The sequence below is a fragment of the Agelaius tricolor genome, unplaced genomic scaffold, assembly GCF_023055355.1.
Source record: "Agelaius tricolor isolate 1412-34295 unplaced genomic scaffold, bAgeTri1.0.p SCAF_6, whole genome shotgun sequence".
Lineage (NCBI taxonomy): Eukaryota > Metazoa > Chordata > Aves > Passeriformes > Icteridae > Agelaius > Agelaius tricolor.
In genome coordinates, this window is record NW_027269266.1 from 22,690,838 (window position 1) to 22,745,132 (window position 54,295).

At 39.9% G+C, this 54,295-nt stretch overlaps 1 protein-coding gene across 1 annotated transcript; it reads left to right on the forward strand.

The window, feature by feature from the left end:
• The first annotated feature begins 12,598 nt into the window (after positions 1-12,598).
• On the forward strand, positions 12,599-50,483 carry COL1A2 (collagen type I alpha 2 chain). Its single transcript, XM_071429017.1, has 52 exons — positions 12,599-12,799; positions 15,083-15,093; positions 15,713-15,730; positions 16,408-16,443; positions 18,061-18,144; positions 19,428-19,484; positions 21,586-21,630; positions 21,727-21,780; positions 22,074-22,127; positions 22,523-22,576; positions 23,109-23,162; positions 23,439-23,492; positions 25,186-25,230; positions 25,428-25,481; positions 25,587-25,631; positions 27,672-27,725; positions 28,858-28,956; positions 29,039-29,083; positions 29,191-29,289; positions 29,871-29,924; positions 30,024-30,131; positions 30,955-31,008; positions 31,112-31,210; positions 32,057-32,110; positions 32,487-32,585; positions 33,337-33,390; positions 34,031-34,084; positions 34,204-34,257; positions 34,357-34,410; positions 35,156-35,200; positions 36,911-37,009; positions 37,661-37,768; positions 38,220-38,273; positions 38,843-38,896; positions 39,475-39,528; positions 39,637-39,690; positions 39,792-39,899; positions 40,869-40,922; positions 41,016-41,069; positions 41,976-42,137; positions 42,833-42,940; positions 43,379-43,486; positions 44,416-44,469; positions 44,575-44,682; positions 44,878-44,931; positions 45,263-45,370; positions 46,035-46,088; positions 46,220-46,327; positions 46,724-46,970; positions 47,386-47,579; positions 49,234-49,476; positions 50,064-50,483. The coding sequence occupies exons 1-52, from the start codon at positions 12,730-12,732 to the stop codon at positions 50,208-50,210; spliced, it is 4,095 nt and encodes a 1,364-aa protein (XP_071285118.1). The 5' UTR covers positions 12,599-12,729; the 3' UTR covers positions 50,211-50,483.
• Positions 50,484-54,295: the final 3,812 nt, after the last annotated feature.

Sequence of the window (54,295 nt, forward strand, 5' to 3'; positions counted from 1 at the left end):
AAATGCAGTCCCATTACAAATGACCTGGAATTCATTGATAAGAAGTTTCCTTTGAAGTCTTTGATACAGAACTCTTCAGAGCCTGAAATGTTTGACATCAAAGTATATATTTTCTCCTATTTTTGAGACAGTGTTCCAACCTAAAATTAAAGGAGTGGAGAGCACACTTACATTTAAAGACCGAAATGTAACAGTGTAGGAGTGAATTTGCAACATGTTTTCTTCTTTACCAAATGAAACTCTAAAATATTAATATATCTCAGGCATTCCCTCTGTATTTTGAATTAGAATGGGAAAATCTAGCTGCTCAAATTGTCATGACAGCTCCTCCATGTTAGTTAGCAATATTTCCTGAAGCACTGCCCTCAAAGCAGTTGGAAAGCTGTTGCTGGAAGAAGTCAATCCAATCCATCAAGGCTGCAGAGACAGAGGCTTACAAGGAAAAATAATAATCAGACTTGTAGACCTGATTGCATTCCACCAGCAGATCATATATCTGATATGTGATGGTTTTGTTACCTATGTGTTAAATAAATTCTTTCTATAATTTAGCACCTCCCTTACAGTAGATGCAAAATATTGTTGTTCCATGTATGATCAGCAAACACTAATCAAAACCTACTTCCTAGAATAAAATAATCATACTTCTTTTAGCTAAATAAATTTTATTAAATAAATTTGAGGGTTTTTCTACTTGTGAGTTGTGTTCTGTTTCTGTTGAACTCTTTCCTTCAGTATTTCCTCAAATGATGATGAAAGGAACCTCTACACCATTCTTTAGGTTACCTGACTATTTTAAGTCAAATTTGTGAATCCAGAGAATTTCTCATAAGCCAAGCTAACCCTAAGAATATTAATCCTTTCTCATCAGGCAGAATAGTTCAGTTTTCATAGAGCTTTCCTGTTAATTTAGAACAGAAGAAAGCCACTGTTTCCCTATAGTTTTTTAAGGAAATCCTAAGATATGAGTTTCATGACAAAACTCACTGTTCAAATACAGTCTTCTGGGTTAATTCTGCATGAATATCAAGAATTTTATTCCTCTTGTCCCAAACTCATGTTTGTGCCTTAAAAAAGGGGACTGCAACCTTGTGTGTTGCTCTTCAGTTGAGCCCTTCCCTGCAATAGGGGCAGCAGTTACAGCAATTTGGAAAGAGCTGAGAAATATGAGAGTCTGGAAACAAAGTTCAGCTGGGCAACCCCAGTCAGAAACCATCTGGAATGTGGCAACACTGAGATGCAGGATAAATTATGAATTTGGAAGTAGCTAAAGAAAATGAAATTAACTCAGAGCAAAGAAAAAAGAGAACTCCTGTGCAAATCATGATGCACTTTCTCTGCTGCAGTTTTCTTTTTCCTTCATTACCACTCAGACACCTCTGATGATCAAGTACCTGTAGAGTGAGGTTGGAGTTTGCACAGGATGGACAAACAAATCTTGTCCTGAGCTGATGATGAACATACCTGAGGCTTGAATTTTGAACCATGCACCCACCTACCTACCTAAGTTAAATGCACTGATTTTCTCAAGTATTAGAGTTTAGAATATTAGAATTTGCAAAGCTGGATAAACTGATATGTCTGTATACACACAAAGATTGCAAGTGTCTTTGGAGTTTGGACATGGCTGATGCTGCTAATGCAGAGCAAGAGTTTGAGCACCAATGAGAGCACAAAGTGTCTCAACATCTAAAATTAAGAGAGAAAACTACTAGAAGTTACCACAGAAAATAATAAACTAAGGCTCAGGTAACCCTTTCACAGTCTGTGTTTGAATACAAGGAGGTTCAAGCAATAATTCCTAAAAGCATTTAAATGGAGGTGGAATTTATAGACCCATTCTGGAAGACACAAACACAGTTAGACTGTAATGCCAAGAGTACAGAAAAGCTGAAAGCTGCCTCATTTGAATGCCTTTCAGTCTCATGACAGGGATACAGAGGGAGGCACATTTCACTTGCAACAAAAAATGTTTACTTCATTTAATGAAAATAGTGTTATTTGATGGCTAAGAAAGAGTTTGGCTCCAGGTGACTGCATAATCTACAATCTAAGTCTGCTAGGGTCATACAATAAGAATGAGATAAGAATGGATACAATTATGTGCTCTCATGGGTGAAGGGTGATCTCATTTACAGTTTAGCCAAATGAAACACAAACACTCGTGTTTGAGGGGAGTATAGGAGGCATCACCCCCCATTTATTGTCTATAGCAGTTTCATAGCAAAAGGACACCATTCTCTGTGATTTGAAACCTTCCAGAGAAGCCTTCCAAAAGCCAAAGATCTTTAATATAGTATTTGCTTAATTAGCCAGTCTGGATTTTTTTAAAACACTTTAACCCTTTGTCAATTTGCTCATTTTCCATTCAAGTAGATTTTTTCAGTACAAATAACTTAAGAAAATATTTTTGTTGTCAATTTGGATAACCTGTGTGGTGATGGTAGCCTGTAGTTCCAGTTCTGTGACCACTTCGGGGGAGGCTGAGCAGCTGCTGAATCAAACCTCCTGAGGCTACACAGGCTACTTATGCTGCAGCCCTAAATTATCCTGCAAGGGCATTACCCTCTGGACTCTCCTCACAGCTCATGTCCTTGAGCTTCACAACACAGCATTTCCTTTTCATGTACACCAGCTGTGCTCAGCTCAGGGCAGAGCAGGCTGCTCCCTCAGGATGTACCCCCACTCTGCACCACTACCTTTCCTGCAGGGCAATTCCCTCATTCCCACTAAAGACAGTGCTAAACTCCCAGCACTGTTCCTGAGACAAAACCTGTTGGCTTCCTGTGGTGAATCCACTGAGACTGGATTCCACCACACTGCTTCAGAAGTGGGGCCTTCATGCACAGAGAAATTTCACCAAGGCATCCTTGTTCTTAATCGCTCTTTCTGTAATTTCTAAGATGATAAGAAGTGGAATAACCTAAAAATATAGTATCACTTGTAATAGAGCAGACATTTGTACATGCACTTTGCACATACTTGCACTGGGAGTTCTTCTGTCCAGATCTTATCCATACACCCTACTGAGCATCTTGTCACGGATAAAAAGCAATTTACAAATTCAAATATTCTCCACCATATCTGTTTAGCATCATCATGATGCTAAGCACAGACCATTTAACTATTCTCATGTACAGCTAATCAGTAATATAGATTCTGTAGACATTATCCTACCATTCTCAGAGTCCCATGGATATACCTGTCAAGATTTTTCCATTCAATTTTTCAGTAGCAGTCTAATGCATAATCTATTTTTCCAAAAAAGATCCAGGAGAAAAAAATAAATCTGCAAACTGTATAGGAAACAAAAATTATTTTAAATACACAGGTTCAGTACTGATATAATTTTTTTAAAATTAATGGTTTCTACTAACTTACCTGGTTTTATTCTGTGATTCTGTGATTCTTGGGGTTGTCCTGTGCAAGGCCAGGAGCTGAACTTTGATAATCCTTGTGGGGCACTTCCAGCTCAGGATATTCCATGATTCTGTGGCTCTATGTTTAAAGAACCCAGCTTTCTTACAAAATTGTGGGGGTTTTTGATTCATAAGTACTTTGGAACATACCAGATCAAGTCAAAGTGTGTCTAATGCAGTGTCTTGTCTCTGATGGTGACCAATAAAAGACACTTGAAAACAATAAATATAAGAGGTGATATTTTATTAAAATAGTCTCACTGCTTTTAGCTTCTTATGGTGCAGGAACTACAAGCGTCAACTCTAAATTGTGAATTTGCACTTTGAAGAGTTTCAAGGAGTCCACTGATTTATTGCCTAATATTTCAAATATCCTATTAAAGTTTGACATGTGAAAATATGATGCTATGAAAAAAAGTGGAGTACAGCATTACAACAGGCTGCTTATCATCTCACTAGACTATGGAGGAGTACACCAAGGCAAGGATGAGCATCCTTTTTCAAAGAGAGGAAAATGTTGTAGAAGAGTGAATGGAGAGCTGCCACTCTATTATTACTGGTATTTACTAACAAACAAAATTAATACTGAGAAGGTATTTTGTGCTGAAGAATGCCAACATTCAACAAAATAGATTTATGTCTGAAGCCCAGCAGATTTCAGTAAGGAGACACTTGCATCCTCTCTATTTGCCTGCCCACTGCATTCCCCCATAACCTTGTAGCCCACTTCAGCAGAACTGATGGAAGAATCCACACAGATTTAAAGATTCTGCAATTTTCATGAAACTGGCAGGTTAGCTAGAGGGAAAAGACTAAAATCAGCAACTCCAAGAAGAAAGGGCTTCAGTGTGACTTCAAAACAGCCTGGTTTGGTTTGCCAGCTGGCTAATCAGTACAAATACACTGGCCTGCTCAGGGTCAGCACTGGCATGGGCTGCTTTTTGCCCAGCTGATAGCTGCAGAACAGGAAGCTGATCCTAGTGAGAGGAGCAGGTATAGATGTGAGAGGGTAATCTAGGAGAAGGGAGAATTTGAGGTTTTTAGGATGTTTGCCACATCTATTCTTCTGAAGGTGTGTGAGACAGTACCCCACAGAATATTCTGAGCTGGAAGGAACCACAAGGACCATTGATTCCAGCTCTTAAGTGAACAACCCATGACCTTGGCTTGGTTATGAGCACCATGCTCTGACCAATCTGTTGCAAGGTCTGTGGGTTCCACCCCTCATGCAATCACCCTGGGCTTTTTTACAAAACCACATGCTGTTACAACGAACAACAGCCCATTCAACTGTACTAAATGCTTTTTAAAAAGCATAATCAACTTTAAAAATGTTTGTAGGGAGAAACAACACTGTGTTGCACATCATTCATTGATTCTACCACTTAAAAATGGGAATGTTGTGGTGCACAATTTTGAGGAACAGCAACATGATACACTCAGCTAAGCCTTACATGTGATCTCAGCTGTGGGGATTTCACATTTTCCTCTGTGTGACATAAAAATTTACCTTCAGTCCTTGTGTTCAGATGCTATACCATTTTTCCCTAGTCTGCAGCAGTAGATTTATTTATTTTTTCAGTGAATAGGAAACAGAAAGTTGTGAGAAGGCCATTCAAAACTAATCAACACATAAGATTTCCTGTGCATCGTCCTTCCAGAATGAGGGGTTCTAACTCCACATGAAGAATAGAGATCTGTCCACAGTTGCTGTAGGAGATGAAAGCATTTCAGGATGACAATTGGTGAAAAGTTTTAGTTATGGAAAAGCCTGGACTGGGCAATGTTGTTGCTGAATACAACTTAAATCTGTATGCTGCCTCATTTTTCAAAGTAGGATTTAAATGCAATTGAAAATTACCCCCACTGCCTGTGGGAATTTAGTTTCTTCAAAAGCTAATTTCAGTGATCAGCACTGTCTGAAACAAGCCTTTGCTTGCACTGCTGCTTATTTCTGACTGTCAGCATGCATACCAAGTGGTATCCATATAATGAAGAATCAGGTTAAAGGTGCTTCCTTTACTGATACAGATTTCTTTCCATTAAATTATGGGTTATATGTTCTTTGTTGCAGCTGAAAATTACCACTTGATATGGAAACCCACAATTTATTATTGTGCTAATTGAAACTCAGGACATGCAGAAAATGAAAAGACTGATTCTTTTCCTACCTGCTGTAAACTGTTACAGTTGAGGGTTCTTTTGATGGTTTCGTTTTGTTTTTTAAATTCTAATTGTGCAGCAAACTTTTTCAGTGGTTAATTTCAAAGCAAGGTGCCAATAATTTGGGAGTTTCCTCTAATATTGTCTGTCTGATTTTGATTGCAATAGTAATTATATCAAGCAATAATTGGAGCTTTATATGATACTGCCCACAACATTCCATACAAAGACATCTTCACACAGACTGAATGCAACCCATGATCATGTTTGCTTGCTTTCAATTACTCCACTTCTCTACCTTTTACATTTTGAAGTACATTCTTGATTCATGCACTTCTGAGTTCTTATCATTCCCAATCCTGTTGAGAATACAAAGGAATGGATCTGTAGTGATTCTCTACAAGTGATATTCATTGCATTTTTGTTTTATCTCCTACAGAAAATTCTGGAATTTCCCAGGAGCTGAGGCTCTGTAGATGTCAGTTCCATAAAGATGCAATGCAACCTTTTAATACTGTGATTTGATCCCCATTTCAGCAATACTCTAAATAGCAGTGGTACATGCATGGTATAACAGTCCTCATGCCCACATCACAAACTTATTTACAGTCTGTCTACAAACATCCATTAATATGTGTTCATACAGAGAAATTATTCTCACCAGTGCTATGTTAATTTGCTTTACTAGTATTTGCTCAGATTGATGAGCATCTCAAAGGATTACTTGCCTTTATTTCACCTTGCCTCCTGTTTTAATTGAGAATTTTGATTTCCTTGAGCCAAATTGTGAGGCTGGGAAATAAAACAGGGAAAAAACCCCAAAAACTAGATGTTTAAATTTTGTGATATGGGTTAAATACTTGTGAGATATACAACTATAGTGAATATTGGCCTGGCTCTGCTATTACTGAAGTCAGTGTGAGTTTCTGTTGTATTATCAGAGTGAGAACAGAGTCAGAGGCAGTGTGGAAGGATGTTTATAACAGACATGCAGGCTTATGGCTTTATTAAATGAATTAGAGGTGAAGACCAAATGATCTTAAAAAATTAAGTTTTCACATTAGCTTACAGATGTAAAGTATGTTAGAATATCAATAATTTCATTAATTTTTGGAGGACTTTCAGTGTCACAGAGCAATAGATTGAGTTGATAATGACATGAAAAGAGGTCAACGTGTCCTGAATTTATTTAAACATGATAAATTGGTTTTGCTTCAGTAACAACCAACAGAGCCTTCTATCAATAGGTGAACTAGGCCTTTGTTTTGACCTCCTCAATCCCTAATTGTGTAACCTTTGAGAAAAGAAAAGAAAAAAAAGAGAAAAGAGAAAAGAAAAGAAAAGAAAAGAAAAGAAAAGAAAAGAAAAGAAAAGAAAAGAAAATATAAAAAAGAAAAAAAAATTATATATACTTTGAATAACTTAAATGCCACCCAGAAAGCTCACTGACTGCTGCTGTGGAGGATTACCCCTTTTGAGAAGAATAAATAGACATCTCAGTTTTAATAAACCAGCCTTGAGTCATTCTCTTGTTTGCTTCTACTGAAGTATAATTGAGGAAAATTTTCCATTAAATTTGTCTACTGATCCCTCTAACAGCACCCCCACAAGGGCTGCCTATCAGTTGCTCCTTTTTGAAAATCCATGACCACTAATCCTGCTGAGGATAATGGATGATGATTTATTTCAGACACAAGACAGCCACTGGGGAACAGGTACTGAATGAAGCAGCAGCCATAGCTTTTCACGTAGAACCTGTTTATTTCCCATTAAAAGTCAGTTTGCTGGACTACTTCTCAAAAAGCACTTTGAATTATTCTAAAAGAACTGTCTTAAAATATCAAAGTATTAGAGGTCAATGACTATGAGCTGTTTGGACAATGTTCCTGCTTCCTTAATATTTACTGGCACCCCATGGCCTCCCTCTAAATTATGATCCCCGGAGCAGCCAAGTCATGACTCTGTGTACCTGTGCCATGCTCTTACATCTATGTGTACTTTTAGTGCTACATAGGAACAGGAGCACAGGCCATAGGAGCCTTAGCACACCCAGCCCTTCAACACTGGGTACAGAGGACTGCAGAAAGTTCCTTGTAGAATCTTGTCTCTCTGTAGGATTTTTCTGTAAGAGCATAGCACAACCTTTTTTTTTTTCTTCTTCTTTTTTACTTATTCTGTTTGTTTTTTCTTTTTTTTTTGGGGGGGGTAGGTTTGTTTTTTTTTTTAATTAAGCAGTCAAGAAAAAAGAGCAAGCATGACACAATGACTTGCAGTGAGGAAGATACATGGTATCACTTCCATATTTTCTCCACTGACAATGTACTAGTCTCCTTATTCATGCAAAATACTGACTAACCAAGCTAAGGTGTGAAGTCCAGAATCATAAACAATTCCATCAAAGATAGCTCTAGAGAAGGTGATATGGCTACACAACAGACATCAGGCAAAAACTACCCAAGGTTCAGCTTAGTGCTGCATGAAATCATGGAGACCCTCATATATCCATACAAAAGATATATAATCTACAAAAGGAAGGTTGAAGCCACACCATGTCACTGAACCAGCCCTGTACTCATCCCACTGGGAAACTGCTTCCCTCAGGCACCTTTGTTGCTCACCCACTGCTGCTGTGTGCTGGGGAATGCACCCATCATCTGAACAAATGTGTGAAAGTTTGTGTTGGAACAGATGAAAAGAAATGAATAACTTATTTGTGCCAACCACAAACACTGCTGCTCTCCCATTCACATCAGCTGGAGGAGAACTTGGATCTGGGAGCACACCAAATGCACTTATCCACCCCAGGGTATGAGGTTTGGGGACAGCCTAAAAGGACACAGATCTTTCTCCAAATTCTAGCATTATTCTGTGTTTTCTTGCAGTACAGTGCTGGCCAGACAGTATTAAACAGTTTGGTAGGGTAATTGTTTGGTGCTTCTACTCCACTCTCCTGAGATCCTACCCTGACTACTGTATCCAGCTGTGGGGTGCCCAGCACAGGAAGGACATCAACCTGCTGGAGTGAGTCCAGAGCAGGGATGCCAAGTTTATTAGAGAAATGGAGCACCTTTCCTATAGGGAAGATGAAGCAATTTGGGTTTGCTCAGCCTGTGAAAGAGAGGACTTTGGGGTGACCTAACTGTTGCCATCCACTATCTGAAGGGAGCCTACAAGAAAGATGGTGAATATTTACAAGGGCATGTAGTGACAGAACAAGGGGAAATAGTTTAAAACTGAAAGAGAGTAGTTTTATATTACATGCTCAGAAAAGATTCTTCACCATGAGATTGGTGGGGCACTGGAACAGGTCCAGAGAAGTTGTGGATGCCCCATCTTTGGAAGTGTACAAGACCAGGTTGGCCATGGTCTAATGAAAGATATTCCACAGCAAGTGGATTGGAACAAGATGGTCTTTAAGGTCCCTTCCAACCCAAACCATTCTATGATTCTATGATAAGGGCCCAGTGGTTGGCTGGTAAGTTTTGAAATAGCATGCAGGGAAAATGTTTCCCAGTGTATATATTAAAAAGTTACCATTTTCATAATTTTTTATCTGGATTTTAACGATTTTTTAAAATAATGAGAAATAAATCCAGGTTGACATCACCTGGAAACTCCTCTCTTTTAAAGTCTGCCCTAACAGCAAATCTTGCAGAGGATATTTTTTTGTTATCGTAAGAGTTTCAATTTTAATTGTGCCATAGGCATTACTGGCTTTAATGTGAAATAGTTCCTTTAAACACGTATGATCCAAAGGGAAAAAGAATTCTTAGATCCTTACTTGTTGAAGCTGGTTGATCAAATCAATTCTGGTATGCTAATGGCTCCAAAAGCTTTCATGTTACTTCTGTTACTTCAGCAATAGTTATACTAGTAATGATATTGCACACAAGCAACCATTTGCCATAATTGTATTTTATGGAAAAAGTATTACTGGATTCACACAATAGAATCAAAGTTACTAGGCACTACTTTAAAAAAATACTTCTTTTCTTTCCCCCAAGTTTCTAAGATTATTTTTGCATGCTTAGGTAGAGGAGATAAGCACTGTAGTCTGTCATCACAACAGAAACTGACAGTGCCTGTATGACACAGATACCTTGCAGGAAGATCAGCCTAACAGGCCTTTGTCACTTACCCTAAAATCATTTGGTGTGGCTTGAATAACTGCTGATGCGAGAGGGAGAAGAGATTCCTCTCTTTCCTTCCTCATCTTTCCTTGAAATATGAAGACAATGGATGGCTGAAAGTGAAAAAAATGGCGAAGGACTCCATCGGTTCCAAAGGTCAGGTATGAATCTGAGACTGTTGTGGCAAAGCTGTCGGTCCTAGAGAACTTCAGGCATCTTTTCAGCCATCCACCATGCTGAAAAATCCATAACTGTATGGCTGGAGGGATGGCTGAAAAGAGACTGACATGGGAAAAAAATCATATCAATGAATTATTCTTCTGCATCTCTTCTTTTCTATCCATATGCAGCAATCCTGAAATGGCTGGAGCATACCAAGAATTCATCTCTTTGGAAGCCTGAGGAGTTTCATACCATCTCAACTGATTTTTTCTGTTGCTGAGCTTCTGGCTCCACATCTCCTTCAGCCACTTGCGTTATGGGAGACATGGTGATTGAAAATCCATATCTTTGCAGGGTTTTCTCCTCTTTGGGTGGGAGCTTGTCCTCCCTGTGTGAAACTTCATGGGTAGGATACATGGGAATAGTGGCTTATTTTGATTTCGTCAGGATATACGTGCCTGCATCCTTGCACCTTCCACGTATTTCTTTAATAGAAAAGGGCTATTATTTATTGAAAATGTGCATAAAATAGGTTTACACACATGCAATTAGAACAGGTGTGTCTCAGAAGCCTCTAATTACTATTATAATCAGTCAATAACTATTCTGCTGATGCATCAGAGTCAAAACAAAGAAAAACTGGCTACAGAGTAAATGACTGATTTCAAGGAACAAGTTGGAAAAAAACCACAGTTCACTGAAAGTGATATCAGCAAATACTTGGACTTGAGCCACAGTGCTTTGGGTCTACAATAATATTGATAATGTATTTATTATTTTAACTTGTTTGAAGCTCACAGAGCTACTTTAGGTTTATGCTGGTATAAACTTTCAAGTAGTTACCTCCACTAAAATCCTTCTTGGTCTGAATTGATACCATTCACATGAAAGATAACCTGAAAGAATACTCATGTACCTTTTACACCATATACTTTCATTACAATGTTTCAATCACATCATTTGTTGCGCTACCATTTTGTGGTCAGACATACTTCGTTGGATCACCTTTTTCTAATGTTGTGGATTTTCCTATCCAAACTGCAGGCTTTTCCATTTCGTCGGCACTCTTGATAGCGAGGAACTGTCCTGTCCGCAGAAGCAGCTCCAGGCAGGCTGTCCAGCCTGGCACAGGAATGCCGCTTTCGGTGTGCGTGGCACAGGAATGCCGCTTTCGGTGCTGGCAGTGCCCCTGAGACACAGCGCCTGTGGGGTCTCCGCTCAGGTGCACATCCATGACCCATCCTTCCCATTCTTTGTGTACCCGTGCCCCCGACGGCAGCTGATAAACAGGGGCTGGATACGCCCCGGCACCTCCCCAAGACAGGCTGTGGGCGAGGGGACCCTCTCGGCGGCGGGGCGGTCAGGAGGCGGTGCCGAGCCGCTGCTGGAGCCCTCCCGGAGGCTGTCGCGGCTCGTCCCGGCTGCTGTGGCCGCTCGCCGCTGTGCCTGGGCAGGATCCGCCTGTTCCGCGACCCGCGGCTGGGGGAGGGAAGGGGGCCGAGGACGGGCGCCCGCCTCGCCTTTTCCGCCCCGGAGAGGAGCCCCCCAGCCTGAGGCGGGGCTCCTGTTTGCCTTCGCCGTCCCTTCTGCCCGGGACTCCCTTCGGCGAGCGGAGGAGGCCTGGGAGGGGGCGGCTGCCCGCCCTGGAGGAGCCCTGGGCGGGGAGGGGCTGGCCCCGGCTGCCGCTTGGCCTGGCCGGGGGCACCACGTCAGCTCCCGGCAGCCGCGGGGGCCGCGATGCGCGACCCCAAGTGACTGCAGGCCCCAGCCCGGTGCCGGGGCAGAGGAACGATGGGGCGGCCGGCCCTCGGGGGCGCAGCGCGGGCAGCTCCTCTCACGCCCACCTCGGCCCCCTCCCCCGCGAAGGGAGCAGCGGTCTGCCGAGCAGACGTGGCAAACAAGCCCGCCAGCTTTCCCTCAGCTGGGTGGGCGGGTGGCCGTCGCGAAGGAGAGCTGCCGGGAGTGCCCATCCTCCTCCCTGCGCCCGGGGAGTCCCTCTCAGCCGGCCGGCAGGCTGCGGGCACGCCGGGCTCCCCTCGCACACACACACTGCCCGAGCGGCCGCGCAGCCGGGAGGGGAGACGGGCAGGGCTCTGCCCGCGCCCGGGACGGAGATGCTTCCCCGGGGAGAGCAAACAGCCGGGACGCGAACGGGCTCCGCCGCGGCACCCGCTGTCCGCGGGGAAACGCCAGGGGCGCGGGACCGGAGTGACCATGCTAGAGGGGTCATGCTAGAGGGTCTGGGGATGGGGAGAGCGTCGCCTTTTGCCTTTGGTTGCAGTGGGACTGCGGAGAGGGGTTGGTTGAGTTGGGATCCAGCCTCCTCCCGGCTCCCCGGCCGCTTCCCTGCGGGGCGGGAGGTGCCGCAGGCCCTGGACAGCTCCCGCTTTGAACGCCGTCGGGGCGCTGCCAGCCGGCTGCCCGGCGAGGCTCCGGCCGCACTCCCAGAAAAGCGGGGCGAGAGGGGCGTGGGACGGCTGAGGGGAATAAAAAAAAAAAAAAAAAAGAAAGAAAAGGGAAAAAAAAAAAAAGAGACGACGAGTCAGATTTTCCTTCCGAAAGCCTCAGTGTCCACGTCCTCAAAGCATGGAACCAATTTAGCGTCGCCGCCCCCCCGGCGCTGCCAAGGCTGCTGTGGAGGGCTGGAGACACGGGGCACGTGATGGCCTGGGCGGCGCCGGGACCCTCCTGCGGTATAAGTAGGGCGGACCGGGGCTGGGTTAATTTAGCGTCCCTGGCAGCAGGTTTCTGCTAAGGTTGGAGTTACTCCTCGAGACTGTATGCCTGCGTCCCACAGGCGATAGCTAACCAACCGACTCGGCACCACAAGGAGTCTGCATGTCTTGCAACTAGACATGCTCAGCTTTGTGGATACACGGATTTGGTTGCTGCTCGCAGTAACTTCATACCTAGCAACAGGCCAACGTAAGTGCTTTCCGCTTGTTTGTGGCAGGGGTGGTGGCAGGGGTGGCTGTCCGGCTCTGCGCTCTGTGCTTTGTCCCGACGCCCACCCCACGCACGGCAGTCTGCGGGGAGTTGCTGCCTCCCAAACGATAGAGACCAGCTCAAAACTGCCACCTCCGTCCCAGATCAGACTCTAGATTCTTTCTTTCCCCTAGAAAAAGATGGCAAATGGCCAACGAGATCCCCCTCTACGGGGGAAAAAAAGGGAAAAAAAAAAAAAAGACAATAAAAGGGACCACCTCCTCCCCAGACGGGCTTGTACCTAGAGGAGGACACAAAGCCTCACCTCCGCCGCAGATGCTGCGAGGAGATACAGATGCAGGCTGGGAGGAGAGTGCTTGCGGCGAGCGGAAGCACCCAGGCTGCACTTTAGTGAGACTTGAGGCGCGCTTTCCGAAGCGGGGAGCGGGGGAGCGGCTGCTCATCTCTCCGTCCCTCCGTCCCTCCGTTCCTCCATCCCTCCGTCCATCCGTCGCTCCCCTCCCTCCGCGCGCGGGGCGCCCCCTGCGGGCCGCTCGGGGCAGCTGCCGCGGCCCCGGGGGCTCCGGGGAGGGAGCGCCGTGAGGGGCAGCGGGAGGGCGGCAGGGAAGGAACAGGGCTCCGCTCCAGAAGGGAGCGCGGCTCCCCGGGGGGGCAGGGCAGCTCTCCGCCTCTGGGTGGATGAGGATGTGGTGCCCCTCACACACACACACGCACACACAAACGCGCACTCACACACTCCCCGCACACTGAGATGGGAGGGAAACGCACCCCACCACTCGCGCGGGAGCGAAGCGGAGCCTTCCTGCAGGGCAGCGCCCTGTGAAGGGCCCCCCGAGCCCCTGGCCCCCTGGTTTGACCCGGGGTTTGGCCGCATTCCAGGGCGGAGGAGGGAGAGAGCAGCCGTGCGCTGCCCGCTCCTGGCGCTGGGAGCCCCCGGGATGGTGCCCCCCGGGATGGTGTCACCCGGGATGGTGTCCTCCGGGATGATGCCTCCCCGGGATGATGCCTCCCCGGGATGGTGTCCTCCGGGATGATGCCTCCCCGGGATGGTGTCCTCCGGGATGGTGTCCTCCGGGATGATGCCTCCCCGGGATGGTGTCCCCCGGGTCGCCCTCGCCGGGGCAGGGGGCAGCGGCGGGGCCGTTCTGGACGGGCATTCTGAGGACATTCCCCCAACCCCGGTGACGGGAGGCAGCTGCGCCTTCGCAAAGGAGACGGAGCGCTTCTTCTGGGGGGTTCTTGTGGGGGTCCCCGAACCGATCACCCCGCGCTTCCCGCAGGGAGTTTGGGCAGGCGCCGTTGTCGCCGTCACCTGCGGGCAGTACTGGCTTTAGTTCTGTGTTGAGTTAGCACAGGCTGGCTGTGTGTACTGCCGCGGAATTCCAGTGCTTTCAGCATTTCAGCACTGTTACCTTTTTCTGGAGTGCACGAATCATCCGAATTTGGTGTGGTCATGCACTGCCAAAGTGACACGTTGTGGAAAAACATCCAACAACCTGTTAGTTAGTGGTGATGTTAAATTGTAGGCATTCAAGTGTGATGTGAGACTCTATTTTAGTATGGCGAGTTTAGGTCAAAATAGATTTTTAATTCCTTGAAATTAAGAAACTCAGAAAATTTGTTTCTCCAGCTAATGAAAAAAGTGCATATTCACACTTAGCAGTGCATAACATACAGAGATAGTTATTTGCAATTTGGAGTTTAATAGCTTCAAACTGTTCCCTGTTACACAGTTTTACAGGAAAATGTGGAAATGGATGTTTGGCTAGAACCTTTCCCCATAAAAAGTGGGATTGAGCCATTTATCTGAAAATTTCAGATTACTCCTACAATTTAGCATCTTCACATGTTCCAGTCTGCCTGGGTTTATTAATCTCTTGCATGAACACATATGTGGAAATACACAGGGGGGCTTCCAATGGAGGTATGTTGAAACATATTTAGAGCAGGTTTATAGTTGATACCTGCCTTTTTTCTGTATCAGCCATATTAGTTGTTTTGATTTAATTAGCAAGTCCATTTTGCATTTGAAATACATGGCAATTTCACCCTTGGGTTATTCCAGTATAAGATAATCATCTTAATAGGAAGAAATTACATTAGGAAAATGTTTATTGCATTAAGGAAATCAACAAAATTGCATTTCAAAATAAAAGCAGCAAATTTAATTTTGAATTGAAAGCAAGTTTAAAATTTAAAACTTGTAATATATTTGAATCCCTGCTCTAATTTTTTTTTTTTTTCTTTCCCTTCTCTTTGCAGATGTGAATCAGGTCAGTATAAATTTTTTATCTAATATATAACACTCCAATTAACAGGCTAGGCTTCTCTTCTTGTGGCAGTATTATTTTCTTACATTCGTTCCCAAGATGGTAATGGAAAAGTGGTGATTAAATCCTGAAGGCGCTGCCTGGAAAGGTACCCACCCCAATTTCACAAGTGGGATGGGCTTTTTAAGAGACTGCCTTCATAGGTGTGGAGACCATGAGGAGAAAGTAACGGAGCAGTGCTCTTTGGACACTGTACCTGGCAGTTTGGATTGGAGATTACTCTACTTTAAAGCCAGTTTTACGGTCTAAATTTTATTGCACAGTAGGATTATGAAAGAACTCAGGTGTGACTCTTTTTTTAAATTCTAATAATTTAGGCTGTAATAGCTATAAGATTGTCAGTCTTCAACACAACAATTTAATATAGTTACATGCATCTTTGCTGTACATAACCTCCTAGCCTTCAAAGTAATTTTAAATTACAGGGTATAGTTAAATATACTGGATTGAGAAAAAGTATAATTATGTAAGAAAATGAGTCTAAGTTTATGCATTATTTTTGTTCAAATACTGGCAGAAATTGTAACTTCTTTTTTTAATTCTCTTCCTTATTTTTTTCCAGGCACCTGCAGGGCGCAAGGTAAGCATTTTTCTTTTTCTTGTGTGGAAATAAAGATGATATCAGGTAGTCTTCAGCAGATTAATATTTTGTTGAATATTGGATGAAAGGAAAATTGGCTACTCTGCTTATTTGCAGTGTTCTCTGAAAATAGCAGTAGTGCTGAGATGAATAGGTAGGAAAAAAGGGGGAAATTATCAATGCAGCATTTTAACACCAGGGTAAATTCAAGTATTGAATCAAAGGTGCTTCACCTGTGAGCAGAACTAAGCCTACCAAGACCTAAATGACATCAAAGTGTCATTCTTATTTAAACAGAGTTCCTTTGTAAAGATTTACGTGGATTGAATGGTATAGCAATATCCATAAAAAGCTAAATTGATTCGATATTATTTCTAAAAGTCACTACTGTTCAATTAGAACTAGTTATTCAGTAGAAACAAACCCCAATTTTGCAAGCATTTCTGCGGTCTGTGCAGTGACACTTCTAATTCACACAGCAGTGGCAGTGGCTAATCTATTTCCAGTAGATTATTGTGGACAAAAATACACTGTCTGTGGAAAATAGCTGTTGGACCTGAATTTACAGCCCTCTTTTCCTTTTTAATGTACAATAATTTTTCTTAATGTATCTGTTTCCCTGTATTGTCCTGGAAAATTTCCACAGTAACTCATTGAGTGTTATTTTCTTCCGGCAGGGCCCTAGAGGAGACAAAGGGCCACAGGGAGAAAGGGTAAGGAATTAGATTGACATTTACTTGTGATCTTTGAATGGTAGTTGTTGGAAGACCAGTAGAAAAAAACTAAGCATTCTGTGAGATCAAATCATTGTACCTGTAGAAGCTTGCACGTGCAATTTAATTTAAAAAAGAAACCAAGTTACATATGTACCAAATCCAGCCTAATTATGGTCATTGTGCCTGAGCAGATATGGTTGAGATCATAGGGCAGCCTAGCTCTTCAAGTGATGATTTGAAAAATGTTTTTCCAGCTGTTCACAGTGGAAATAGCACATAGAAATGCAGAGGGAAAAGTTGACATGTAATCTTTGAATAATATGGCATATGGGTAAGATCTCTGCATAAAACCTGAATAGATTAAGCCAGTTTTGAAGATAATCCATTACTTGTGCCTCCAATGATGTTTTGGAAAAGCTCTTTTCTTGGTAGCTAACCATTTGTTATCTACCTTCTGCTAGTAAAAGAGGACATTATACCGTAAAAGTAACCATTAATAAGGACACTTGAATAATTAAATTGTAATGTTCATTTATATTGCTCATATCTGCTTTTCTGGTTTGCTTCTGCATCATTGCTGCTTTTTGTAAAGTGGTGTTCTGAACTTCACATACTTATCTGGTTTGTGTGTAGTTATATGTATTTTTTTTCTATCATCTGAAAATGAAAATGCCATAGTACTGATGAGGGAGCTCTTGAAGATTTCTGAGATCATAGTGTGTTGACAAATGTAGTGGAAACTATTAGGAAGACTATATCAGTGTGATCAGCTGGATATTTGCTTTAGGCTGCCACTAACTAAATTTGTTTAATGAAAGGAGATGTTTTCTTTGTTCTGAAGGCAACAAGCCTTATTCTGCTCCTTTAGAAATCTATTTATTATTGATTTTATTAAGTACTGAACTGGGTTCAAAAAACTCAGCAAATTAAATACCTCACATCAATTGCCATGATGCCAAAACTTACCAGCTTTGTGTACTGAGGATGAAAGAATGTAAGAACAAATGTTACTGGACTGAACACTGGTAATTTTAACCTGTTGTAAAAGAAGTTCTGACAGTGGTAGCAGATGGATGGTATAAAAAATCTGTAGAAGAGTACTGCTAAACTTTAATTTGATTTGCAATTATACCAGTAAATTGTCTATACTGATGAGAAAACTGGCTTTGGACTTACTCTGGATCCTTGTTAACTCATATCAGTAGAGCTGACCTTTCTAATCCTCAGCTGGTCAAACTTTAGGCTCTCACTGACAGTGTCTGCCAGGCTGTGTGGGTCCACATGGGTCACTTGGGGTTCTAGGTCCAAAGTTTGTCACCTAAGATGGAACTTCCCAATTTGGATGTTATGCTTTGGTAGTGTAAATCCAATATTGCCACTGTAAATCTTTCAAATACAAAGCTCTGGTACGTATCCGATACAAGGTGTAGCAAGGTAACACAAAATCAGACTATATATATTTTCTCAAGTTAAGCATTTATTTAAACTATTTATTGAAATGTATAGCACTGCTGTAGGTGTGTTGTGAGTGCCTGGTTGTTAGTGAAGTTACCACATCAGAGATTTCTTCAGCCACTTCCAATTTTCACCGTATAATTCTCTTTTTAACTCTAGGGTCCGCCAGGTCCACCAGGCAGGGATGGTGAAGATGGTCTGCCAGGTCCTCCAGGGCCCCCTGGTCCTCCAGGTCTTGGCGGAGTAAGGCATCCAAACTTTCTATTACCAGAACTCCTAAGCTGTGCTTTGTAACCAAGATGGAATTTATATCTGCTGGAAAGCACTGTTGTTGAATTAAAGAGTGGAAGAAACATTCTCTTGCGAGCCATAAGAAATTGATGGCCCAGTTCCAATGAAACCCTCCTTGGAGTGTATATATTCTATGGAAAATTTGGATTCTGTATTCAACAGGGACTTAGGAAGAAGAGCAAATCAACCCTGTTATTTAGCATTAAACTTACACAGCAATAATGTCTATGGGTTAAGCATCAACTAAATGAAACCAGTGCTGTTAAGTAGAGGGGGAAAAGAAGCCTTTGGGGTTGGATTCAAGAGACAGCAAAGAAGACGACTCCTTAAGCTAAAAATCAATTAAAAGTGCTATAGAATTTTAGAGTATTTCCCTTTAGAAAGTTTTCTTTTTATCTGTATTCATACTGCAGACCTGTAAATGGGCTGTGCGTACACACTTTGTGCACTGGTCCATCATGTACTCTCTGCAGAATGCTGAATTTAACTCTTTGCTTGACATTAGCTACATAGGGAGCATGAAGACATAGGCAGTGTTGTACTGATCAAGTTTAGTAAGTCCTTTTGCATGGAAGAATACTCTTTTTTATTTCAATACTTTATTTTGCTAGTTGCAAATATCAAACTGCTTTCATTGTTTTGTTTTGTTTTTTTTAATTTAATATGTTAAAGAAACAAGCAAGAAAAGGGGATTTGATTGTGTTGTGGAGAATCTTTTTCTATTTTGATAAAATACCAAAAATCCATTGCAGTGTTTCTGAGGCTTCATGCTCCTCAGATATTTCTGAAACTCAAGGGCCCACCTCATGCAATAGCTACTCAGGGGTGGTACATTAATTTTACTTATGCATATTTTTTCACTGCTTTGCTTAACTTCCCTCATTGGAAATTAGGCAAAATAATTTGAGAGTTTCAAGAACGTTTTCAATTTTAAATGAACACTGAATTTATATTCCTAATTTGCAGTTCACACTGTTGAATGCCTCTCTATCACTTGTGCAGAGAAAATTAGTTTTGAAAGGGCCTTCCCAGTAAAATTGAGTTTTTTTGGAAACAAGTGAATGGAAATGTATTTATAATAAGGCTGTATTTACTGAGTTATATGTATGCTGCTTTAACCAACCTCATCGCAAAAACAACAAATCAGATCATATTTAGATATAGAATGTTGATTATAAATAGTTTTTAAAGTAAAATTTTTAATATTTTGATTTCAACCTTTTTATTATCTACAGAACTTCGCTGCCCAATATGATCCATCTAAAGCAGCAGATTTTGGCCCAGGACCTATGGTAGGTGTATGACATAGCACTTGATAACTCACATGAATAATGTGTTTGGGACTTCCCTTTAATTCAGCTGCATTAATGAAAAACATAGTGTTAAAATTAGTGGTTTTATCATAGATTGACTCAGACTGGAAACTGATCCTTTAATATAGGATGATGATAAGTGTTTTAAATAGTCTGAGGACTTGAAATATGGTCTTAGATCTGTATATTTAGTTTGAATATAGAACTTCTGGGTCTTGTGCTTTAACTCTGTTTGTTGACCACACTTTTATGAGTCAATGAATCTCATAATCTGGTGTTAGATAACACATGTCCTTTGAGGTAGTACTACTTTACCCATACTGAGACAGAAGATTGTGTTTTAACTGTAAAGCTGCTCTCTAAAGCAGGCACAGGCCTAAAAAGTAACTCAGCATCTTGGCTCCAGTTGGTGATGATTTTTCCTCCATGGCTGTAAACTCTTTTGATACCCTTGGATTGCACAGGTTTTTTAGGAAATTGGTCACCATATTTGGTTCTCAACATCTGAATGTTAGTACTTGGTACTGTAAGGCTGCTCTGAGGAGGATTCTTTATAGCTCACTGTATACTATATACAAATGGAATTTAAGGGGTCTATTGCACTCCATATGAATTTCTAACCCTTCCTTATGTTAGCAAATATTTTCAGTATACATAGGTAGCAGAATATGGGTTAAATTCACCACACACTCAGATGTCACAGACAGTGCATCTGATGGATGAGCAGCAGGCAGAAGGATGACCAGGATTATTCTGGGTCAAGTGCTTGCTTCTACTTCCAAAAACACTCTAATAATAAATGGACTTTGGAAAATACTTTGGCATCCATTTAGTTAAGAAATATAGAAAATAGGAGTACCTTTAATCAAGTTCTGCCCTCAGTGTCTGAGGATTAATCAGAAAACATAGATGAGGATTTATCTGAGGTGTCACCATTTCTATATTCCAATTTTTGAGTCGGTTAGGTTCATTTGATAGAAATAGCAGTAGAATCTACCTATTGTGAGGAAGTTCTAAGTTTCACATATTTATTTCATAAATAATATGTAAAATTCAGGAAGGAAAAGTAGTTACAGAATCTAATTTGAGAAGAAATTCACAGGGTTTATGCAGCACATATCATTCAGACTGTCTAAGAACCATTATTTTTCCTAGAATTACTGCATATTTTTGTATCCACAACATGGCTTTAACTTCCATGAGTAAATGCCTGTAATTAATGTGCATTTATTCCTCTTAATAAAAGGTTTTCAGTCTTATGGAAAAACTACATAAACCACTGAAAAGTTGGCATATAATTTTAATGTTGTAATGAGAAAATCTAAAATATTTTCTGAGAAAGATTTAAAACCAATTTAAAACATAATTATTTCTGTTGCAATGTCTCCTAAATAATTTGTTTGGACTATAGAAGTCCAAGTTAAAATTTCAATTTGCAAATTGTTTTCTTGCTTAATAAATCTTAAGATAACTGTTAAGAGAGTGCACCAATCTATGGAAATTTCCTTTTTAGAAGTGATTTATCTCACCCTGTGTTTTCAAGATGTATGTAAATTGTAAATAATGTCAAGGAGAGTGTATTAGTGACTTCTTTTGCAAGTGATATGAAAAGAATTTAATCAACACCAGAAAACAATGAAATACGTAAATAGAAGTAGATAATTATTGGAAATAAATGTATACACAATATGTATAAGGGCCTTTCATGATGTGTTACGACCCTCATCTTTAAACATTTCTGCACAGGAAGGGTAGAGGGAAGAATTCAAAAAAGAATGAACCAGTTCACTTTCTAACAAGCCAGAATAGATTAAAAAGAAGAATCATGACATTCACAGCCATAATGGTACATTTCTAATCATCCCACTGGATTCTGTGCTGGTTTGTTGCCATTAGATGTTTGCACTTGGACTGCCTTTGCAAATTCATGCAGACCTCTTAACTTCCTCTAATTTCATCTGAACATTGCACAATGGAAACTATGATGCTAACCACGTTTTAGGAATGCTGGGAATTTGCATTATAGATGAGTTTATATAATTGATGTTTTGAAGAAGATCTTGTGTTTTTCCTTCCCTAGGGTTTAATGGGACCCAGAGGCCCACCTGGAGCATCTGGACCCCCTGTGAGTACAGTCTTCTCTCTCCTACTGACATTGACATACCTGTAAAATTAAAAATTATCTTGTTTGGAAACCAATAATATCTCCCTCATTTTCTAGGGCCCTCCTGGTTTCCAAGGTCTTCCTGGTGAGCCTGGTGAACCTGGTCAAACAGTAAGTACAGATCACACACAGACACTGCTAGCATTAGGAATAGCACCCCAAAGTAGGCTTGTAATCCTTAGGCCCATTTCTCCTACCCATATGCACTTCTCTGGATGTTTGGATACTCCTACTTGATCCTGTTATAGAAACAGAGCTGGACTCAGATTCAGGCTCTCTCCACTTTAAGTCATAAAGTGCAAAGTCAATTAGGCTCCAACTATGGCCCAAAAGAAGTCAGAAAACAATGGGAAGATGTATATGAAGACTGATGCTTCAAGTAAGTCTCAATCTGTTTTTGACAGGGTCCCCAGGGTCCTCGTGGTCCCCCTGGTCCTCCAGGAAAGGCTGGTGAAGACGTAAGTGGTTATTAAATGTTTCTCATCTCTTTTGTGGTGGTGATTCAACCCTAACAACCAGATAATTGTTAAGCTAAGCATTCTATTGGCCATATTTTTTACGTTGTTACATAAATAAACCCCTGAAATAATTATTTTATGGTACAAGAGATGCAGTATGCTGGAAATGTACAGAAAATTGGATAACTTCCAAATACATTATTTAACTCCACTACCACTCCAAATACATTATTTAACTTCCTGAATACAGGGAGAAGAAAACTTAAAAGTTAATAATCTCATTGTATTTATGGAAAAAGAGAAGCCTTGCCAATGTACTTTCTTTTTCCTTAGTGGTTTGTGTTGCTGTTTTATAAGAGCTTTCCTTCTTAGTGCATCTTTATTGCATTTTTTAGGGTCACCCTGGCAAACCTGGAAGACCTGGTGAGAGGGGTGTTGCTGGCCCTCAGGTGTGTAATGATCCACTGGATACAATACAAACCAGTTTACTAATCCCTGAAACCTAACAACCTCTCTGAATTTAACCACATTAACAGTCTAGTAATATTCCTTCTATGGATTAATCCAATTTCAGCTCTTACCTGCAGGGGTATCATACAGTTATGTTTTCATTTTGTTCCCCTACCCCATTCCCACTAAAGCTAGTAATGAGTAATGGAAGTGGCATAACAGTAACAGAAGTGTGAGGAATTACACAGGAACAGGTAAACAGGCACCTTGGCATAGAAAGTTAAAAAAGCTGTGTTGCCACATGGAAATGCATGAAATTTCTGAGACTGAGAATGGGAAAAATCAGGTTGATTATTGTTAGTCTTGAAACAAGTCTGGTCCTGAGAGGTTAGGATCTGGATTCTATTCCTTACCTGAATGATAATGACCAAATCTATTTGTTAATTTTATTGGAAGACTTAGTCATCATCTTTCCTTTTAACTGCACTGTATAATATGAGAGACAATCATTCATGTACTCTGTGTTTTTAGGGTGCTCGTGGATTCCCTGGAACTCCTGGTCTGCCTGGCTTTAAGGGAATTAGGGTAAGTACATATATAATTTTCCTGAATTTTTAAGACTAACATCACTGCAGCATACTGAAAACCCCTGGAAATCCTCTGAAAGTGAAGAGTGCATGAACCTCTTCAAAGCTGTTATTATCACCTGATATAAAAGACTAATTATTTCTGAAAAATCAGAAGATCATATTAGGAAATAATTTTGTGTGGGAGGAAGGTTTTGTGTTATAAGACTAAGAATTTGCATAAAGCCATTTGAGAGAAAACATGTATCAATATTTATATTTCTATTCAATATAGGGACACAATGGTCTGGATGGTCAAAAGGGACAACCTGGTACTCCTGGCACTAAGGTAAAGACAAAATCTAAAAATATAGGATGCATTTGTAGCTCTTCCTAGCATCCATCCAGTCAGTCTTCCATGTTGCTATTAAATATTACCCAGCTGAAGTAATCTAGTAGTCAGTGGATCCATGTAGAACAAATGCATGCGCCTTGTCATGAGAAAACATTCCTGGGGCCTTAGCCTTGAGCCCTCAATCAAGTTCTAAGCAAGTTAGTGCTTTCAGTGAAAAAAGGCTGTAGAATTGGGCTCTTAATGATTGGCTATTCAGCAGCACTGCAGACTGATTTTGCTATCTCTGCCCTTCTCTGGATTGTATTCTACATTTGGGTAGGTTTTTTTAAAGCATGCTAAAATGAACATCTTAAGTTTTCTACAAAACTCTACTCTGAGACACGTGGTCAGTGTAAGCCTTCCTGCTAAAAATTTGGATATATGCAATGCTTTTCTGAATTAAGGCTATTTGATCCTCCGTCTTTTTTCTTTTTATCATCTTCATATTAGAGCATATTTGAACACTAGCCTTAAAAAAAACTTAATAATATATTCTGAAATAAAGTCTAGAAACATCTATAGTAAACTTTTTGTCTTTGAGTTTTTTCTTCTCCCATTCCACCTCAGTGCCTAATATCAGTGTTCTTGAAAAATTCTCTGTTGCATCATTGTGTTATAGGAAATTCTGACTGATTCACAGGGAATTTGTGTTCACAGACTTCTAATATAACAGTGAAAAACTCAAATACTAATTCTCCATCTTGCTTGTTTCTAAGAGCTTAGCACTACTTGGTTAAAGGGTTTTTAGTTGTAACATAACAATCTTCAATATCACTGCAAGTTGTTAACCTTCAGAAAAAGTTTAGGTGACAAAGTCTGTCCAGTCATTGGAGATTTAAAGCAGATAAAGCACATAAGTAAAGGATAGAGCAGTTACTAGTAAAAGTGCTAGAAAACACCAGCATGTTAAATCAAGGTTGTTCATTATATAACCGTGCTGAAAGCAGCAATGAAGGCAGAAACTTGCTCTCTTGGCAGCATTTAAGACTACGTGCATTAAGGTATATTCAGGATACAAGCACTTGTATCCTGAATATACCTGAGTGACAAATCTTGTCACTGTAGACCAGCCTGGACCTGTTGAGAAGGCTGTTGAGAATACAGTACTGAAGGGAGAGAAGCCAGGTACTAATGTCTATTACTCAAATACTCAGTATTATTGGTCTTCAGTTAAAAATACCTGAGAAAGATCCTTATTTTAAGCCATTTGCGAGAATTTTGTCAACTTACACTAAGGCAAGAGAAAGTATCATTCTGCTTCTGCTCTAGCTAAAAAACAGCTGCTGATTGATCTGGATTTGTAGTTGACTATCCAGATCCAATCTCTTAAATGTGTACTACCGAGTAAATGTCAGCATAAAAAAAGGGGCTGAAGAAAGCTGAGCAAGTGGCACAGTTTTCTCTGGCCCTTCTCTTCTAAAAGGATTCCATCTGGCTGTGTTCCAGTATATGCAGGGACAATTGCAGTCTCTGCACCCTCAGGACTTGATGTGCTATTATTGTATAGTGTGATGCAGAATGTGTTATAAAATGCTACAGAAGACACAGAAAGTGGGATCCAGTAGATGAAAGTCTCTCTGATATTGTTAGACTATCTGTCCAAAGCATCCTTTAAGTAACTCATGTCTCCAAACTTTCTTTTTCATAGGGAGAGCCTGGTGCCCCTGGTGAAAATGGTACCCCAGGACAACCTGTAAGTATTCACTGCTGCTGTGGGAAATATAATCTGATATATTCAGTTCAACCAGCATTTTCTTCAATATTTGTCATTATTGACACTCCAGATACCCAGATACTCTAATGTAATAGTAATATGACTTAGCAGAGGGAAAAATCTCTATATATCTATGTTTAGTGAAAGATATGAGTTAATTTAATTTTTCTTTCAAGGGTGCTCGTGGTCTCCCTGGTGAGAGAGGAAGAGTAGGTGCCCCTGGACCAGCTGTAAGTGGCTTCCCATCTGTCTGTCATCATGAACGAGCCACTTACTGTGGCTTCCTCTGATTTTCAATCCTCTTTTTAAACTGTTTATCATGTTCTTCCTCACAGGGTGCTCGTGGAAGTGATGGCAGCGCTGGCCCCACCGGACCTGCTGTAAGTTTCAGTCTTGCTTTTTTGACAGCCTGGTTCCATTAGGCTTTGTGCTTCTTTTCCTGTGTCTAGAGCATTTCTTGGGCTTTTGAGAAGTTGATTGTGTTGATGTTTTTAACATAGTTCTTTTTTGCTTATCAGAACATCACAAAGAGAATTAGTGATAAACCCTTTGCAGACAAAATCATGAGAGCCTCAGGATTTATATTAAACACATCCTTACCAAAGGAACCAAATATTCTCTTGTTTGCACTGGTGATTTTATGAGGAGGTTTTCCAGCACATCTCACTGGGAAATACTCAGTGCACAGAATTGTCATTTCCAAGAGTCCAACAGAAGAATTCTCATCCAAAAGCTAAAGAGACTTTCTACTTTTTAAGAGATGCATACCATGCATGTGTTACAGATGGCTATAATTATATACATCTGTAAATTATAAATGCACAACAGGACATAGCTTTACACCTGCATGCACTAACCTTTTTTGTTCACCACTAATACCTGAGTTGTGAGCTATTGTGAAAGGCCAGCAAGATCCAACTCTCCTAATCTGGCTGTAACTATTCTAGTAAGAGCTAATCCAATGCAGGTTTGTCTATTTAAAAGGAGCTAGTGTTTCCATAATTTACCCCTGACTTCAGTAAACCTCATTTATCTCAGCCACATAAATATGAGTACAAGGATATAGTTTTGAAACTGAAAATAAATCTGGAATACATCAGAACAATAGTAATAACAGTTGATAATTTTTTTTCTTCCTACCTTCAAAAATTGAGTCTATGATGAAGCTGTTCTTGGTTCTGTTTTGCCAAAGTTTATTTTAATACCCTTTGTCACTTCAAACACCTGTTGTGCTTTAACAGAGTGGAATGTGAGCATGGCTCTGAATATCTCTTATGTTCTCCCATGTGGAGTATTTAAAAAATATGTTATTGGGCAGTTAAATTGCAGGCAAATAAAAATATTACAGATGAGATCTGATGTAGTAGTACCAAAACATTTCAGCTGAAGACATTTTGAATTAAGGCAGTTGAGTTGCTACAGGAAAAGTGTTCTGAAGCTGTCGATTGCATAGATTGCTATTCACAACGGGCACAGTGTTGCATTATGTCCCAGTGTCTGTCCCAGGCTGAAGTTATTTGTCACATACTTAGGTTATGATAACTTAAATATTCTGCACAGCAGTTGCTAACACTCATTTTTTAAAACTAAAACAGAAATAATGTTCTATCCTTCTGTCCACTTGTAATTTAAAAGGCAAAGAAGTCATTGCAATGTAAATTCTGGAAGTTTATGCTTTCAAACTTATCCTAAAGGGAATTTGGTCTTTTTTTTTTTGCTTATGCAAAACTAGTGACAATTCCAGGTACCCCCTTTATAACAGAGTAGATTATAGAATGTCTGAAGCCAATTCCTCTTTGTCATAGCAGCTGACATGTTTTATTACCTTGGATTTGTGAGGCAGTGTTATTATAAATATTTCTAATTGAAAGATATTAGCTCGCAGAAGATAGATATCTAATTCTCAATATGAGTTGGATTTTTTAATTCATAATTGAAGAGAAACTATCCCTTTTTATTTGTATGAATTTAGAAATTAAGGCTATGAATCCATCAGTGTATCTTCTCTTGTAATGTCTGGTACATTGGAAATTTGTCCCAATGTAATTATAAATTATAAATTATTATATTATAAATCTCACAGCAATAGGTAAACATGGTAGAATCAGTCATCTTGCCTTGCAGATGCCTGCCTCTGCTCATCCTCTGTTTGTTCTTTCTCAGGTGTTTGGCCTCAAGGCAAGATTTTACCAATTCTTGCTTAATTTGCATTTTGAATGTTGTTTAAGCATTCACCTGGCTCTTAACTGTTTAGTGAACCAAATCTGTCAGTTTGGAACTGCAAAAGGCAACCAGTGTGCTGAGGGGGTAATGTGTGGAATAAGTAAATGTGCATTTTTTTAATCTGGTTACTTCAACAAGCAAGGTGTTTCTGTTGTCACTGAATACCTTTACACAACTGCTTCCCTTTCACTTCCCAGGGCCCTATTGGTGCTGCTGGTCCTCCAGGCTTCCCAGGTGCTCCTGGTGCTAAGGTATGAACATCTGCTTCTACTGGTACATTTGGTAGTGAAGATGAAATGTGCTAACCAGAGTTCCTAGGCAGCAGAAAAACCCCATCTTCTATGAACTAAGAGTTCTTTCTCATTAGTTACTCTAGGGATTCATTCTCATCCTGGTCTGTCTTTGGAGAACATCAGATATGAATGCTAATTTAAAGTCAGCACTTACTTCACATCTGAAGATTGAAGCTGGACAGGTTCAGGAAAACAGAACCCTTTTACTGCATCCTAATTGGTGCACTTATATACACTTTCCAAGGGAGACATGAATCATAATAAATAAGTGAGGCAGCAGTTAAATCACTTTACAGAAATAGCAGAGGACAAAGAAGCTGCATTTGAGTATTGGGCTACTTCTGAATCACTGAAATTACAATACAGAAATTGCATTAAAATTTTTAAGGTTTAGGACAGGACCATTTTGCTCTTGCAGACTATAATTTAAATTATTCACTTTATTGTTCAAATCTTAGCATTTTTTATCTGGGTAGGAGACTCAATATTTTGAGTGACCAAGGAAGGACAGAGCATTTGAGGAAAGAGTATTGCATATGTTTCATTTACAAATTTTGCTGACTGTTTGTCACAAAATCCATGCCATTATATTCAGGTTCTTGTAGTAAACTTACAGAACACAACCCTCTGAAAACAAAAGCAAGAACCTTTTTTTTGTCATTTACTCCATTGTGAACACTATAGTATGCACTCTGATCAGGCATAATTTTGCATTTTGCATCTATGCAAATGGCATCCAAAAGTGCAAGATAATGGCCAGTTAGGTCTCATGCACTGTGGCACCTCAGGCCAATTCTGGAGGCACATGGGTGCAAATGAGACTGGAATTCTAATTCTAATTTTTTGGTCAACCTTCTCTGTAAGCATCTGGTTTTCCTGTCTTAGCCATTACCTTAGATGGAGCCTAAATAGACATCCCAACTTGAGTGCCTTTAAAATCCAGTAAAAACTCTCAGCTGCTCCGTTTCCTGGTCTCTGAAGTGGGAATACACAAGTATGATTATCTTCATGCCAGGCTGATAGGGGATTGCTTCACTATTGCCATAAGACTGTGTACACTCATAGAGGGTTCTGTCCTTCTCTCCAACAGGGTGAAATCGGACCTGCTGGTAATGTTGGTCCTACTGGTCCTGCTGGCCCAAGAGGAGAGATTGGACTTCCTGGTTCTAGTGGTCCTGTTGGCCCTCCAGTGAGTAACTTGCCAGGCTCTATCTGTGAGATGTGTGCACTTTTGATTCTGAATTAACCAGTATTGTTACCTTTCTTAACAGGGCAACCCTGGTGCTAATGGTCTTCCAGGGGCTAAGGGTGCAGCTGTAAGTACAACTACACTCATGCATGTTTTCTCTAAAAGACCCCAATTCAGTTAATGCAGCAGAATAGACAATGGGTTCACAATACTTTTTTCCCCTCTGTTGGACAGGGTCTTCCTGGTGTTGCTGGTGCTCCTGGTCTGCCTGGTCCCCGTGGTATTCTTGGTCCTCCTGGCCCTGCTGGTCCTAGTGGTGCTAGAGGACTTGTTGTAAGTGACCTCCTCCATGTATTTGAAAACCAGACACGGTGTCCACAGTTGTAAAAGATCTCTGGATACATTTTTGTTATAGTGCAGACATCTTTTCTTGCTGCACTATAATTAACATTGTAGTTAATTTCTGTGTCTCATTACTTGCTTTAGATGCTGAGACTGAAAAAGTTCACTTTGCACTCCCTATGAGTGCAAGGAGTAGTTGGACTCAGTGATCCTTATGGGTCCCTTCCAATGCAGAATATTGTGTGACTGTGAAGCTCTGTCCATGTTGATAGCACTGAGAGAGATGTGGCAGCAATCTCCCAACTAGGCCCTCGGTGGGTATCCTCAGTAGAGGAACCAGCCCTAAATGTGTCATTGTTCAATAATGTCATTTCTAAGCACCTTTAATATGTTTGGTTTTGTGCCTTTTAAGTCAAAAATACAGTCATGCTCATTGGCCATTTTCATAATAGAAGGAGGCATGCCATTAGGTGATAAAAGAATTTTTTGATTCATGAGTAAGCTCTCCAGGTAGAAGAGAGATTTTTGGAATGATGCCTAATTCTGTCATCTCTTTTTGTTTTGGACTCTAGGGTGAACCAGGCCCCGCTGGTGCCAAGGGAGAAAGTGGTATGAAGGGTGAGCCTGTAAGTATGGCAAAATGTGAAGGCTTTTTCAATCAAAAGCCTAATAATATCTGCAACATGGTGTCTGATATCTTCTTTTTCCCTGTTTGTTCAAAATAGGGTGCTGCTGGACCTGCTGGCCCTCCTGGCCCCAGTGGTGAGGAAGGCAAGAGAGGCAGCCCTGGTGAACCTGGCTCTGCTGGTCCCCCAGGCCCTGCTGGTCTGAGAGTAGGTTTTCTTTTCATGTTCCAGACTTAGAAGCAAAAAGGAAAGTGGAAATCAATCTAGAGTCCCACAGGCAAATTAAATAATGAGTAATTAAATTGACATTAATGTTGCTAAGCAGCGATAATTTTCAATTCTGAACCTTTTGATTAGTTGGAACCAAACCCATTTTTGCTTTGCATTAATGCTTGTTTACTCTCTTATCCCTGAAGTATTTAGAGATGGCTTTGATTTATCCACTGTGTAATATTTAGTGAATTATCTTTTGATTATTCTTAAAAGTTTGTGGTAGGATTTAACTGCTTAAAACTGGTAATGGGCTCACACGTACTGGGGGGCAAAAGCTTTCAATTCAGTGTCTTCAAGGATCCCTAGTAAACTTTTCACGGGGTGAGGAAGCCACTCCACCTCAGGAACCTCAGGAAGCATGTAGCTTTGTGAAGGAAGAGAATTCACAGGAAAATAATAAGAAAAATGGCAGCTCTTCCCCTGATTTTTTTTTTCAGAGATAAATAATTCGGAGTCAGTAACTCTCTACAGGGAATGTGGAACTTTGTGGGGCAGGTTGTGGGATCCTAGCTGCTGGCTAGAGCCACTATAAGTTAAAACGAAGACTGAAAATTATACAGATTAGAATTTAAAGAAATCTACAGAAGCGAGAGGGATTTCTTTCACCATACCTATTTACACTGAGGTGTGTGTGCTTAAAGCTGCACTTACCTCAAATTCAGCAGACCTGCTTGGAAGGCTGAAATCTAGTAATCTGAAATCACAGGAACAGATTTATTTCTTTCCCTTTCTTAATTTATTTTGTGCTGACTTGCAGGGTGTACCTGGATCTCGTGGGCTCCCTGGAGCTGATGGCAGAGCTGGTGTCATGGTAAGAGTTTTGTCTGGGTCACTATTTTTGAACCACCTTTTAAATACAGATCTGCAATGCTTTTTTGCTACCTCTGTGTAATTTTATTTCTTTTCTTTGGTAGGGACCTGCTGGTAACCGTGGTGCTAGTGGTCCTGTTGGTGCTAAGGGTCCTAATGGTGATGCTGGCCGTCCTGGTGAGCCTGGTCTTATGGGTCCAAGAGTAAGTTCGAACTCTGTGGATTAAGTTTGAACTACATAGGAAGAAAATTGCTTACAATTAATGGATAAAACTATTCAGAAATCCTACTGCAAAAATTCAGCATGTGTTGACCACAGTTAGGGCACTTCCACCACTCAAAAAACCCTATTAGGAATGATTAAGAAGCATCAAAATATTTATTGAAATTAGTTAGTTTTGCTAACATAGCATTTGATGACCTTCGGATGGAGCAGTTTTCATGTACTGGATACTGCATTGACTTGTGTAAGGGGTTTCCACTTGTGATTATTTGCAGAATGTGATCATTATGATCACAATTAAGATGTGTGTTCTCTTTAATGAACTCAAAGGAAGGCAGACCTTACTAAAATTATGTGAAATGGCTAATCTCAATTATCTCTTTTTTATTTTTTAAATTATTTCACTGAAAACAGATATTTAATTTTAGTGGTGTGGGCTACAGCCAGATTATGATCATCTCATTACATTTATACTCCTTATTCTTTCTCTTCCTACCCTACCCTGTGAAGGGAAAGTTTACAAAGCACATATGAGTATTAGGCGTCTGCAAACATTGAAACACACTATCCTCCAAAGCAGAGCCTAAATCAGTTCCTCTGAGTAAAACAGGTACTGATATTCAACTGGCATGGGAGCACACACCACCAAATTAACAGTCAGTGTGCTTCAGGTGAAAATGTGATAGCACCTACAGTCCTGTTTAAACAGTGTACATTGATATCTTGGCACCTCTGTGTGTGTGCATGCATGCGTGTAGAAAAGATGGTGGCTATGTGTTGAGTGAGTAGGTTTCCTTCTAAAATCATGAAACTTTTCCTTTCTCAGGGTCTCCCAGGTCAGCCTGGAAGCCCAGGCCCTGCTGGCAAGGAAGGTCCTGTTGTAAGTACCTTGCTTTTTATTCTGTTACACCGTTGCATGGGAAAGAATGAAGTACAATAGTATAAAGCAGACATCTCAGCGCTGAGCTCTAACACAACTGTGTAAAACCAGCAAGATTTTCTATTGTATTACTCAGAAGATCAGTGTGAAGATTTCCATTCATTTCTGTGGGTCTCAGATTAGGCCTGTGTCCTGGAAGGGCAAGAAGAAATACAGAGTTCTGCAAAAAGGAGGAAAAGGGAGGGATGCATGAGCATGCGATGTAACAATGGTGAAAAGTTAAATGACATTTGCTTCCTGTCAGTACATATTTCTCCTAAAGCTGAACTCTAATTAAATTACCTCAGCCATTTAATAGTATGATTTCTTTTTCTAGGGTTTCCCTGGAGCAGATGGTAGAGTTGGGCCAATTGGTCCGGCTGGTAATAGAGGTGAGCCTGGCAACATTGGATTCCCTGGACCAAAAGGTCCCACTGTAAGTACAGGACAGAAACTTTCTATTACTATGAAAGTATTTCTAGACTAATTTGTAGGGTCCCAACTCTATCATTAACACATCTCCCTGTATCCTCCTCATCAGATGGCATCCTCTTACATTCAAGTTCTGTTTCAAATTATTTTTAATTTATCTAAAATATTGTTAAAGAAATGAAAAATAAGTTTAATTAGCTTAGGGATATTTTGAAATTGAAGTGATTAGAACAATATATGTCTATTTTATTATTTCATCATGTCCATTTTATAATTTCTGTATATTCACTTCTATAAAAGTTCTGTCAAGTTTGGCCATTAAACCAGTTCCAGAGTACTGTTATTTATGGAACACTATCCAAAGCTCACTGAATTTAGAAGACCAGCTACCAGTGACTTCAGTGGAGTTCTTTACATGTCCCACAGAGGCCACAGATAACAATCATGTCCTGGACTGGGTGTTGCTGTACATACACACACAGGCAAATGTATAGCGTATTGCATAGGATACTACATGGACTGCCATGAATTACAATCTCAAAACACAAAGGCATCAAGTTTTGAAAAGACATATATTTTTGAGCTAATCTAAGTGATCCAAAAAGACAGATGGAGCTTGTGTGTCTTTTAATTGGGGTTAAAGAAATATTACAGTAAATCTCTGGCAGTGAGAGTGTAAGTGTCTGATTAATAGTTTAAACTGAATCTAATATGAAGTGTTGGTTAACTTTTCTATCTTTTTCTTTCAACTTCAGGGTGAACCTGGCAAACCTGGTGAAAAAGGCAATGTTGGTCTTGCTGGCCCACGGGTACGTGGTTATATTTTCTTTATCACCTTCCAGAGAGAAAAAAAGTAGATTTTCCAAACCTCTGTAATAAGATAGCATTGGCTTATGCAAGTATGACTAGATACTGAAATTAGAAAAGCCCTTAGGAATGCATTATTTTTTGCCTCATGTCAGTGGGGGCTATTACTTAATGGATAAATGAAAACTCCCCTTCTTGGGTATTAGTGGGGTAATTAATTATGGGGTATTATCCTATGAAGAAGAAAAATAGCACTCCCTGTCCTTAAATCTTATAGCACAGTGTATGGTTTCTAATTCATCCTGTAAATTTCCAACTTTTTACTCATAGTTGAAACTTAGTAATTCTTCATTTAAGGGACCCAAAACAATCTTGTCTGGGAAAAATGCTATCAGCAAGATTTCTATATCCTGTAATTCCAAAAGAAGTTTTCTTAAGTATGAATGTGCTACAATAACTAAAATGATGAGAATTTAAAATTTTAAGTGTCTTTAGTACCTCTGGCTGTGAAGTTCTTGCAAGTAAATGGTTAAGTTCAAAATACACAGTCAGAGATGTTTGTTTTCAGCACATAATAATTTAGAGATATTACTCATATCAAATTCAAACTTTGATAATAGCTTTCTACCTGAACATATACAGGGTGCTCCTGGTCCAGAGGGAAACAACGGTGCTCAAGGTCCTCCTGGAGTCACTGTAAGTAACAGCCTCCACACAAATCCAATTTGTGATTTACTTTTCATTAATGGGACTTCCCATTTTAAAATCCATTTCCCTGTTTTTCAAGTTAATCACTCATTTTTCATTCCACCTAGGGCAACCAAGGTGGAAAGGGTGAAACAGGTCCTGCTGGCCCTCCTGGCTTCCAGGCAAGTAACTGTGTGCTCTGTTCAATCTTATCCATGGTTCTCAAAGCATGAAGAGCTTCTGCCTTAACTGTATTTGTATTCTTCTTTCTTTACACTCAGGGTCTGCCAGGTCCCTCGGGTCCTGCTGGAGAGGCTGGTAAACCAGGCGAGAGGGTGAGTGACAGACACAGCATTCCATGCATGGGGCAGGCATTGCATGAGGGCTGGGCTTGCAACAACACACGTGCTGGAGCAAGAGCCTGTTGGATCTGTTTGCCAAAACAAAGCAATCAGGGTAACTTTAGTAGTCCCTTTTAGTTCCCTCATTGGAACTTTTTAAATGTTTTGTGTGAAACAGAGCAAAGATAGCCCTTTGCTTTTTGGGCCTTAAGTAGCAATAAACTATTCTTCTTACCCCAGAAGAGACAGTACATGAAAAATATTTTACTTCACATTTTTTTCAAAATCTTCAAGGTTCAGTCTAACCTGCACTACTCCATTTATGTTTTTGCACTTCAGCTGATTTCAGGGAATGTACAATGGCATCCAGCTGAGGTGGTTCAGTTCTAATTCATGCTCTAGCTGCTGCACAGTTAGTATGAGATGTACCCTGCAAATTGTGCATCCTTTGTGTCATAATCACCTTTAACATTTATAGTTATATATGTGTCCCTGTAAAATAGTTTACATTGCATATACCTAAAGAAGAGCTTGGAATTTAATAACTAACTCTTCAGATGAAAAAATATTATCTTGAGATACTGTGCAGCTGGAGGAAAAGGGCTTATTTCCATGTATGTAATAGATTGAAACTTTCCAATATGCTGCTGCAATTTGAGAATTTCCATTTGTTGCTAAGAAACAAAGTACAATGTAAGCAAGTAAAATAAACTTTACCTCTATATCTACTCTCTTCTAGGGTCTTCATGGTGAATTTGGTGTCCCTGGTCCTGCTGGCCCAAGAGTGAGTAACTCATTTGAAATCTGGTACAGACTGTCTTATTAATGTGATCAGTAATAATAGTAACTATGTACATTTCTGAATTCAGAAACCAGAATAGTCATTAGAAGGTATTGCCTCCCACTTCCCTTTAATTCTGAACTGTCAATTAACATCCTCAAAGAGCTTTGTGTGGATGCCTTCCTGCATGGCAGAAGGATCCCATTTATATAGAGCAAGGAGTAGTTTATAAAGGGCTCAATTAAGTATGTGCTTTCCAAATCTGCCTCTAAAGAGATTGATATTTAACCTACTTCTGTTGCTTCTTCTTTTCCTCTGACTTGCAGATTAAATGTATCCAGTGACAAATATTCCCATTCACTCTTAAAAGTTACTCCAATCAGTTTAAACAGCACTTTTTCTCCCTGTTTTAGTGCCCTGAGTCTGTATCAAAAACCACATGTGCTCTAAACTAATTTTTCCATTTCATCCAAGCCAAGTTCCCTTTGTCATAGCAGTAGCAGATATTTTCCTCTGCTCTAGCTTGCCCTAAGCATCTCATATCGAGCCCTCAGTGTATTTCATCCAGTATTCCAAATTAGGCCTTACTGATGCTTTATATACAAAACTAACACTTCCTAAAAGTACCCCACTGCTTGTTCCAGATCACATTTTCCTTTTACATGTGTGTGTCATATTGTTGGCTATTACCTTTCCCTTTCAGTCATTTTCACCAATGAAACCTCCACTTACAGCAGAATTTGCAGTTTTGGTGCCTAAATAAATGGCCTGATACTTGCACTCTTGAACTTTATCTCTTTGCTGTGACAGCCATCTAGCAGGTTATTCACTTCTTCCAGTGTAGTCTGCCAATCCTTCTTCCTGTTGACAGATGCTTTCACCTATGTGTTATCTACATATTTCTTCTTTTTCTACTTCTCTGTAATTAACAAAATGTATGAAAAAATTAATTTAGGAACATCTCTACAATATAAATTAATCTGTTGCATCATTGGTGCTTTCTACTGGTGAGCTAACTCGCCTTAAGTCAGTTCTTTGACCACCTTATAGTTCTTATACAAATTCCAAATTCTCCAGCATAACTAAAAACTCCATAATACCTTATCAGATTATTCACTGATGTCCAGCTTGATCACACTGAGATAATTTGAGATATCTTTAGTAAAACTAGTGTTTCTATCTGTGATAGATCTATTGTGCATTTAAATTGAGTTTCTGGCTACTTCTGTGTCTCCAGATCTATGATTTAGAATTTATCCTTATACCTGTTATAATGTACAGGTCACATTAGTAGGCTTTAGGTGTTACCTTTATTATTCTCCTGTCACCAGGCACTTGCCACTGTAAAAATAATTGTTTGCCAATTACTATTCCTTTAATTTCACTAGAATCCATTATTTCTCCTAAAACAGAATCTCCATTTGCTAGTAGGATGTCTGTTAACACAACAAGCACAGTAGCCAAAATCCATGTTCAAGAAATATTGATACTTTTGTTGTCAGCTGTTGTCATGATGCAAGAATTCAATGCTTCATTTTAATACTTTTGTGTCAAAAGCTAGAGCCAGTTCTTATGACCAATTTATTTAATAGCTGCACAATTCTAATTAAAGGTTTGTTCAGATAAAAATGTGCCACGCTGTCATTGCTCCCAGCCAGTGCTTTCAGCTAGAGAACAATTCAAGGAAGCCCTCAGATCAGACTGTCTCCTTAGGGTGAGCGTGGTCCTCCTGGCGAGAGCGGCGCTGTTGGTCCTGCTGGTCCCATTGGCAGCCGTGGTCCCTCTGGCCCACCAGGCCCTGATGGTAACAAGGTATGACTTTTCCAGCTGCCATTGCCTTACTGTTGAATTCCTGATGAATGCAGTCCAAAACCTCTCTCCAAGTGGTGAAGTTCCATCCCAGCTAGTCCACACTAATATTAAATGGGTTTATGTTTAGTAATATGGACGATGGAGGGGGAAGTCAGTTTGAGTACAGGTTGTCAGCTGGGGATGCTATTATTATGTTATTCTGTTTTTATTATGTTATTCTGAGATTCTGACCAAAATTCATGCTGACTTCTGTTTATACCCACACCTACTTGTACACAGGAAGCTCTTGTCTCTAGTTAAAAATATTGTCCCCCAAATATTAGGGCAATAATACATGATCATCTAGCAAATGATGATGTTGGCTTGATGCTAAGTGAATCTGGGTCTTAGTTTTCCAGATTTCCATGGTTAGTCTTTCTACAGAAATTAAGTTTGGAAAATGGACCTAAAACCTCAGGAGTCCACAGAATCAGAAAGTGTTCACTGCTAGCATCTTCAATAGCTGGAAAAGTAAAACATGCACAATAGCTCAAGACAAAAATGTTACTACTCTACTTTACAACCAAGTAGAATGGTGGGCAGAATAGTAATGATGATTTTGTTCCACATTGTGACTTGACCCTCACTTACATGATATGCTGTTGCTGCTAGGGTGAGCCTGGCAATGTTGGTGCTGCTGGTGCTCCTGGTCCTGCTGGCCCTGGTGGAATCCCAGGAGAGAGAGGTGTTGCTGGTGTTCCAGGAGGCAAGGGTGAAAAGGTAAGATGGACAACTGGCTTGTTATTGCATGGTTTGAGATGCCTAAATTTCATTAACTTGGAAAAACCTGCAGGTTACCCCAATGTGACTTTTTATTTGCTCTGAAACTGTATTACTCAACAGTCAGCAAGTAGAGGTTTTGTTGGTCTAATAGACTGACTGTCTTTTCCAAGGTGCTATCCTAAAACTTTTTAAAAAACACTATGTATTGACATGCAGATAATTGAAGAACACTAGCCTGTATTAAGAAAAAAAAGAGAGAGAACAGACTGCTGATCTGGTTTCAGCAATAAGAACAAAATAATCATTGCTCATTTCTCCAGAAAACCTAGCATGAGGTTTCTGTATGATATTTAAGTAATGCACAGATACTCAGCAAACAGCTCAAGACTTCTTTCATACAAACTGTTGTGTTCACTACCAATACAATTTTTGCCCCTGTGTGTTCCAGGGTGCCCCAGGTCTGAGAGGTGATACGGGTGCAACAGGAAGAGATGGTGCTCGTGTAAGTGTCTTCTAGTTCTACTTGACTTTACCTTGCTACACCTCAGAAATTAAATAACAGAAGAATGCTCAGAATTTGCATTTCCCTCTGTATTGCATTACTGCTTCTATCTGCTCATTTTTGATACAAACAAATATAATTTTGTTGCCTCTTGTCCAAGTGTGATTGAATTTAGGAGCAGAGAGAGAGAAAAGTGATCACTTCTCATGCATACAAGCAGAGAAATTACATGAGCAGAGTATTTCACAGACATTGCACAGCTGTTCAAAGTAACAGTGATCTTTAATTTTGTGGGCTCAGCCCAGGCAGCTAATTTTAAAGGCAGCCTGCAAAGTTACACAAAACGATCCTTAATCTGAGGTTTCAGGTGTCTTTCTGAGGATTCATACTTTGGGAAGGAAAATAACAGAACAGGTTTTGTTTTATAAAATCATGTATCCTTTATATTGAGAACATCTGAAAGAAAGTTAGTTACACACCTTTCTTCAGGGGGAAGGAGAAAGTCTATTTAAAGTAGTTGGTCCTACTTACATTTTGCTTGAATCAATATCCTGTCTCTTGGCTTTTAGGGTCTGCCTGGTGCTATTGGTGCTCCTGGCCCTGCTGGTGGTGCTGGTGATCGGGTAAGTCTACTCTTAGAATGAAAAAATGCCTTGTTGCTACAGTTTACTCACACATTTAATATTAAGATGAGTTCCACAAAAACCAATTCCATCTTTCTAGTTTGCACCAGTTTAAGTTTTTCAGATTCAGGAAGCAAGGGACTATTCAATGATTCAGGAAGCTTTTGGGACTATTCAATGAAGCTTGCAATAGGACCCCAAACATTTTTCTAAAAGGGCAGGGAAGGGGATGCACATCTACATAGCAGTGAGTTATATCTGGAGAGGATTCTGATTCAGCCTTGGGCTGAATTTTTCCCAGCTGACATTAAACTCCACAATCCTACTCACACTGTGAGAGGAGATTTTGATACAATGATAAATAACCACACATTAGCTCAGAATGGTACTTCATGCTGTCTGAGAATCATTAGATATTAATAATATAGGGTGGATCAAAACCAGAAGCATTTTCAGTAACATCCTCTGTACTGGAGATCCAAGGAAACTCACTATATGTATCCATACCACAGGAGTATTCCTGTTCTGGCTGCAGTTAGGCCATTTCCCAGTGTCAAAGTGTTTTGTCTATCTTTTAGGGAGAAGGAGGTCCTGCTGGTCCTGCTGGCCCTGCTGGTGCCCGTGGTATCCCTGTAAGTTGTAATTTCTATAATTATTCCTGTGTCAAAGACATGATGTTCAGAAAACTGCTCTTTTAAAGATCATTCTAACCAGTCGTCTCTTCTTTGTCCTCTCCCTAGGGTGAACGTGGTGAGCCTGGTCCTGTAGGTCCCAGTGGATTTGCTGGACCCCCTGTAAGTTTTGGTTGCACTTTCCTCATATTGATACCATAACCTTCCTCTATTTCCTCTGCAAGGTTTTCAGTTCCTCATTTTGTCTGTTTTTCTGCCCACAGGGTGCAGCTGGTCAGCCTGGTGCTAAAGGCGAGCGTGGGCCCAAAGGACCTAAGGGTGAAACTGGACCAACTGGTGCCATTGGCCCAATCGGTGCTTCTGGACCACCAGTAAGTGAATTGTGTCTTTGTGAAATGCATCGTTCTCAACTGGGCCATGCAAGCAATACATTAGCCTGAAAGCCTTGAATTCTGAAAAGGTAATGAAAGAAAGAAACAAAAACTTCAAGCTAGGCTGTGAGAAAAGTTATCCTGCTGATTTTCACACGTTATGTAAATTTTATCAATCTATTTATGTGGGCTCAGATCGTGAGTCTGGAACTGAAATGAAGAGAAAGTAATAACTAATTTTCAACTTGCTCTGAAGATCAGCAAAATCACTCTATCTTGGACCATTCAGGGGGTGATTGTGGGTAAGTTCTGAGCTGAGGATGTTGACACTTTTCTCTCAAAGATGGGATGAGCTGTCACAGTCTGATTTTCAGACTCAGTCATCCAGAAGCATGTGTGCAAATTTGTCTGTGCACCCATTTGCACACAGGCTTTTTATGTGCTGGCACCTTTATAGCCCAAAGTTGTATACTGCCTCACATGCATTTTACTGGGGAGCTGGTTGAAATGATGCAGAAAGTCAGACCCACATACTTCAAATACCACAAAGTATTGCAGGATAGTGTGGCTTGGGTTACTTATTGTATGATTTTAATACCAATACCAGGGTCTTGGACTAAGTGACTGTATCACTCACACAGTGCAAACAGAGGATTTTGATGGATTTGCCCTGCTGTCACATTTTGACTTCCAGATTTGTTTAGATGCATGTAACATTTGAAAGGAAATTAATCTAAATCATAAATGCCTTATGCAACTTTTCTCGGGCCTTATGATACCAATTTAAAATGTGTGTGAGAATTTAATACCCTGTTGTCAGGATAGGCAGCATGGTTTTGGGCCCAGTCCTCCTGCTGGTGTAAAAATCACCTTTAGCTTTCACAATAGTGAGACTGAGCCCTTATTCTAAGCAGGGAGCATTAATTGTCTTTGCTTGATCCATCTCTCTTTTTAATCCTTCCTACTTAGGGTCCCGCTGGTGCTGCTGGTCCTGCCGGCCCTCGTGGTGATGCTGGTCCTCCTGTAAGTCTTCAGGCTTTTAGAACTGACATTGTTGCTTTTCATGAAGTTATTGTTTCCTTTAAACCAAATCTTCATTTTCAAATTTGTTTTTAGGGCATGACTGGTTTCCCTGGTGCTGCTGGAAGAGTTGGTCCTCCTGGCCCTGCTGTAAGTAACTAATGAAGAAATGTAAGGGGAGATAAGTCAGAAGCTGCTTTGCTTAGGGATAATCCTAGCTTTTGTTACATTGATGTGAATCATAATTGCACTGGAGTGACCTCAGATCCATATAGAACTGGATGAGAAAAAAATCTAATTGTTCAAATTCCCAGAGTACAACCTATGCATTTAATTTGTGAGTTTTTATAAGCCATCAAGCAACCCTATGCCTCTTGAAGTACCCAACCATTTCCAAAAATCAGTGTTTGTTTTCTTTTGTTCAAATCAATGGCTATGCACTTAGTCATGATGGAGTGGAATAAGAAGGTCATGTTCAATCTACAGAAGAATGTAAAGCTTATTGTATGTCTACATTTTCTAAAGTACCTGCAGTTGTAGTGTCATTCTTGAGCAGAGCAAACTTACTCTGTTTTGGAATGTGAATCTTTTTTATTTTTCAGCAAGAAATTCTCATTCCAGATTGAAATTTGTAGTCTTTTCTTTTCAAAGGTGTTTCCAACCTTTACCAAAAGGCACTTCTTTTCTTAGATACTCTAGATTTAAATAAATTTTAAATCCCGTTATCCAAAGCAAATCATCCTCTTGAATTGGGAGATACTGTTTTGGTTTTTTTTCTCATTGTAATTAGTGTAAAAAGAGACAGATCTATGTTTTCCCACCAAATTTTTGCCACTTTCACCTGCCCAGAGTTTAAAAAAAAAAAAACAAAACAAAAAAAGTCAAATAATTCTACTGCTTCCAGCTCTCCACTGTTAACCAAGCAATAGAAGTTTCTGCTTTGGAGCAGCTGATGACCTGTTTATTGCAAGAGACTATTTTTTTCACTTGGGCTTAAAATGAAATTTTATCCCCAGGTCTATATTGTAATGGTATCATATTCATACTCAATCCTAGGGCATCACTGGTCCCCCTGGTCCTCCTGGCCCAGCTGGCAAAGATGGTCCTCGAGGTCTGCGTGGTGATGTTGGACCAGTTGGCCGCACTGGTGAGCAAGGTATTGCTGGCCCACCCGGTTTTGCTGGTGAGAAAGGTCCATCTGGAGAGGCTGGTGCTGCTGTAAGTTACTGAGTATCACATCTCATTAAAAATGTTTCTCTTCATGTGAATGTTATGGCTTCTGAGATACTTTTGGTGCTTGTGAAGGGCTTTTCTACTTTCTCCACAAATTTAGCAAAGCCTTTAAGTAGAAGTTCCATTGAGACACAAGAAATTGTTCATAGGCACGCTTGACAAATATGCCATAAAAAGTGAGCCTGATCCCTGGGTCAGTGTTTTCTTTCTCTTTTTCTCTTGTGATGAGTTGTATCTTTCTCTAACTACAGAAGAAATAGATATTTAGTCTGAGAAAAGGAAGTACATCTTCTGCTCTGAAATTGATCCTCATGGATAGAAAAAAAGAACCTATGAACATCCATTTAGAATAATCTCAATTCATAGCTGCACCATAAACTCTGATTTGTGAGGATCAAAGGTTAAAGTTGCCTGCCCATGCAAATAAATAAATTACTTTTGAGTATCTTTAAGATTTCACATCCAGAATTACTGTCTTTTTTAAAAGTCATACATTTCTGTCTTATTGAATTAATCACTCATGTGAAATACCACCATTTACTCCACAAAACATTATAGAAATTTCTTCTGTGATCTGCAAAAATTATAACCAAGAATGCAATTTTCAGTATCATTTTCTGATCTGTATGTTACATTTATTTTTGTCTATTAATATAAATATTATTCTCTTCATGTCATAGGGTCCTCCTGGTACCCCAGGTCCTCAGGGTATTCTTGGTGCTCCTGGTATCCTTGGTCTGCCTGGCTCTCGGGGAGAACGTGGTCTTCCAGGCATCTCTGGAGCAACAGTGAGTATATGATTAGTTAACTGCTTTAAACAGATAACATGTAAAAAAAATTTAAAATCCACACACACTTGAGGTCCTGTCTTATGGGAAGTCAGGCAAATGCAGATTATGCTGTTTCCTTTGCTGTTGGAAACAGAGGATATGGACCTACCAGACCTAGATCAGTGGAAGAAATTATGGCTTATTGCAGACAAAACAGAATTATCTGCAAGTGAACAAATTTCTGAATGTTAGAAATGTTAAGAGGTTTCTAGTAATAACATTTAGAATGAAGATAACATTTTACATAGATAGGTATGTTTCTTGTGTCCTGATTCTTTTTTCCTTCCCAAACTCACTGCAGAAAAATGTTGCTCTTAGACATAGTCTAAAAGTTCTGTAAGACTGGTTTGTGTTGTATTATAATGTCACATTTTGTTACAACTGTTCCTGTATTAGGGTGAACCTGGTCCCCTGGGTGTTTCTGGTCCTCCTGGTGCCCGTGGTCCCTCTGGTCCTGTGGGTTCTCCTGGTCCAAATGGTGCTCCTGGTGAAGCTGGACGTGATGTAAGCTGTCTTTTATCCTCTTCAGGTTTATTTTTCTTTATTCCGTTCCAAATACAAATACTCAGAAAAAGTGGATGGAACTGGAGGCTGTTCTGCTAGCAAACTTGTACAATGTCTTTAGAGAAAATTATATCAGGATCTTTATAGACATGGATTCCTATGCCCAACTAGGTGACAGAATTTTTAAAGCAAAAGTTGTGTCTGAAGTACGTCCTGAAGTCACTCTCAGAATATTTTCACTTTTTACTTCAATACCAAGAAAGATGGAATGGGGAACATACATATCTTTCATGAAAGTATAAAAACTGCAGCCTTATCAGGGAAGCTTATTTGATAACCTGAAATATAGTTAATACATTATAAATAAAAATCTTGCAGAGACTTTGCAGAATTTCAAGGAGAACAGAGAATAGCAATTTAAAAATCCCAAACTTTGTTTCGTTAGAATTTTCTGAATGAAAATGGGTTTTTTTGGACACAGCCTAAGTGCTGAAGTGAAATTAATATTCACAAAGGAAACCATTTAACCTTGTGAAGTACCACAGCAAAGTGATTTGGTTGTGGCTATTGTTTAGGTCCTTTTCCCTCCACTGGCATTTTTCATCTAAAAAGAAAGTCTCAGTTTTAAAAGAATGCAAGCTAGTGAAGACCACTATTGTCTTAGCCTTTTCATTTAGAGAAATGTTGCAAAGCCCAGGAATTTTATCCTTTACTGAACCTAAAATATTTGAAGATCATTTTAGTTTTCTGAGAACATTTAAGGCATTTGAGAATGACATGTATAAGGAAGAGGTTTTTTCTCTTTAAGATTTATACTATCCTATCTCAGTATCTTCTTAGTCTCACTGTAAGCAATTAGACTGAGACAGAGCTCTGTGTGAGATGAAAGGTGATGGAATTTAGTAATTTTTTTCATGGTATTTTAATAGGGTAATCCTGGTAATGATGGTCCTCCAGGCCGTGATGGTGCTCCTGGCTTCAAGGTAACTTGTTTCTTCTTCTTTTATTTCATTGTCATGGAAGAAATATTCCAATATATGTACGTCAGTAATAACAGTGTGTGTCCTGTTGCATTCCTTTGTTCCCAGGGCGAGCGTGGTGCTCCTGGTAATCCTGGTCCCAGTGGTGCTCTGGGTGCCCCTGGTCCTCATGGCCAAGTTGGTCCTTCTGGAAAGCCTGGAAACCGTGGTGAACCTGTAAGTCAATGAGATTATGCTATACTTTAACTTTCTATATTAAGGTCTAAGAGGACTAAGACTTGTCTATCATATATACAACCCACCTCTACTATGCATAGATAAATACTTCACTTTCTCCAGAGATGTGTTGACCATGGAATCTTCATTAGAACAATATACAGCAGTGACATTTATTCTCTATTCTTGTTTCAGGGTCCTGCTGGTGCTGTCGGTCCTGCTGGTGCTTTTGGTCCAAGAGGTCTTGCTGTAAGTCTGATTTTTAAATACCTTACTACATTGATGCAAGAAGAGAAACATGCTTTATCAATAAGGATTCATAATTTTGATCAAGGGGCCCAAACATAATGCTTAAGGACCTGAAAATATTTAGGAACTTAGAATCTTAATTAGCATTCTCTTTTGTGGGATCAATCCTGAAGCTTTTAGGATTTGCACTCTTCCTGGGTGTAAGGGGATGTCCATTATATAACCTTGGATATGACTTAATGTAAAATATTTAGACTTAATTCTGGCTTTGACAGAGGATGTTGTTTGAAGCCTTCTAATTTTTTCCTTTGACACTTATATCCCTTCCTAGGGCCCACAAGGTCCACGTGGTGAGAAAGGTCTACCTGGTGATAAGGGGCCTAGAGGTCTGCCTGGCTTGAAGGGACACAATGGATTGCAGGGTCTTCCTGGTCTTGCTGTAAGTAAATGATTTTCAGGGTTTTGAATATAATGAACAAAAAAAAACCAAAAAAAGGTCACCCTAGCAAGGAATTACATATGCACAATACAGTATATTAATACCACTTACTCTACTCTGCAGCAACTTTCAAATGAAGAGTCATAAATAGTCTCTTTAACATTCAATGGTTTTTGTACAAAATTGAAGATTCTGGTATTGGCATAAGACTGTGACTACCATTAGTTCCTTTGAAGCTCAATTGAATTTGGCTAACGAAGAATTAAAAAATCTTCTGCCTTCATTTTAGTATTATTTCTTATTTTGGCCAGAAATTGTAAAACTTTTCTCTCAGAAAAGCTGAGGTAATTTGTGGATTTTCTTCCCTCTAAATTTGGCTATCAACTTTAGGAATTCTGACTTTTCTTTTAAAACCCTCTCTGAATATCAGAAGAAACAATATAAAGAATTTTGTAGGTTATCCTCTTAAATATATCTTGACTGCCTCTCTCCTCTCTTCCCAAAACAAGCATTTTATACCCTAACTCCACTAATAAATGTCATAAGCCCTAGATTCCCATTCTCTGAGCCCAAATACACATTACATACATTTCCCTCTTGAATCAAGCAAACACAAACATGTTCCACTGCTCATTTTTTGATGACTGTGTATCTTTCCCAATAGGGCCAACATGGTGATCAAGGTCCTCCTGGTAACATTGGCCCTGCTGGCCCAAGGGTAAGTGAATTACAGAATATATTCAAATAATTTTCATTTTCTTTGTGCAATATATATCTATGCTCCCATCCATATGAATCCCTATTTGTAGCATTTTTACTGTCATTTAAACTGTTCAAATTTCCTTTTAGGGTCCACCTGGTCCTTCTGGTCCTCCTGGTAAAGATGGTCGCAATGGTCTCCCTGGACCTATTGGCCCTGCTGGTGTGCGTGGCTCTCATGGTAGCCAAGGTCCTGCTGTGAGTATAAACTTTTTGTTGTTGTTGATTTAAGACATTTATGTTACACTATAAGCCTAGTAATTACATCACTTCAGAAGCCTAGCAGTTTAATAATGCACATGGTTTTATTTCTTAAAAAAGATATTTAAAATTAGGAAAATGTTTAATAGACATGAACTAAAAGGTTTTCTTTGCTCCTTATGGCCAGAGTGCAAATGCACAAAGGAGATGTGGTAGTCCTGCACTGTGCATCTTCCATTGCTTCAACCCATAGCAACCACCATGTGTGCTGCCTCCAATTAGAGCTGAGAGTGCCAGGAGTTAACTAGGAGTATGCATGTGTGGAAGCATTTCATTAAAAGCACCATATCTCTAACAGAATGCTTTTTGTCTTCTGCTTTTGAAAAACTTCAGGGTCCTCCTGGCCCTCCTGGTCCCCCTGGCCCCCCTGGTCCCAATGGTGGTGGATATGAAGTTGGCTTTGATGCAGAATACTACCGGGCTGATCAGCCTTCTCTCAGACCCAAGGATTATGAAGTTGATGCCACTCTGAAAACACTGAACAACCAAATTGAGACCCTGCTGACCCCAGAAGGCTCCAAGAAGAACCCAGCTCGCACCTGCCGTGACCTCAGACTTAGCCACCCAGAATGGAGCAGCGGTATGTTAGTGCCAGATGTTTGCCCTTTCTGGCTCAGGGAGCACTTCCAGGGCATTAGCCTTCTTCAGTGAAAGGTATCCTTGGCCACATGGCAAAAATACTAAATGATCAGTGAAGAAGTTCTTTCTGCCTTCACTGAAAATAGATACAGTTACATCCTGAAAAGCTCTTTGTAGATATTGTTGCACATTATTGCAATAATTTTCCAAAATAACACAAAAATATTTAACTCTTGCTTTTAAATAGTTTCTTATACATTAACAATCCAAAATACCTGTATCCCACTTATCACCTTAATATTTCCCCTAGCTGTGATATTTATGGCCTGAATTCCTATATTAGACAAGTGAATATGAACTGCATGCAGAGTTTATGCTGAGTGAACCATGATTTACATTTCTTCCCTCAACGGCAGGCTTCTACTGGATTGACCCCAACCAAGGCTGCACCGCAGATGCCATTAGAGCATACTGTGATTTTTCCACTGGTGAGACTTGCATCTATGCCAATCCCGACAATATTCCTGCTAAGAACTGGTATATCAACAAGAATCCCAAGGACAAGAAGCAGCACATATGGTTTGGTGAAACTATCAATGGTGGCAGCCAGGTAAGTGATGTATGGCAGGGTGATTGTTTCCTAGAGCACTATCTGAAGAGTTCTCAATTCACTGACTCTCAGAAGCAAGCAGATAAATTAAGTTCTTAGGGGAGAAATATGAAAAAGCCAGCTACCTTTTATCTGAAGGGCATAGAGCTCTGATTCTGATTTAGATCAGTTTTTTAAAAGTACTTCTCAGTATTGTTCTGACTTTTCTTGATGTCTGCAAATGATCAATTCAGCTTGACTAATGGTTATTGTTCAGGGAAGCCTGAACTGTAATATAGTACATATAAAGACAGTCCAGAAAATGTCTGAACAATTAAGAAAAACATCAATCTTTTTAATCTATATTTTTTGTACAACACTATTCCTGGAAAGATATCTATATTACACATCACAGATTCAGAGTGCATGCCATCATAACATTCAGAATTTTTGGTGTAAGTGAAAACAAGAGCTACTACTTGCATGTTAGACACTTTCCCAGCAAATTGCAAATACATCACTTTTGTACAGCTAAGGAGATTTAATTACCTAATTCTTAAATGAAATGGAGTTATATTGTGGTGAAGTGTCTAAGATGAGATTTAATCACATTGGATGAGAACAGTCTAGGGTCCTGTTTCTTAGAGTGGCTAAAAGTAGATGCTGTAGAAAGAATAGAAGAGTGAAAAAAACATTGGTACTATCCACAGACACTAGTGTATTAAAAAAAGTTTCAAAACTCTATCAAAAAGGTTTCACAGTTTTATTGAGACAGACATTGTTTGTGGGTAGCTGTGGGAACAGTAGATTGTCTTCCTTGAACTTACCTGATCTTGTCTCTGAATCCATATAAACTGTTAACATCATACCTTGGAACAGAACTCTACAGATCAACTACATCCATTCGTGTCTGGTTGTCAGTCTAGCTCCTACTACTTTTATTTTGTGCTCTTTAGCTCTGGAGTGGCAACAGAAAAGTGATTGCAGACTTGTGATTAGTTTGGTTTTTTTTAAAGCTCCTAGCTGTCATGGTTTAAGCTCAGATAGGAATTAGGTACCATTGCCACTTGCTCAACTCCCTCTCTCTTCCCCCCAATACACCCTAGTAGAAGGGGGAGGAGAATCAAAGTAAAACTGGCATCTTTAGATAAAAACAGTTTAATATTTGGAAATAAAATATAGTAACAATGGTAAATAATAATGATAATAAAAAGGAAAACAATAGGTGATGCAAAATGTCATTGCTAAACACCTGCTGACTGGTGCCAGACTGCCCTGCTTCCTGAACCCAGACTGGCTGCCTTTTTGGGTTACTTCATCCCAGTTTATATACTGAGCATTATTTTTTATGGTGTTGAATATCCCTTTGGTCAGCCCAGGTCACTTGTCCCAGCTATGCTCCCTGTGAGTTTCTTTTGCACACTTCCTCGCTGGCAGAGCATGAGACACAAAAAAAAGATAAGTATCCTTGACTTAGCAAAAATCTGAAACATCAGTGAGTTTTCAATACCATTCTCATTCCAAATCCAGAACACAGCACTGCATCAGCAACTGAGAAGAAATTAACTCTACCCTAGCTAAAATCAGGACACTAGAGCAGCTATCACACATTTTCATTACGAGCATCCTCCTTTCCCCCACAATACAAGTGACTGGGTTCTTCTCTGTTTTTCAGTTTGAATACAATAGTGAAGGAGTGACCTCCAAGGATATGGCCACCCAACTCGCCTTCATGCGCCTGCTGGCCAACCATGCCTCCCAGAACATCACCTACCACTGCAAGAACAGCATTGCCTACATGGATGCAGAAACTGGCAACCTTAAGAAGGCTGTTGTGCTGCAGGGATCCAACGACGTTGAGCTACGAGCTGAAGGCAACAGCAGATTCACTTTCAGTGTTCTTGAGGATGGCTGCTCTGTAAGTAACACAGAAACCATGGGCATGGTGACTGCCCAGGCCTAAGCATGTGATTAGGGATAGTTGTGCTTTAATTCAGAATTAGATTATTGGTCAAACCAGCAAAATTTTGCCTGGTGAAGATACATAGTCTACAAACCCAACCATGGCAGATCCTTAACAAGTGGGAAGGAAGAGGTAGCAAAAAAAAATCCTACCTTGTACTGTACATGTGGTCAAAAAAAGAGTTTCCAGAGGGACCAGATCCAAATTCTGTGTAAACAGCAGATTGATAAGAAAACAATGTACATGCTATAGAAGGGGGAGGATCTTTAAGTCCTGAAACAATCAGGCAGAGTTCTCTTAGGATCTAACACCATTTTGAATAATATGTTAGCTTGCATACAGCATCACATCGGACTACAGAAGATTCAAGTAAATATTTTCTCTGTATTGGAAATCTAAAAATAGCTGGCTGTGGGTATCTAATTTGCAAACAATACAAGCAGAATTAATATTAAATTACTTCGGGAATTATCCATTCAGGTGAAACAATTCTTAATACTGTGAACAATGCAATAACAACTGCAATGAATCTTCTCTTACAGAGAAAGAACAACGAATGGGGCAAAACAATCATTGAATACAGAACAAATAAGCCATCCCGCTTGCCCATCCTTGACATTGCACCTTTGGATATTGGCGGCGCTGACCAAGAATTCGGTTTGGACATTGGCCCAGTCTGTTTTAAATGAATGAACTAAAATTAACTTAAAGCCTCTCCCAAATTATTCTCTTGTCATTTCTTTTATAATGAAAGCTGACTCCTTCCATTTCTTCTGTTCATCTACTTGCTTAAACTCTGGGCGAAAGAGAAGGAGAAGAATTGATTGGAGCATTGTGCAATGAAATTTAATACAGCCCCAAATGGACTTGGAAGTCTTTCAAGATTTAACACCTTGTTTTGGGAAATGTCAACCTTTGTAAAGAAAAAAAAACAAAATAAAAAGTCATGAAAGTTTGCACCATTTGTGGCCTTTGAATATCTTCCACAGAGGAAGTTTAAATCCATGACTTCCAAAGGTTTAAACTACCTCATACACTAAATCGTGATCCACATCTTTTGTAGGAACTTCTCCATATGATCTGAGGTACTTTCAATTCCACTCAAAATACAGTGGTGCTAATTGCATAATTACAGAGTATCTTTCCAATACTTGAACTTTGATGGTGCTAGTAGCATTTAAAGTATTGCTTCTCTGTTTCTTTGAAGTCTGTCTTAAAACTTAGAAGGTCCTGTCTCACCCACAGCTTAAGCATGTGGATAGTATTTCTTCCTCTTTGTCTTCTTCCTCCAAAATCAGGTGTCCCCACTTTCAAATTTCATTTCAATCTTCTACTATGGGTAAAAAAAAAAAAAGTCATCATTTCTCAAAAAAAGAAAGAAAATGTATTTTGTATATGTGAGATGTTTAAATAAATTGTGAAAAAAATTAAATAAAGCATGTCCAGTGTTCCAAAAGAAACTATTTAATGAATTACTTGCTTAGATGCATTGGAGGTTCTCAGACCAAGATTTTAGCACATTGCTATAAAAGATTTTGTTAAATCCTCAAAAGGTTGCCTACAGCTCTCTTAAGGGTGTGATTTTCTACTTGACTCTTGATTTCAACACTAACTTTTAAGAAGTTCTCAAGAAACTCAGTAACTCTGTGCCTTATAGTATGAGAAGTTCAGGAGCAGAAATAATTCCATCCTTTTTTCCAACTACTAAGTAGGATTAATGGGTGCAGAAGGATCATCATCTCACTTAAAGGTGGAAGGAAAATGAAGCTTCTCTCTTTCACTTGCAGACAGAAAGCTCCTGGCTGTTGATAGAGCTGCGCTGGCTGATGCTGGGCTGTAACCAGCAGAACCGTGCCTGTGCACTTTAGAAAGGATGTGCAGACATCTTGCCAAGAATTTCAAATTGAGTTGTTTTGTCAGGAAGGTCAGTGTTAGGCCCTTACAGTTTGTTCAGTTGTGTATGAGACATAGAACCATATGCTTTTGCTAACCTTAATAATTTACTGTCACAAAAACCACCACGAGAAGCAAAGACTTCTTCTCTCAGACCATTTAGAAGACTGCTGAAATCCTTAAATGAACTGCAATTCCAACAGCCATGTTTTTGTATTTGGGAAGGTGCTTGAGAGAACCCACAGAGAACCATGAAGACAACAGCAAAAGCATGTAAGGCAAGAGGTGAGATGGCCAGACAGAACCCCCAAAGAGTGGCATGAAGAAAATATCCAGAATAAAGTCCCTGTAACCTGCAGAAAGCAACACTCCAAAGATTACCAGCTGAGACTCTGAAGGCAGCTCTAAATGGTGCAAGGGGGAATAAGCACTAAAACCTGTTTCTAAAGATTCTTTTTTTGTTCCTGCTTGCCATGAACTGATTAAGGAAAATAGGGCAAATAGCAAAACATGATCTTGGGTGCAGCTGCTATGTGCCTGCAGCTATGTGCTGAATTAGTAAAAATGGGAATTTCCATTATGAAATATAACCTATTTTTTCTTCACTGAGTAAAACATACTGTAGGTAAATACCTGCATTTACTCACTGGACCATGATGATTCTTAAAATATTATTATTATAAGCAATTTTTTTTACCATTTCAAAATAAGTTTGTTGTTGTAAAACCAGTAATTCAATATTTGAAAACAGTAAAGACTTTCTTTCTTTGTATAGATTAACTACAAGACAGGAAGTTCCTACAAGGACTGAAAAGCTAAAATTTCATCCCTCAGGTTATGCAATTCACTAGAAGGTATGCAAAAGTTATTGCTAGGATAGGGAGACAGGCAACAAAGGATTCTCTCCTTTGTTGCCTGGAGAGAAAAATAACCGCAAAGCACAGCTAAAGAAACACTTGAGCTTAAAAGGAAACTACACCTAGCAAACACTGTCTCCTTTTGTTGTCTTCTGATTCCTCCTTTGCTCTCTGTGATCTATTCCACGGCATGTACTTCTAGGAAGAGCACACCTCCTTTCTATCAGCTCACTGATAATATCCAAATTACTTGTTTTCAGATCTTTGCTCCCAAAACAGCCTCATTTGGAAATTAAACCTGAAAAAATACATAGTGTTTACCTCACAAATTCCAGCCTCATTAGCACTGGACAGATATTCAGTCTGCTTTGCAGGTTTTCAGCTTATCAGAACTTATTGCATGATCAACTATTTTGCTTATGCTACGTACAATATTAAAGAAACTATCTTTCAAAGATCATAGCTGTAAATAAGAGATAAAGGTCAGACAGGGCAGAGAGCCTTAATATTGTCTAGTTTTGGGAATATAAGATGTTGAATAAACTTCTGGTAAAGTGATCTTAATTATTTTTCTGAATGCTCTGTCTTCCTATAAGCATTATCTTTGGAGAATTTAATTATCAGCAGCAATACTTCTAGAGCATTAGCATAAATTAGCTGAAATAATAGATTAATGTTTACATTTGTAACAAGAAAGAATCTTGGAAGGAAAGGAAAACAGTTGGAGTAAGTAAGTGAAAGGCAAAGTTTGCAGCAAGCCCTGGCTGTACTGCGCCACAACAGAATTGCTGGGGAAGCTTTGTAGAGCGTGGTGGAGAAACCACTGATCTGTGGTGCTCGGTTGTGACCCAACTGTGCAAACCAAAGTACTGCAGCATTCAGACCATTTTCCTCCCTGGAATCTACAGGACTGATGACCCTCACCTGTGTGATCAATAAATATGTTCTGTCTCTCAGCTTCTCTTACACCATCCCCCCAGGAGATGGACAGAGATTAAAAGGCTCCTGTCAGTATGTGTTTCAAATTGTATCTAAACTGACTTCTGATGTCTCCAGTGCAAATATCCCTTTTTGTATCCATGCAGTTTCCTGTTACAGCAGGCTCAGCTGGAAGCACATTGGCCTATCTGTAGCGCGTCCTTTGCATTAATATGGCCTAGGTAAAAACTAGAGGAAAGGGGAACACCATCAAAGGGACCAACACTGAGCAAAAAGAAACTCAAAGCCTGTAGCATGGTTCTAGAAGGGGCGGTTGTAATGGCACAGCCCCGTAGGGAGAAAGACAGCCACTGTGAATTATCTTCAGTATCTGAGTTTATGTGAGATGCTCTAAGCAACTGAGTTAATCTCAGGGCTGTTGCTGTCAAAATCTTCTGTGCCAAGACTATCCTACAGGCTATTTCTTCAAAACATCAGCATCAGAACTCACCCTAAATATGCACTAACATATGAGAAGAACACTCATCCAAACAGTCTAAAATATGAATACTGTGCTACAGACAAATATCCTTTAATACAGGTGAGTGACAAAACAACATTAACAGACAACTTATCTACACTTCCACCACTCAGGTTTAAGTTGAAGCTTTTGATGTGACTTTTGATTCATTTTCTTGTAGTGGTTTCAGAGAGGATCTCCTAGAATCTGCCTTCCTACCACCCTCTTGATGCAATGCTTTACAGTAATCATGTATCCAATTCCAATGAGATATTAGCAAGCTTAAATAAACCTCAGGTTATGCAATTCACTAGAAGGCATGCAAAGGTTATTGCATAAAAATAGCAAAGCAAGCTTAAATAAAGCTATTAGACATGTAAACAGAAGTAACCCCTAATTCATAGCTTTACTCGTGCCTCATTCTGAGCTTATTGAAAATCCACCATTTTACTATAGGGCTCCCCCATGAATCTCAGATGTGTAATGAATGCCATCTACAATGCATAAACAAAGAAATTGCTGCATGTCTCTATTCTAAGGCTGGAATACATTTGTCCTTTCCTGGAAAATGTGGTTGGATATTACA

Bases quoted from the DNA above. Each gene is read 5' to 3' on its own strand.
- COL1A2 (XM_071429017.1), top strand. From the start codon at position 12,730: ATGCTCAGCTTTGTGGATACACGGATTTGGTTGCTGCTCGCAGTAACT. The intron at 28,957-29,038 runs GTGAGTAACTTG...CTTTCTTAACAG, and splicing joins GTGGTCCTGTTGGCCCTCCA to GGCAACCCTGGTGCTAATGG. The intron at 42,138-42,832 runs GTAAGTTACTGA...TTCATGTCATAG, and splicing joins CTGGAGAGGCTGGTGCTGCT to GGTCCTCCTGGTACCCCAGG.